The sequence below is a fragment of the Semicossyphus pulcher genome, unplaced genomic scaffold (genome assembly GCF_022749685.1).
Source record: "Semicossyphus pulcher isolate SPU_LCO1_2020_fin unplaced genomic scaffold, fSemPul1.0.p SCAF_1, whole genome shotgun sequence".
In the NCBI taxonomy this organism is placed as follows: domain Eukaryota; kingdom Metazoa; phylum Chordata; class Actinopteri; order Labriformes; family Labridae; genus Semicossyphus; species Semicossyphus pulcher.
This window is the reverse complement of record NW_027211603.1, coordinates 8,505,207-8,577,295: the sequence shown is the minus strand read 5'-3', so window position 1 is coordinate 8,577,295 and position 72,089 is coordinate 8,505,207. Positions and strand designations below refer to the sequence as shown.

Genomic DNA, 72,089 nt, shown 5'->3' with positions numbered 1-72,089 from the left:
ATGGGATGGATCTGCATAGGCATACTGCTGCTGCTGTACCTTCACTCACAGAGGTGCCCACAGGAGGTTTGGGTCCCTTGACAACAGCTCAACAACAGTTTCGACATAATAAATATCTGTGGTCCCCGGTATGTTCCAGCTCTCCTCACCAGCTCCAGGTTTCCTTAAACTTTTAAAGTTTCATCTGGCCAACAGCAGGTCTGACTCCAGACTGTATGAGACTATTACATAGCAAAGGATACTTATGAAAAGATAGACAGGGATTTGTTCACTTTTTCAAACTTAAGTAGGATGCAGCCAACTTAATATTCTCCATCATAAACAGTATGTGTTTACGGAAAAAAATCATGGTTTGGGTCATAGAGTGTATAAAAAAATGGACGCAATGACAGCTCCCCCCTGCTGACTGGCTGCAGTATAGCTCATAAAGCCCGCCTCCTCCATGTTAACAGGTGGGACATGAGTCAAACTATAAAATCAAAATACACGCAAATACATTTTTCTCAAACATGGTTTCTGTCATTATAGTTAGTTCTCATCATGCTGATTTACGTCCAAGTGTTTACTTGATGCTGTAAAAAGTATGATTGACAGCTCTGTTGACAAATACGGCTCCTGCAGCCGATCTGTTCCGGATTAGCAGAGTGGAGGAGGAACAATGAGAGAAAACGTAACTAACACAATCACTACAGTCATTGAAGTTTACATATTTGTGAACGTCTGCTTCAGACCAATACAAAGAAGCTGTTCTGCTGTTAAATACGCAGACATGCTGTTTTTTTCCCGATAAGTTAAGTGTGTGTTTTAGTTAGCGGAAGTGGCTACAGCGGCTCCATCCGCCGATCTCTACTGTGCAACTCTGGCTCCAAATGACGAAACCATCACAAGATGGCAGCGCCCGTCACAGGGCCTATTTTGGCATCAATTTTGTACAATGAGAGCAGATGGAGACGCATCGTTCATCTATATATACAGTCATTGGTTTGGGTTAAAGAAACTTGTTTAAGGTAAGGGAACGATAAACTGATATTCTCTGATGTTGTCAGTTTGATACCTTGTGTCTTTTCCTACACAACACAATGGTACCCTAAAACATGGACTTCTATCTCATCAAATAAAGCTGTGTATCAATGAACAAAAATGTAAATCTAAAACTCAGTCATCCATTAATGTATAAACACGACCTTTTCTAATACATCTCTGAATAAGCGCTCTTCATTTTTCCTTATTATGCATGACTAATTGTGTCATCTGTGTTTGACTCTGATTTCCTCATTTGAAAATAATAAAGAGCTAAAATTCGGAGGGATCACTGATATAAAATAATCCCCCCACACTGCTGATTCTGAGAGCCAGTACAGCTTGTCTTCAGCTCAATCCGCCTACTTCAGCTGGCTACTCACAGCTTGTTTCTTTAATCACATTAACTGCTATCTTTTTGAGTACATCTAAATGACTTTAAGGCAGATGACTAGGTTTAGTACAGATTTAATTGTTTTTACCCCCCTGACCCAGGCTTTTGTAACGGCTATCTTACAGCTCGAAACAGCTTGGCAGTACGGCCAAATCCTCCCTCTTTAACTGTCACCTCTTTATTCAATCTTAAACTGTGACCCTTGGTGTGTGTCACTATCTATAAACCCTATAAATGCGGTTTATGGATCCTTACGAGCGACTTTTAGCATCACTAGCGGCGTGGCACTTTTCAGTGTTTGAATAACACGGTGTCTTTCAGGGAGCTCTAGTCTTCTGGGTTGGAGATTTTAAGGTGTACTTCACATGAACTTACAAAATCATATATGTCATATATCATAACTCACAACTATGACTAACCAAATATTATTAGTTCTATTTGTTGTCTGTTATGACCAAACACCTTTAAAGCTGATGACTTTCACAGCAGTGTTCAGTGCTAACAAGCTAATGTTAGCATGCTACGCTACAGACACTAAAATAAGATGAACATGGTAAATATACCTGCAAACAATCTGCATGACACATTGTCACTGAGTGCATGCTGCCATGCTACCATTAGCATTTAGCTCAAACCAATGCTGTGCCTTAATACAGCCTCACAAATCAACTAGCATGCTATAGACTCGCAGACTAGTATTTTATTCTGTATTTATAAAGACAAAATATAGTTCTGCAGCACTGTGCCGCATGTCTGTTTGTAAGACATTAGCTGCCACAGACACTTAGAAACAGCCTGACCCTGGATGAGGTCGTGTTGTGTGTGTGTGTGTGTGTGTGTGTGTGTGTGGCTCTTTGAATGAGAGAACCGTCTGTTGTTGAAGAGGCACTTCAGTCAGTGTCTAAAACATATTTGTGAGAGATGCTACAAAGAGCATGAACTAAAGTACACACTCCTGTAGCTGCTAAAGCTCCGCATCGTGACCCCTGAGAGGCTGTTGATCACGTTTCGTAACAATCTCATCTTCTCAGCCCTGGAAGATTGAACGGCTCGAGGAGTTGCTCTGTCATTCACTAACAACCACTTGAACCTCGCTACCAAGGAGACCCAGGTACTCCCCAAATCCCAATTAATGAGAGAACGGCTTGAAGAGGGGGCTCTTGACTCTGGCTGTGACAGCTTAATTGTGATTTCGATGCAGCCCCCCTGGCAACAATCTTCTCTACTTGACAGCTCTGTGCTCCTGATTGAACTGAAAGCCTTCTTTTGAATATTCATTTAGTTACAAGTGAATACAGTGTTAGTGGTGGAGCATATGTCCACTGAGAGGATGTGTGCAGGATATATTGGTGTGTATTTGTTGGTACGGCGCCATTATCGTGTCTTCCTAACATGCTTAAATTAAATGAATATGCTGATGACAAACACATTTATACAGACGACAGAGACATTCATGTGATGCTGCGTTTTATTCAAATTTGACTAGTCCTCAGGAATATATCTTTATCAGACACCCAACAACAAGCCAGTGTGCATACATTGTGGGTGTCAGTTAATATGTTAATGAAAGCCAAGTAAGACATAATCCACATGGTATCCATGGATATGAGAGAGGACGGTTTTGTTGTGAAGCCTACTAGCCTGCCAATGCCAGACAAAATCAAAATGCATATTAGTCTTGAACTGTCAGTTCATTTTTGATTTCAAGGGATGTTATCAACGTGCGCAGACCGAAACTTCCCTGGAAGCAATTACATAGTCCTGCAACTAATCAGAGCAATGAAACAAGTGTAGTAGTTGTTGGCTGTTAGGTTAGGAAGCTAGCTCCAACATCAAAACCATATGGCTTCTAGCTCAAGATAGTACGCACACACTTGGCATGACATGACTCAACGGCCAGCCCCTACCATTTGTACATGATGTGAACTACCGTTCAGTTAATTTAATGCAGATTCGAAACGTTTCGCAGCAGCAGCAGCAGCCATCTTGGTTGTGTCTGAAATGGTCTCATCGGTGCTCCTCTGTATAGTCATTGAATGAAACTCACCCCACATTCAGTAAGCAGTTGTGATCGTTCTCTTCGGGAGGCAGATGTAGAAGTGTCAGCCATAACAAATAAAAAACAAGCTCACAGATTCTTCTAGTTGGTTATGTTGGTCTAGGTGTTTTTTTCTACTTGTATTAAATATTTGACTGGTTGAAAGTTATTTGTAAAGCAACTACATTATAACTCTGAGAGAAGAAATCAAACTGTGATGTCTGATACATGAGCCTATGTCGACCTTGTATATTGAATCAATACTTCCTTTTAGCTATCTTAATGTTATATACCTTACATATCAACAACTGCTGAGTGGTCGAGTTTGTTGGCTGTCAATCATGTGTTTATTGTGTCATCAACTGTCCTTTCTGACTAAATGTGGAAGTGTCCTTTTAGCAAGACACGCTTGTTTGAAATGTTTGTTTGATGTGACTGAAGGTAATCTGTAGAGTTCGCTGAATAAATGGGTAATAAATGAACTCTGTCTGTGACAGATCTGCTGATGGAGGCACAGACGTTGTTTCAGAGGGAGGTATTCTTGTTGCAGAAGGCTGTTTCTGCACCTGAACATGGTAAGTAAATGACTTGCAATACTTCCTGTTTGAAGAGCTGTACATGGGTTTATATTGTGTCCATAAATCGTTGGTTGGTGTAAGTTCATGTGACGCTTAGTGAGAGCAACTTCAATCAATTTATAGATTCACTGGGTGCCTTTATGTGAATGTACTCTCTACTTCACCCAGATATTCAACTGTAGTGTTGTAAACTGAGACGATCCTCAGTGGGTATGAGGATGCAGCATAAATGCAGTGCTGCTGGACTGAATGTGCATAAAGAGTTGTAGTGTGTACATAAATCTGTCAGAGTATGAGCAGCTTACTTTACTTATAGGCCGACTGGATTTCATCCTCATCTATAGGACATTTACAGAACAACAACGTAGTCAGACATATATTCCATCATTCGGGGCGGTCAGGTGTCTTTTTCGTAAACCTTTTTTTGGACGACCTGCAGAGCTTCTATTATACAAAACGTAAAAACACTGTGACCTGAAAGCTGTGAGCCCGTGCCAAATCAGAACCTCATTTTCCTTAGTTTGTATCTCAACAAGCTTCGGGTGCATTTCTAAGGTTTTACATAATGTCCATTTTTTGCATACCTTTCCTTTGTGTTATTTATTTGTGTCAGATGATGCCCAAACTCTTCACTGCTCAAGACTTTAACTCAGGAAACTGAAAGTACTTTGCTGTGAGGAGCTTTGGGTTCGCGTCACTTTTGGCGACCCCATACAGGTCATATACGTAGAATCATCAGCATACATTCAATCTGTTCCATAACGAGCTAAAATCTCCTCACAGGAGCGTGAAAGTATTTTTTCATATAATTTTCGAGCAGAGAGAAGCTACATGAAGAATGTTTGAAGCTATTGGGTCTTTACGGTCCTGTAAGTAAAAAAACACAACCACACATATCTGCTAATTTAGTTCATAAATTGTGCTTCAATATTGTTGAATTAACGTCATTATTGGCTGTTCCAGAAGCAGTATTTCTGTTGTTGCTTAGGAGAGAATAATGTGCATGCTCTGGTGCACCGTCCTTGACTTTAGATCAACCTCGACAGACCATTACCATCAAACCGCTGCATACAGGGGATACAAAGGCAGCAAGGTGCATTAACAGTAGTCTCTTTAATGTTTGTGGGCACATATTCTTCCTTTTCTGAAGTGCACTAGATCTCGCACGATTCCTTATCCTTATTAACATAATATTAGCTCCGAAAAGACTGGAGCTAAATGCATTTTCTGCATCAATAATGTAAGTCAGAGACATGTCTGCACGTTCCTTTTCCACGCACCGCGCAGCCCGTCCTCTCTGAAGTAGATGTCCCTAAAAGCCTTTCCTGGGAGAGTGCAGTGAGGTGGACAGCAAAGCAGAACAAAAGGTTATTTTGTTGAAAGAGGCAGAGTGGTGACAAATTATGAACAACTCATTACACTGAGGTGGCACTTTGTAGAGCGGCGAAACACAATCAAACATGGAGGATGGATCTCTGGGGGAGTGTTGGAAGGTGCTAATAGCTCTCTGTCAATGACAAAATGAATTACATTAGATTTCCCCAAAGACCAAAACCTCATTAATATTTTAGTGCATTTCATGTTTCAGGATTATATTTTACGGTTCTCCGCTCCGATAGATACGGCACTTCACAACTTTAGAGAAACTTTAAGAGAATTCAGGAAGTGGTGGAAGAAACAGAGGGGGAGTGTTTTTCACTCCAACCGTAGACTGTGTACAAGAAGCAGCGATGGACGAAGTACACAACTTCATTACTTCAGTCAAAGTACAGATACTCCTGGTCAAATATTGACAAGTGAAAGTTTCTCAGTTAAATTAGAGTTAAAGTACTGGAGTGCTTGCTTTTAAAAATACTTAAAGTACTTTTTTGTAGGCCGTGATGAAGTTTGTGTGCAGTAAACAGAGCAAACATTTAAAACGACACTTATCATTCTTCATTTCAAAAACCTCAAACATGGGCTGAAGATACGGCCAGGGGTGCTCGGTGGAGAATCGTCATCCTTCTTTGCCGTAGCCGTCATTACCACCACTAAATGAACCGCCTGATCATGTCTGCCGTTTGCTCTATGTTCAACCATGGAGACGCGCAAGGTACATGTACGGCAACACCACTAAGACAAACCACAAGCAGAACTACACAAACACAGTTTATTGTCTTTTGGATTTTAGAAGCCGACCTCAGAGCAAAAGTAACGAGTAACGAGAACATTCATAGAAATGTAGTGGAGTCAAAAGTACGATATTGTCTTTCAAATGTAGTGGAGTTAAAGTAAAAAGTTTCCCCAAAAATAATACTCAAGTAAAGTACAGATACTCAAATAATGTACTTAAGTACAGTACTCAAGTAAATTTACTTTGTTACTGTCCCCCCCCTGACAAGAAGTGATAGTATCCACTTTAACGTCACCCATTGAGGACAACTGTTTTAAAGCATCAAGTCAAAACCAACTGCAAAACCTCCATTCTGATTGACATGTCCCTGTGGTAGTGAAGTGTTAGTCCAAGGTAGCAATACGTCTAATGCATATCATACTCTATCTTCTATCCCTAAATGGGGCCAAAATAAACATCATGCTATATTGGAAAAGACTTAACTCTTTACAAAAATGTTAACAACAAATCAACAAATAACAAATCAACTTGTGACGGGGAAGATGACAAACAAATTAATAAATGTGGTTTTAAATGTTTCCTCACTTTGACACTGAGAAACCTGATTGGTTGGATATGATTAAGAATAATTAAGCAGCAGTTTCAACAACAACAACATAACATTTGTGGCTTTGGTTTGGCACTTTTGTCTAATGGGCTGTGGTGTTGTGGTGAAAGTCACAGAGTAAGGATGGAAACAAGCCAAAAAACAATACCATGGAAAAGTGGTGATACAAGTCCACTGTCTACCACTGTCTTGGAGTTTCACCATTATATTGTCAGTTTCCTGTTGCAGAGCTGTAGGCAGTGTGACCCTCCTCCTCTCTTGGACAGAGTTATCAGCTGTTTGGATGCTATGGTGTTAAAGAGATCCTCTGTGTGGGCCAGCACATGTTTCCCTGGTGGCATCATCATCAAATCCCGGCGGCTGGACTCCCCACTTTGCTTAATATGCCCTGTCAACAACTGCTTTGAGTTCAGCTCTCACTACTGGTATTCTAATCAGTCACTATTATGGGCTAAACAGCTACACTGGCCCTGAGGCCAGCTGCCGGGCATGTTTGGATGTGTTTGGATGAGAGCCTGCATTGCTAAGGCCTGCCAGCATGGGGGCAGCACAGTGTGGTAGACCTTTAATATGTGAACACGCATATATACACACACACACAGACATAAACACGGACGTGACTGGTGGTTAAAACAAATGCATACTTCCTGACAAGAGGCAGCTCAGAGTGAATTACAAATGTTTGGATTTTATGTTGGTGTTTAAGACGAGTGATGACACCTTGAAGTGGCTGTTTTATATTAAGCTCCCCCTCACACACACAACTTATGCCTGCATGCACCTGCAAATCGACTCAGGATAAGTCTGGGCAGTTGGTAGGGCTGGGCAATTAAATTATATAAACTTTGATTCACTCGTTTTATGTTACATTGCTTGAGAACCGATCACATTACAGGAATTAAGCTACTTTTAACCCAACATATAGTGGTTCTTTAGGAACAGACAACTCCTTTCCCATAGCGGGGTTGTTTGAGTTAGGCGGGGTACACACTATAAGATAATCAAGCCGGTTTTGGGCACGATTCCACTCTTCTGACAACAGTAAGCAAAGTCCTGGTTTTTGATGGTTCTTTGGATAATCTTACCAGATGTTCCTGTGGTGTGAGGTGAGTTAAGAGTGATTTTACTTCCCCTGATCTGCTCAGAAGAAAATTTTATACAATATCCAGTTGTGTGGGGGGGAACCCCGAGGACAGCCGAGCACGCATTCTGTGGATTATCACGTGGAATGAAACAATAGCCAGTTGGGAAGCAAGCTGACTGAAGAAGGAAGTACAACAACGGCAACCATGGCGGCAGAAGCAAACGCGAAGCACAAAGTAACATGTACAGCCCATGTTCACGCCGTCTCCACCACTTCTTCCATAGATTCTTCTTTTTTCTTTGTGAATTTTCAGTAAAAAAGAAAACTATCATCGCCAAATTCTTCCTGCCCGTCGTCCGCCATGTTTGTTTACTCTAAAGTCTCGTTTGACCGCAAGAGATTTTGAGAGATTTCCAGTGGTGAGAGTCGGACTCTGGTTGTTGGTGAATGAATCTGTTAGTGAGTGGTGTCCTGGTTTGGTCTTATTGTTGCTCTCCACACACTATGGGAACAACACTGTTAAATCTATCATAATTTGTCGTCATGTGCGGTAGCTCTCACATTTTCAACATCTGTTGAGATTTTAAACATCTCTTAGCGTGGGGCATCCTACTGCAACTCGCTGCTACCGTGACACACTGCACATTACTACTGGCCTTCACCCGGGAGCCACAGATGAAAGTTTTACTTTAATCTACCGTAGATTAATCATGCATTGTCCCTGCTCAGTACAAAAAATAGAATAAAATGCGTTTTAGTTTTAAAAGTGTCACAAAACCCCCAAACTTTTGAAGCTGTAAACTACACTTTGATCGTGTCGCTATACTTTGTACTAATAGCCCTGTTTGACTACTTGAGTGAAACTAACTTGAGGTCTGTTACTCAACAAGCCGCTGCTGCTGTATAATCTTAATTAAAAAATTGCGCCAACAGCTCCCTGGAGTAAGTTTTTAGGCTTTCTGAGAAACGCCCGCAACAAACTCTGCCTTTACTATGAGCTTTCCTAACAGACACATCACACACGCTGTTGCTTTTTTAACGCCATTAAATGTGGTGCCAATGGGTCAGACATGAAGGATTTAACTACCCCATCGCACAGCCTTACAATTTGGACACATTAGAGCAAAACATTAAAGTTAGCACCGTGTGAACGCTGGGGCTGTTTCCTCTGTCTGAGCGAGGCTGAGAGACAGAAAGTGATGGTTGTGGGCAGCGTGCCAGCCTCAGTGATAAGTGGAGCACTGCAGAGCTCTGAGTGTGGAGAAACCTGATAGCAGGACGGTAGCACTCAGCATGTTAGAGGTGAGGGACGGAGAGAGGGAGGGCACAACACTGACAACAGCGCTACTTTTAAGTGGACGGCTTGAAGATAATCACACGAGGTGCTGTTTGTTTGTGGTGTGTGTGTGTGTGTGTGTGTGTGTGTGTGTGTGTGCTGAGTTAATGGCACGTCAAACAGAAGAAGTGCTGAGAGGAAACCTAACTAGACCAGTGAGTGATGGTGATACTGTTTCATATACTTCCTTTTTTGCTTTGTGAGCCTATTTGTTTCAAGTATGTGAAAACACAAACCACATTTGCAAACTGATAGTTCGCATTTTCCGTGACAGGCGTATTTATTTCAGTGGTGACTTTCTGTTCTCAGCGGCTCCCATGCAACATCCTATGAACCGCACTTTGCTTTGATTGGTGAGGCTTTATAAAACATCCTGTGGTGCGTTTAGCTGCTAGCTCCCATTCTCACGTTAACAAACATTCACTGCAGCGTCAAAATCTCAGACGTCTTCCAGACCTCAACATTTCACACAAGTTATTCAAAGGCCTGGTATTCCCCTGAAAAAGGCTGCCCTTACTTTGTGAGCAACTTAGGTAAGGACAGTGGACTCGGTGCTGCTTTTTATCCTGTACACAGACAGCTGTAGATCCTCCCAGGAGGGCAGCTGTCTGGTGAAGTTCTCTGATGACACTGCCCTGCTGTCACTTCCTCAGGGCTCAGAATCGGGTCATCGTGGTTCCTTATCAGCCTTTGTGCACTGGTGTGATGACGACTATCTTGACCTTAATGTGACAAAAACTAAAGAATGAATAATTGATTTAAGAAAAAACTGTTTGAAACCCAATGCCAGCATACTTCATGGAGAAGATCCAAATAGTAGATACATACAAGAATTGAGGAACAGTGTTTGACTCTCAACTGAAGTTTGGTGAAAACAAAGAGTCAATTGTAAAACGTGGACAACAAAGACTTTGTCTGATGCAGAAGCTGAACTTTTTATCATTCTTTGATTGAAAGTCTTTTATCTGCTGGTTTAGTGGGCGGTCTGTGAAGGACAAGAACAGTCCGAATGATATTGTTAAAGTCTGCTCCAAGAGTCCAGCTAAACGAAACGTGTGGTCCAGAAAGCCAAAAGCATCATAAGTCAGTCGGACCACGTTCTGTCATCTGAATTCTCTTTCATGCCCTCAGGGCGGCGCCATCTTGCCCCTCCTAGGAGAACAAACCGATGCTGAAACTCTTTCATTACTGCTGCTATCAGGCTGCTAAATGCTGACAGCAGTAACTGACGTTTGGTATATTCCTGTAAGCTTGTGTTCTAATGATCTGTGCGACCTGTGTGTCTGCACACATGGTTCACAGACCTGTTGTTGTTTATGTTGTTTATTTGTGAATGTTGCTGAGATTGTGCCTGTTTTGTTTTTGTTTTTATGTGACTCATTAGGCTGTAAAACTGAATTGCCCTCTGGGATAAATAAAGTCTCAAACTCAAACTGAAGTGAAGAGAACTGTGATCATCAAGAGGTTGTGTCTTTGGTGCTGTTACTCTTCAGGATTAAGAAAAAACCACTGGCCAGTTTAAAATGATTCTTTGTGAAAGGGTGAGTCATGGACCAAGGAAGAACCCGTTAGGACTGGGACAACTTGTCGACATTGTCAATTACGTAAATATGTCGATTTGTACGCATCGACACATGAGTTAAGGGCTGGAGCACAATAATGTTACGTACGTGCAGAAATGTATCTTGTCACGCATCGCAGGCTGTCAAAATAGGTGGTAAGAACCAGGTGAAGGCATAGGTGATATAGGGAGTCTCTTAGGAGCCACGTTGTGGGGAGCGCTGGCTTGATCCTCCAACGTTTTGAATGAAGCCCCGGTACGATGTTAAATGTAAGCCTAACTTTCTCTCTGCTTCGCTCGTATTTACCGTCACTCTGCTGCCCTCTCTCTCTCTTACTTGCTCAACCACTCACTCACTGCGCACTTCACGCCACAAGTTACAACTAGAGGAGAGGAGAGATGTGTTCAGGTCCAGCTGGGAAAAACTGAGAGTATGCATATCATAGAAGACTCGACTATTGGCCTTGGTGTGCCGTTCTCCTTTTGCTTTGTGGTCTACCTCATCTAAAACGACCCTTATCAAGACACTTGGTTATGTGTTGTGACTCATCTAATCAGAAAGGTTTATTTCGTGTTAAAACAAATAAGATGGCTAACATGAGGGGAATGTCAGTCTGAATGATGGTGAGAGATAAAGATGGCCAGTCAGTCTGAATATAAGGCTCAAAATATCCACAGATTCAGTGAACAACACTGTAACTTTGGTGCGATTACATCAGCTAAACTGTACTTCCTCATTCCAGTTCCTTTGAAGGCAATATGATCTGTTCAGAATTTATTGCAGTGGGTGGAGCAGGGTAATTAGACCTATTGATCTGGCTAAATGATAGCCTTCACCTAGTGCTGAAGGGCATGTGCTGAGCAAGCCCCAGTATTATCTGATGACCCGTGAAATCGATGGCCTGGCTGCAATCTCCCCGCTGATTTAACTCGTTCCATTTATCTCACCAGGCTGAGCGGGTCCACATGCATGAAATCTGCACACAAGGCCATGTACCGTATTGCATACTCCCCATAAGCAAGCATAAACGCTACACAGTCCCTCTGAAGTGAACATGTGTGCAAACACCTCATCTTCCTACAGTCCTGAGGCTCTGCGTGTAGGGGCTTGTTCCCTTGGAAACCACATTTTGCTCTGGTCCATAATGAACTCAGTTGGCTGGTAGCCTGCAGAGTGACTGATGAAAAAAAGATCATTACATGGAGAAGATGTTTGAAATGTCACCGAGATGTCAGGCAGCTCTCACATACTTGTACATGCTCTTTTCCTTCTTTTTAATAGAAATTTTACATCAGAACAAGAGAGCATGAGTCAAGTGCAAACCTCTGCAGGTTGTGAACAATGTCCAGATTACAGAGCTCTCTGCAACTGTGTTATGTTTACAGCTCTTTTAATTTACTTACGTTTAATTTACGCTGAGAACATTATCACTCAATCAGACACTTTATAAGTGATAAGAGACGGCCAATCTTAAAACCAGGCTATGCTCTGGTTTCAAAATGTCTTCAGTGACTTGAATCACGAGACACCAAGTGATCTATTAAACTGAAACCACGATCGTTTCCAAACCCTGACCAAAGTACATTTGTTTCCTAAAGTTAACAGACAGGACTCTGGATGTTTACGAGGCCTCTAGAGTCACAGTCCTGAACTGAGTACCGTCTATTGTACATTTATCAATCTTTTATTTTCAAAAGTTACCTGTTGACTTAATCCAGTCAGCAGTTATGTTTGCAGGCGAAACATAGTTGGGAAAACAATCTATCAAAAGTCCCATATTTTACACTATTTTTAAAGTTTGTATAATTAAGAGGATATGCGGGTTTCACGCTTCTCTTTGAAGCTCTAGAACAGGGTGTTCTGATGGTATCAGCAGCTTCTCTGAGAAACCTGCTTTGTGTCGTGCCTGATTAAGAGGCAGGCAGCACTGAAATCAGCTGAATAGTCAAATTTGGATGTGCAATGATATATTGACCTCATGACGACCAATCATTTTGCAAAGTTTGCTCAACAAGTTTCAGTCTCGCAGCGTGCTAGCTCAGCGATGGAATGAGCACTGGGTATAGCATTATGAAACAACACAAAGGTGTGACAGTGGGTTTGGGCGGGCTGTGTGCCATGTAAGGGGCTCTGCAAATTAGGAGACTTAATATTTGTGACATCGTCACCCTGCAGAGTCCTGATATCTGGTTTTAAGGCACATTTCCAGAATACAGTACATTACAATATAGTGTGCATTTCTCTGTAGAGGCATATAAACCTGCTTTATAATAAAAAAACACGGAGATCTAACTTTGTACAGTATGGGATCTTTATTTATATAACAGCAATTTTTATCACACAGGGTTTCCTGGACCAGGCCCTCTCCTGTTTTTCACTGGTGGCAGTAGCATCAACACAAGGGGTACTTGGCACCTCCCCGTGTGTGTTATCATTCACTTGTTAAAGGCAGAGTGGGCCTCACCATCATCACTGGGTTCCCTTTCACTCTCCAGCTGAAGGACAGGATCAGGTCGCTCTGTTGACCTGCTTCTTACAGCAGCCACTTGGACGGTAATCACAAAAAATAACACCAACCCACTAAAGAGCCTTACACTGGGTCGGCCTGCAGACCTGGTCACAACGAGTGGCGGCTAAATGAGCTTATTAATCGCAGACAGCGCCGGAGGCAGAGCCATTCTGAATTCATTAATGCTCCGCAGAACGCTCGGAAAAAAGGCTCAATCATGTTTTTGATATCAACTGTGAACTCTTTTCAAATTAACACCGCGCGTACAACAAATACTCAGATTGCATGAGTGCTTCATATTGCGATCCAGGGTTATAGGTGAGTAAAATACAACACTTCAACTATCATGCATTTACAACTAAGTTGGTTTAATAAATGTACAAAACTAATGATTGAAATTCAAACAACAATTTATGCTATTATCATATTTTAACCACTTATAAACTGTTAGTGCTGTTTTTATCAATACCAGTTGAAGGTGGTTTTAAAATGTGTCTGATAATAAATCAGAACATCTTGCACTTAAAATGTACAAGCTAGAATAAGGCAGTGTTTTAGTTGCGAGTGGTAATATCTCCGAGGTTGTTAGAAGACGAGAACAAAAGGAGAATTTGTCGAGGCACTTTGAGGGGCCCTCCTGTCTTTTCTCACTTCTTCTCTTTTGTTTATCTTTAGTACCTTAACAATCTGTCCTGATAGACAGCTGTGTTTTTAAAGAGCTTACTTGTCACAGGTTTTCTTTGCAGAGGAAGGGGCCCTCTTTCAAGGAGGGATTACAGCAAATCACCAGGAAGGATTTTCAAAACAAGAAATTCCTCAACATCCTCTCCTTGTTTGTAATTCAGGTCTGTGCGACTCGCATCTCCAGTCAATGAATAAAATACAAATTAAAGGAGATTTTTACTCCAGTTTTCTGCTGCTTATCTACCTACAAGGTAGCCCACTCGCTAAAACAATGCTGCTTTCTGTAGGCATGATGAAACGGATGATAACATCAGAGAAAAGAGTCCATGTGTTCACCACTATAAGCCTATATATGCACCCACACAGACGTTATACACACCGGCCACTCAGACAAACAAATGAGTGGACTTTAGCCAAAAAAAGGCCTTCACTGTTGTTGTCCAGACACTTCTCATGTCTGTGTTTGTCTCTTTTGATAAGGCCCTTTCATCTTGTTTGCATTGATTACAGTCTGACGAGTCACAGTGTTACACTCGGGGGCCCTTTTCATGTCTGCAGCCCCCGCGACACACACTGGGTCCATTGTGGTGAGGAATGTCTCCTTTCATGGCCTGAACTCGCCTGTGAAAGCATGTCAATAATCCCTCGTCGGTGGGTGCTTCACAATACTGCTGCGACCATCCCACCACCCAGACCACGAGGCTCCCATGATGCACTTCTCCAAGGAAAAAATGACAGGAATGGAGGCTGAATGGATGAAGTAATTAATCTGATGGATGCTGATAATCAAACAACTCCACAAAAGATGGGACTATTTACACGAGAATAAAAGCACTAATCAACGTTTGAAGCGGCACACAATCCCTCTTCATATATAACCTTCTCACATACCAAACCAAACATCTCGAGAGCGGCTTTATTGCTTTGCACGGCCCCTCCTTGTTTTCACACTGAAGGAGTCTGAGCGTGGTTTCTCCTCTCAGGAAGTATCAGGATCTGTGTGTACAGCAGAAGCAGGAACCAGCACCGGTTTGCTAAAGAAGCTGCGGTTTGAGGATTTGTTTGAGCAGAGAACATGATACCATACGCAGAAGAAATGGGATTTGAGTCTTCAGTGGCCACTAAAGCCATTGAAAATATACATCCGTTATATTTATTTTGGGGCTGGTTTGCGTTGGGGAGGGGGGCAAATGAGGCTGAAGGAATCCATTGGCCGGGCTCTCGCAGGGATGGGAGTGAAAAGAGCCAATCATTGCTCTGTCAAGAATTAAAACCACCTCTGCAAATAGCCTCAATATTTGTGTAGCGCCTCAGAGCGGGAGTTTCACAGCGTCTGGGTTTCCAGTGCAAATAAACAGTGCAGAGGTCTACAAGGGTGGACCGCCCCCCCTTATCCCAGAGGTGAAGCCCACTCCTTTGTTGCTGCCTAATCTAGGCCACTGTCTATTGAGTGAGATGAAAAGTAGATCGGTGTGCGTGTTTGTGTGTGCGACATGTCTTCAGTGTTTGAGATGAAGCTGTATGATAATGTCTGTTTGTATGTGGTTCTTGAATCAGAGTCTCGGGGTCTGTGGAGACCGCCGCTGTGTTTGCCAGTTCCCAGATAACCCACAAACTCACACTGCTGGACCCGCACATACCGATCCCAGGATCCTCAGTGAGAGCACACGGACAAATATCAACGCAATGACCAACAACTCTGCATAAACACACAGGTCTGATCAGTAGATGATGATATGCTAGCAGCTCCTTCTAGCAATTGTGATTGTGAGGTATCTAAAACACGGCACTCTTGAAACTTAACAACTCTCTCTGTCACTACAAAGTAAAGGTCCGTACACTGCAGGCCCCCTTAGTTCCTCCTCACAGAGACCGGATCTAGGACCTCTGTAATTGGGTGAGAAATCGTCCCATGTAATAGTGCAGGTCTTGGGTTTGTGTTTTAATAAGTTGAGTAATGAAGCGAACCAGAGGAAACTATCTGCTCACATAGTCTGTTATAATTAACACAAGTGAAAATGTATTTTTGGTGGAAGACGGTAACATTTTGAAAAGAGTGACATGTTTTGTCAACATTTCATCGTACTGCTGCCTGGGTCAGTATTCCTTCTCTGTTCTGGTGGTTCGGGTATCAGTATGGTCTGTTTGAAATATCCGGTCTTCCTCTTTTTCATTTATTCATGCACGCCAGGTTCGGGAACACAAATCATTTCAGACGTGGTCCAATAAGTTGGAAACATTAAGACCTCTAAGAGAAGGCATTATGTGGATAATTGGGATGTTTTACTCGGCTGATAAATGAGTACAGGCCGAGAAATTTGTATAAGTTTGTAAGAAAAGTGTAGTAACAAGGGCTGAGTGTGAGAGAAATACCTCCGTTAACCCGTAGAAACAGTAAGTGTATAAAAGTTGGTCTCTACACGTGAAACAAAACACACTAAAACATTAGAACTATGAGGCCGCAACAATAGGCTATTAAGATGCTCTTCTGCAATCATTTCTAAAAGCATCTTGAGTTACAAAGCTTTTGGAAATCACCTCTGAGGCGTACGGATGGATTTTACTGGCATTGTATCCTTGAGATGTTTTTCAAAGAACAAAGGCAGGAGGTATTACCTGAAACCTGAACGTACAAATGTGTTCTTGTCTTGGTACATTTTTCTTCACATGCAGCCAGGACTCATGCAGTGTGTGAGTATGTGTCTCAAGGTCAAAGGTCAAACAACGAAAGATAAAGAGGAAATTATTTCAGTGGAGTTTTTCTTTGACAGAAAGACGACGTGATGATTGGATTTTTCCTCATAATGAACTTGTAATACTTTTCTATTAAATGTATAGAGCATATTAAAGATTTTAATACATACCCGTATAAGCTATTGCTTCTATTATTTAATTAACTTTTGTGCCGCCTTTCTGATATTATTCCACATTTTTAGCTTGGTCATGATATACAGAAGCCTCATTTGTAACGTCTGTACATCTTTGTCATTCTGCACATGCTAAAACGTCACCTGTTTTATCATGTTACACCACAACTCTTAGAAACTCAGGTGCATCACTGGTAAGGAAAAAGTTATCATTGAACTAACGATGAAATCTTGCCCAAATAGAGTCATACAATAATTACAACCAATGCCACAACATAACATGACCTCAAATTACATGTATCGAGAATCATTTTGTCTGCATCAAAAACACAGTGTAGTTGGTCATTACTAGAGAGAACTACTACGGTACCCAGGGGAAGCTTTCATTTTGAGAAGAATGAGTTGCTCAGAGTTTACAGCCTGTTTTTACTCAAACAACTAGGATTAAAAGTCAAACTACAAAGATAATTTATCATTAAGAAAGTTTTGTGTGGGAAAGAAAACCCTTTAAAGTCTCCCAGTGAGTGTGAAGCTTACTGACATGCCCTGAGTGTGTGAGTTATTATCCCGGCTCATGTCAGAGCATCTGCAGGGGGGAGACATTTGTTGCTAAGAAACAGCTGAAGCTAGCAGCATGCTAAGCTACAGTTATAGTTCAAAATTTGGTCAGACTATACTTTTTAAACCTTTTGGCCCTCTGTTATGCTACAAATAATATATTTGGGTCTGAGGTTCACAGAAAGTGCATGAGTTGCTCACTCTGCATTTGGGAGATACTTTGCTTAAAAACATGAATAAATACAAGAATTAAATAAAATCGCAAAACATTTTTCAGGTAGCGATTTTTTATAATGACAGTTTAGGCACTACAAAGTAAGATTCTTAAATAATTACCATTTTTATATCTGATTTAGTTGCTCTAGATTGTGTCACAGACAATTATTTATCCAACATGTATCATTCACAGATGTCGGTTTCCCTTAAAATGTCAAATCTTTTAAAATGTCAAATATAGGTAGTGATACATTCATTATAAACTTTAAGTATGAGTAAACGATTGGTCTATGAAGTCATGAAACTACAGCCACCTACATTTGTCAACATTGTAATTAATCAATACAAAGATAATTGTCATACTGGCTGGCCAAATCTACTTGTTTCAGGAAAATACAGAACCCCTGTCCTGAATATTAAATGTGAAGGGACTTCAAAGGACACCCAGATGAATAAATAAATATAATTTTAGACAAAAACAGATGAGTATAACGAGCCAATGTTTGAGCGAGGTAAAAGCTTTGTTTTGCAGCAAATGTTTTCATGGAGGAGGGGTTGAAGAGGGGGGAATCAAACTGATATTTAGCCCCTACTGGTTTTTTTTTCTCCTGCTTTTGTTTTATGCAAGGCTCTTTTTACCACATGGTAGTGACAGATTGTTTGAGCTGAAAGGAAAAGCCATTCGAAGCTAATTAAGCAGCCATTCCAGGCACTATTCGCAGGCAGGAGGGAGAGTAGCACAGGCATTTGTCAGCGCCGTACCCAACGTGGGTTTAATTGACATCCCCGGCTCATGACTGACAGCTTTACCAGCGCTCAGCCAATCACAAGCCGCGCAGAGAGACAGCCGCGACGCCATTGGATGAAACGCTCTGAAGAAGGGGGAGCGGGAACCCACGTGGGGGTAGGCATTGTGAGCCACACTTGATAGGCTGATATCCTCACGCGCAGACGTGTTGTAGCCCACCTAGTGCTGCTGATAGGAAAGCTTGTAGATGCTTGAGGTCTCGTTAGAAATAGGTCGATCAATTCAAGTCACTCAAAGGACACTCTGCTGTAGATTAAGCGGTATTCACATCTTCTGCGCACTTCGGGTCTTGAATGAATTTCTACGACCTCCTATTTTTCTTGGCATAGTAACAGGACTGATTTCCTTTTCTTGGCATCTCTACCTCTCCTTGAATTGAGAGCAGAAAGTGTGATCTTCCTGTTCCAAACTGAAAACTTTTGTTCATGGTTGGCCTAGCTTCACTTCTAATTGTTCACACATTAAGCACATGCCACATTTGCAGTCTAATTCTGTTTTTTACATCATAAATTCTGTCTTTGGTTAGTGGGATTGTTCTTCTGTTTACACTGGCATGGTGTGCTTGAATCTTTATAGTTTTTTAAAGATCATATTCGCAGGTTTATCCTCATAATCTGAGACACGGAACCACCGTCAGCGATTCAAGAACATATAAATTATTACCTTTGTTTTGAACAAGCTGTTGAACGCACTGAATGTCACTTCAAATCCAAAATGGCGAACATGTGAGGTCACTTTTCGCCACCCAATCAGAGCGCCGGTTTCCTCGGTACCCCCACGTGGGGATGCTGCGCTGTGATTGGTCATCCTTGCTAAACCCATTCGGAGGACCTGATTGGTTCGTGCAGGGCCTTCTCTCGGCAGTCGGGTCCTCGTGTCAGTGCACAGTCTGTGTGTGGTACAGCGCGCGGCGGAGGAACTGGGTATACCCAACAGCAAGCTAGTGGTGTATTTCACAACGGCCGACATTTTCAAGAAAAATTAACCCGGTTGTTCGGCAAAAAATAATCTTTGGACTAGCTGGAGGATTCGCGTACCACTACTGGATCTAATAAAGGCTTTCTTTGAAGTTGTGTACGACCAACAACTCGCCCCTATTGAGGGGTTTCCAACGTCCGACCGGACGGAGAGACGCTCTCTGCCTCGGGATCACCGGGGTTTTAAAGGACTCTCAAGGGGCAAAGAAGAAGTGTGTGAAAAATAGAAACGACGACGGACGTTTTCCACCTTTATCAAGCTGTGGAGACGGATACAAGTCACGGATATTGATCGCTGTGTCTGGATATAATTTTTTTTACCTGTGCAGAAGAGAGGAGGAATCAGTCCAGACAAAGGTAAAAAGGGCGACATGAAGAGAGCCGCTAACAAGACGGGTGGTGTTGGTGGTGGTGCTGTGGCTTTATGGCAGCCGACTTTGAAAAGCAGCAGCTCCTTGTTTTCTGATCTTCCCGGACCACCAAAACAAGCCGCTCTGTGTGTTCTTGTTCCCTTTGTGGAAGACAACTCGTTAGATTTACGAGAAAAAACAAAGCCTCATGTCGTCGAGGGCGTGCGATTCAAAGTATCAACTTTGGGATTTTTTTGATCCATCGGATCAAACACATTTTTGTTGGCACTCTTGTTTTTACCTTTGTAATGCAAATCGAGGCGACTGATTTAGATTTCTGACAAAAAATTAGATGTTTAAAGAAAAAATTACACATTAAGGATGAAAATTACTTTATTTTTATTTTGTCAAGTAGCAGATAGACCCGTTTAAGTTCATGAAGATTTTTAATTCATGTTGATTGACAACCAAGGTGCCACTGTCCGTTTCTACGAAAGTGATTCAGCTCTTCAGCTCTGGCTCGTTTTCTGTTTGTTTAGGTTCAAAGGAAAGGCCGAAGAGGCGATACATCCAGCGGTCGGGGTCTGAGTGTGCTCCTCGCAGCCGAGATCAGGGCTTTGTCCGCCGCCATCCTGCGCTTACAGGGGAGGGGGCGGCGGTGATCTACCGCACCTTCACTGGGATTACGGAAATAGAGAAAACAAACCGAATTCCCTTGTGTTAAGGACGCGACATGTATCCACAAGGCCGGCATCCGGTAAGTAGCTGTCTATGTCACTATTTGTAAATTGATGCAAATACACCGCCCTTCAAAGTAGCCCAATTAGCTCTTCAGAGCGGAGCTGCTGATCCACACCTCACTATTTATGGTCTGCATCGCTGCCGCTGGAGAGAAACTAGATCGTGTTTATTGGCAAAAAGATCAGAGCTTTTGTTTGAACTCGGGATAACAGGTCATCATTTCCTTCTTTAAACTGACTCAATTTTGTGGTGCAGTTTGTTAAAGCTACGTTCAAAATGTTAAATGTGCTTAAACCCGACAACTGCTGTGCATGCTTTTTAAAAAATCACTTCCTCATCATCCTCTGCCTATGTTGTTGCATTACTCTGAGGTTAAATCAAGTGATTTTCCTCTTGTTGTTGCACATGTTGTTGAGAGAAAGCAGCTATTTCTTCCACCACTCAGCGCTCAGGGGAAATGCAAGGACAACAAATCAAAAGGAAAAACAGCACACACACAGTTTACCTAGAAAGAGGAGGAGGAGGCGGGGAGAGATATGAGACTATTATCCGCACTGTGATGGTGTTACTTACACCTGTGGTATCCCCAACCTTGCCCTCTTCAGGCACCTCACCAGCCAGGGCAGCCCGGCTTCAAGTTCACCGTGGCAGAGTCCTGCGACAGGATCAAAGACGAGTTTCAGTTCCTGCAGGCGCAGTACCACAGGTAATGATCAGCCTTTTGTAAACAGCACGGGCTTCCTGGAAAGAATAGGAAGAGGAAGCTGCTTCTGTTTGGTCGTTTTTTATGTCCTCACACACCAGATCTACTCTGATGTTACACATATAGATGTATCTGTTCTGAAAGTTTTACTAGGACGTAGAATGTACTTTATTTTCTTTATGTTAGATGTATAAATTAATCAAAAAAGTAATTTTGTTTCTTTATTCTCTTCCTAAAGTCTCAAAGTGGAGTACGACAAACTGGCCAATGAAAAGACAGAGATGCAGCGCCACTACGTCATGGTAAGCGCAATCATTGTGAAGCCCTGAATCTGATTTAATGCCGTATCCTCCCTTTAGCCTCAGGTGAACAGTCACAGGTGGTGTTTTGCAAAGGCCATGTTAGCATATCTCCCTGCGTGGTATTGTTGAGTCACGCCTGTGTTTTCATTGGATAAGAAGGTGCAGCGTAGGGGTGTGTAGACGGGGGGTTGAAACTCCAGCAGGGGTCAAATGTCCAACTATTGATTGTGGGGTGTGACGACCCCCTTCTATGGCTCTGGGGTCTTCTTTATGACCCCCCATCACCCCTCCCTAAGACACCCAACACGACCCACTGGGGGTTAATGACTGGTCTGCCGGCCTGTGCATGAATCAGAGGGTTTCCTGCATGTTTTTAACTTCTTAACTCCCCCAGGGTGAGTCGTGGGGTCAGTCAGACACACTGACACACCCAGGAACTTCTCAGATATGGGGGAACTTTGAGTGTTTTTGTCCAACCATAAAGATAATAGACTACTTGTTGGGACATGTGTTGACTTGCAATCAATATTACAGTATTGGTGAGAATTTATGCTCTGTGCAACATGTGTCCCGCTGTTTTTCATTGCATCGGACAAGAACGTACACGTTCGACACACAATATCTTTAAATCATTCCGTTGAATTCTTGTGATACTACAAGACAATATGATGTCATGTTGTCTAGTTTAATTGATTCGTCAACCTCAAAACATTAATAAGCAACTATTTTATTGCTTTGAAGTCTGTTTAGGTCCATTTTAAATCCACTATGCTGCTTCCTGCGTGTGAAATATGGGACTGTGCTGCTCTTTTTTGTCTTTTATGACAGCAAAGTGAAAATCTTTGGGTTTTGGTCGGACAAAACAAAACATCTGAAGGCTCTAGTGAGCCTTCTGATGGGCTTATGGACACAATAGTGTACTTGGTTAAGTTAGAAAAAAGATGAGCGTCTGAGTCAACAATTGAAGTAATATTTGCAGCCCTATTTACATTACATGCTCAATTAGAAGTCTGTAACCAGCACTATTAAACCTCTGTGCAGCCCTACTCCATATGTAAAATCCACTGGAGTGTGAGGACTTTATGTGCCACCGATTCTACCTTCTTCTGGGAACCTTACCTGAAGTCTCAGGCACTGAGAGCTGTGAGGGGGTTACATGTAAACCGTTCCCATACTGTGATTAAAACATGCTACATTCAGCTCAGAGCTTCCTGATGATCAAACAGAGACAAAGAAATCTGTGCCTCTGCAAAGAAAACCCAACACAAAGGTTTTTTCTCATACAGGAAAAGCTGCATTGTGTGCATGAAAAAAAAAAGAACAATCTTTATCTAAGATGTGATGTAACTCAGACCCCACTGTAAGTTTGTGTATGTGCGTGCTTATCTTGTTTGTACATGAAAGAAATGACTTTAACCAAGCGCAGCAGTACGTTTGTTAAATATTATTTTCCCTGCGAGGGACCAGAAGGTGGTGGGAGTAGTTATAATAAATGGAAGCTGTTAGCTGTGTGTTTGATAAACAAGAGAGACAAACTACACGGCTTTAGTTTGTATCTGTTGGTGGGCTCACAAGCTTTTGGCAATCAGTAGCAGATAATGTTGCTTTCAATAATAGTATTGGCGTTCTGCAGGCTTTTTAGAGCCATTGATAGTGTTTCTAGCACAAAGCCTGGCAGAGCCTGGTAGAAGTAAATGAGGACAGCAGCCAGCCGTGTGTCTGCTGTGGTTGCAGGAAGAACATGAAGGTGTCAACCTCTTTGGTTCATGTCAGTTTTTACCGTCTGACCTCTGTGCCACAAGTATTCAGTCTCATTTATAGTTTAGGTGCTTTAGAGGACTGATAAACATGTCATGCCATGTTTTACTGCCTAGTTGCAAAACAAATTCTCTGTTTGTCAGTGTAGAAAACTGAGACTGAGACTCACTTAAGAAAGCGTATATAGTAAATAATAAAGGACACATATCTGGGCTCGTGTCCTGCCTCTAGATACTTATTTAATTTAAAAATAAAAGGGAATAACTAAAAGTGTTTGTGGAATGTTTTATTTTCTTCTGTAATAATGTTTTGTCCCTCTCTCTTCCACAGTACTACGAGATGTCCTATGGGCTCAACATTGAGATGCACAAACAGGTATGTAGCCATATCAGAGATGGTTTGTGTACAGCCAAAACACTGTTGTTTTTTTCTCCCCTAGTGATTGAGGAATATAAACACACCTACACACACACACATACCTGACCTTAGTGTCTACCCTCATCCTTAAATGGCTCTAGGAGGCGAACACATACCGGCTTCCTGTAGTGAAAACGCTGACAGGCTCAACAACACGAAGGGCGCGCTTGCCTGATGGGGATGGTTTGATAAGATTAAAGTAAAGTATTTGGCAGACAGTCTGAGAGGATGTGTTTTTGTGTGGTTTGTCCTTCTGTGTGTGTGTGTGTGTGAGTGTGTGTGTGTGTGTGTGTGTGTGTGTGTGTGTGCACATATGCCTGCACTATTCTGTGTTTGCCTCCCCAGTGCCAGCCGGGCTAAAAGCTCATTAGTTCAGCTGCCACCCGGCGTTGGGCATCATGCTGCAGTGGAGAGACCTCCACAGCTGAATGGGGCAAAAATATCTGCAGTTTCCTCTACACCACCCAAGGAGCCAATCCAGTAGACTGGAGGCATTAAGGGGAGGGGGGTGATGGGGGTAGCAAGGGGCAGATATGTTCAAATAATGTTAGCATTAGAAATGGTGGCAGCGTTTCACATCCTGCTTCTTTGTTGGTTTTCTGTCCCGCTGATCTTTGGTCTGTGATTCAGAGTTTTGGAGGCAGGTTAAAGCCCCTACACCACCCAGAATGCACCCTGCTGAAGTGTCCCTGAGCGTGCAGTGCGTTCATGTTAGCTGTGCTCAGATAGTCTTCTTCACTCACTTTGTTTTTGTCTGTCTTGGTAGGATGTATTTTGTTTTTTGAACTAGTGGTTGCTCATAACAAGCTTTGTTAGCACGTCTTTTAGAATTTTTACCGACTTCACAATCAAGTGAAAATTGAGATGAATCAGAATATGATAAAAAAAGTTGTGAATTACAGGCAAAGGTTTGCAAAAAAGAATTTAACAGTTAATGAAATTGTCATGAATAGGTTTTTATACATTCCTGTGAAAGCTGGGGAGTGGGCATTTAGACTGTTGAGACGTGCCACAGGACAAAGAGTGGGCATGATGAGTGGTTGGCTGTTAAAGTTATAATCTCAAAGATCTCAGTTTCGTTCTCTTTGGCGGCACCTATGGCGGTAAATGGTAATTTTGTTGCGTGTGTGACGTCCTCGGTTGGCTCCGGTTGTAACTCTTGATTTTCCTCGCTGACGGTCGCTTTCCTTTTTAGACTGTTTGCTTCATCTGAGCGTCGAGTTTGTTTCTCTTTCTTTGGATTTTCACTTATTGTTGAAGTTGTATCTGTAGTCATCCATCTTTTCTGTGTTTGTTCAGCCATAGTAGATTACTGTTTACTCGCAAAGACGCCACAGACACCCAGTCTGTAATACTGCAAATGCAAAGGCTTTCATCAGTGGGCCATCGGCTCAATCACCATTGTATTACCTCTTTCGGCGATAGATAGAGACTTAACAGACATTTATTTACATGAAAATCTTCAAGATTATCACTTTAACTTGGTGTAGTTCTGATTAGACATCATAGTCTTTAATAGAACACATCAGGAAGTAGCGCTGCAGAACCGCTCTGTTTCGCTAAAGATCTGACCCGAGGCCATTTAGTCAGCTGTGTGACACCCACATTTTCTTTTGTAACAACAGAAATCAGCATAATCTTTTATTCACTTCCTTTAATAAGAGGAAAAGAGATTAATGTGATCTCCAGACGCCCCTCTTTTATCTTTCTACACTTACATTTCCATTCTCTCTGATTCTGTCGCGCTTCCGTCTCACCTTTTGCCTCCTCAATTCTCCTTTCCCAACCTCCTCGTGCCCTCGTGTCTTTTCATTGCTTTCCCCTCCTCTGTCTGCCCCGCCGCCCCTGCGATGTGATGTGAATGATGGCCCTTGTGTCATTAGCTGTGTGATATGATGTATGAGGGTGGGGGTCCGTCAGACAGAGAGAGAAAAAAAGAGGGAGGCTGGGAGGAGGCTGCATGGCCCTCAGATCCAGAAGGTTAATGGCATCAGTGGGAGGGAGGCCCAGTTGGAACAGCAGCACACTGCACAATTCATCAGCTTTAGACGATTCCTGGAGGCACGTGGTGTGTGTGTGTGTGTGTGTGTGTGTGTGTGCGTGTGTGTTTGTGTGTGTGCTAACTAGGTGTTTTCTGTTTATCAAGGAGCTCACTGCCTCACCCCTCCTCCTCGTTCTTGAGCGTTCTCTGTCAGGCACTTATCACCGACAAGGAGGTTGAAGCGATGCAGGGGTTCGGGGGCGGAGCTGGTTGTTGTGGGTGTAAGCTGGTGGCAGTGGACAAAGCAAAGGGAGGAGGGGGAGGGTTGAGGAGGAGGAGACAGGAAAGGAGCGAGAGGCTTCAGGGTAAATGGGTTAATCGACTGGTCCTCTCCTGTGCATCTCCTTTGTTTATCAATAAGCCTGGTGGAGTCGACGGAGCACTCTGAATAATGCATGATTCCTGCCACCTCCCTGCTCCCCCCCCCTTTCTCCCATCCCTGGTGAACGAGTGTTTGCGATGACATCAGCGAGAGGTAAACAGACAGCCCTTAGCGGTCCCTGTTATTGGTAGGATGGGAGGGAGGGAGGATGAGGGAGGGGGGGCTGGATTATTGGATGCAGGCAGGCATATTACTTTGCGCGTGCTGAAGATTTATCGCAGTGTGAGAAAAAGATGTGATAAACCCACTTTGTGTTGTTATCGCTCCAAAGCTGGATTGAAAACCAGGCGAACACACACACACACACACACACACACACACACACACACACACACACACACACACACACACACACACACACACACACACATAAATAAATACTTAAATGGTAATTCCAGTTGTGTCTTCACACACACACAAACTCACAACTACCTCTCCTACGTTTCTGCTGCTGATGTGAATGGCTGCTCGTGGAGGGATGTGTGCGGTTGCGGGGGGTAATTTGTTTTGACAGTGTCTCTTATGATGGCAAAGAGTGCAGGGTGGAGGTAATCACCCTCGCTCGCTGTCAATAAGTGATTTTAATTAGCGCAGCTCATTAGGCTGCCTCAGCAACATGCCCTGCTGACTCTGTGGTGTGGGCTGCTTTGTTTTTCACTAGCTCTGCTCTCTGTTGTGCTCCCTGTTTATCTCTTTAACGCCTGCCTGCATTTTGATCTCAGTTCTGTCTCTGGTTAATTTGAAAGCAACATAAATATAAATATCCCACAAATTAACCTTCAACAGGTCCTAATTAATAACTGACTGCTTACTTTTGTAGGTAGCTATTTTGCGCCTCTTGGCCAGCAGCTCTTCACTGTTTGGTAACCTTACAGCGCTTTATCAAGGGGAGTCATGTCCGTTTCCTGGATGGAGGAAGAGGTTGAGCTGAGGAGCAGAGGGAAGCAGAAAGAGAGAGCTTGTGCAAATGAATAATTTATTGAGGATTCCTGGAATTGTTTGCCAAGGTGATGATGGCCGACCTGTCTCTAAGCCAAAACAAACGGACTACGAGAACACACACACACACGCGCGCTCTCGAGGGAGGTGGACGAGGTTAGTGGAGGCTGTGAGACATGCTGGATTCTGATAGCCAGGCTACAAGTGCTGGTAGAAGCAGCGTAACACAATTAGTGTCCTGGCGTTTGTGTGTACTCAACCAGACAGCTGATGAGCGTTTAGCGTGTCAGCGTCGATGTGGTTAAAGGGAAGTAAATACTTTGTGTGTACATATAAACTCTATAGTTCAAAGTGAAACTACGAGAAACATTGTTTACATGATGGTTTGAATCCGATGTAATCTGTTGGAAAACAGCCCATCTCCATACGCTCGGCTGCAGGAGAGGATGTCGCCTCGGTTTTGTGTGTATGAGCTCAAAATAGAAAGACGTGCACATGCAAAATATTCTTCATGCATTTGTAATGAACAAGATACCTCTAAGTGCCTCTTTCTTCCTCTGCGCTGGCTGAGAAGATAATTCCCAAACAGCCCATCTCTGCTCCCCCCTCCCCCCCCGTCATATGCCACTTGTTTTCCTCGCCAATTGAATCCTCGTCAGAGACTCTGCTCTCTACTCGGGGGCTAATGCCTGCAGCGACAAACAGCCAAATGGCTTTCAACGCACCATTGACAGAGGGATGCAGTGGAGAGAGAGCCTCTCCAAGCTGTGGTGCTACTAGACAACCCTGAGTACCTGTAATTGTGGAGCTGCAGTGAAAAGCTTCTGCCGGCTCAAAGGCTTCTGTTTTCAGTGGCTTTAAGTGACAATAAACTCTTTCCAGTGCCTGTCTCTGCCGCTAAAAGCACTGTGGAAAATAGAGCCTCCGTAATAAAGTGGGAGTCATTTAAGAGCGCTGCTAGTCATTGGATGTGATGTGCTGTGAGTATTTTTTCCCCTCAAAATGTCAGTGAAAAAGTCGTGTAAATAAGCCGTGTGCCCATTTGAACTCCCTGAACAAGTCTGAACAGAGCAGAGTGAGTGCGTGATGATGATGATGATGATGATGATGATGGCGGCAATAACGTTTAGGGGTTTTACAGTATGTTTCACATGTTGATGTGTGACTCTCACGTTCCCTTAATTGTAGTTGAGATATAATAGTAAATGTATGAATTAGGCCACAAGAAAAACAAATGATGGCTGCAGAGGAAGTCTGCTCCATTTTCTGATTTCCTGGTTTAAAAAAAATGTTTACTCAAATTTCAGAGGAAACCGAGGTTTTAGAAACATTTAACCTTTAAAGAAACTCTGAACTAAACTCGTCATGACCTCGTCTCTGAAGGCACCTGGTGCTGAAGCTCACCTGTCAGAGTGAACCGCCGAGACACCTGTGTGTTTTTAGCATAGCGTTCTAAACGATCCAGCACAAAAGGCAGAGTGAATTCCATGAATGTTTTTGCTTGAGATGGAGGCTCCGGAGTGGTGATTTGTGTTGAACAAATGGATGCCTTCTTTGTGAATCGGTTTGTGGTGAGGGTTTGTGATGTTGCTGCTCTAATAGCAGAGTGTATCAGCACACCGCTGTTTCCTACAAGCCCCATGTTGCTCCCCTCGCAGCCATTTCCAGAGAAGTGGTGTGATACTGAAACACTCTAATCCTACTGTGTGTCATTGTATCCAGCCCCCGCTAATGATGATGCTTTATGAGTCTCCACAGAGCTCCCTCCTCTTTCTCTCAGCCCCCCCACCAGCGCAGCCCCCTCCCCACCTCCCCACTCCCAGTTATCCCTCATTAATTTCCCGTGCCGATCAGATCGACAGGCCGAAAATTCAATTTAATGACCTGCCTCTTTGCTGCGCCTAATATGATTTTACAGGCTGTTCTGGTCAGGGCCCCAGCCCAATTTACATAACGATCAGCCGTGCCAGATAGTGTTGCCCCAGCAACAGAAGGAGGGGGAAGATGAGAGAGGAGGAGGAAGGAGGGAGGGCACAGAGGAGAGGAGTCGAGATTAGCAGGGAGGGGTGTGAAGAAGCGTAAGGAGGAGGAGGGAGAGGAGGAGGCTGGATGGAGAGAGAGAAAGCACAGTGCGTCTCAGGTCAGACGGGGGGTAGTGAGATAATTCCTGACAGGCCAGCGAAGGTCCCCCCTCCTCCTCTTCTTCTGTCCCTCTTCCTGTCTCCCCTCCGCTAAAAAAAAGAGAGTGACACAGAGGGCTGTGCAAAAGGCTACCGGCACCTCCTGTCCCCTTTTCCACTTTCTTACTCCTCCCTCCTCCTTTCACAGTCAAACAAGGTTAAAGGAGAAAATGAGAGGAATGCAGCAGCGTATAAATGGCGGGAAGGACCTCAACCCCCCCCCCCCCCTCGCTCACACCTGCTGGGCCTCCACCCCTAATCTCTCAGAATCAATTAGTTCACCTCCCCCGGTTCAGTCAAACTACATTACCTTAGTGTCAAATCAGAGCGTTTCACTTCACCATTCTTCATCCCCCCCCCCCCCCCCCCCCCCCCCCCGCACGCTCCGCCCTTCTCCTTTATTCTGCTCTCTACTTTTGTGCTCCTCTCTCTGGAAAGAACAGATTTTAAAAAAGGAAATGGGTTTGGGCCAAATGTCTTGGGACATTCGAGTGCGGCAGGCAGTCAGCGCAGCAGATCCATTTGTCTGAACGCAGCGCTGTAAAGTGCTCTATGTTCGCGGAGCCCTGCAGTATCATTTTACTGTCCCAGCTAATATTCCAGGTCGATACAGAGATGCTTCTGATAGATAGGGGCCAGAGAGTTAACCTGTCTGCCTCGGCGTGCCCCACCCCCCTCTCTACAGGCTGTAATTATGAAGTATGGACCTCATTATGGCCTCTACAGCCAGATGGCATTAGCATATTTCAACCTGCTAATGAAATAAGGCCCGAGTCTAATGGAGGCAGGAGAGAGAGGGAGGTACATTTGTTTTAAGGCGCTCCCAATTTACTTAAGCAATACATGATGTATCCTGAAGGACGCTGCAAACATTAGCTTGTGTGTTGTGTTGTGTGCGAGTACAAATGCATACCCCCGTGTTTTATAGGAAGTTTAACTGCGTAATTATAATGTTGCCCGTGGCATGAAGTTTACTGCAACACGATGGTTGTAACATTTCCTCTCTCTCCTCTTACAGACTGAGATTGCCAAACGTCTCAATGCAATTCTGGCTCAGATCATGCCGTTCTTGTCACAAGAGGTGAGTGTCACAGCAGCTTACAGCTTTTTAAGAATGAAGATAATTTAATTCACTGTGTTCTGTAACTGTACGGGACAGTGTGAGGGCTGCTACGGGGCAGAGACCCTGTCACTGAGATGTATAGTAATATGAAGGCATGTTAATTTTGTACAAGAAATGCATTTATTGCGTTATAGAAATTCAAACTTAAAGCAACACATAAAAGTTATCCTGTTCCTCCTCCAGCTCCTTATTCTACTAATGGCATAATTGAAATACTGTACAGTTGTGCAGAAGCTACTAGCTTTACTTAAACACAAAGCAGATGAGATTAAACAGTCAAGGAACGTACAAAGAAGCCTGCAAACGTCTTTTATCAAGTAGGAAACGTACTGACTTGAAGTAGGATTAAGTTGAAGTGCCTGTTTTGTAGACTTGTATCAGTAAACCTTCAGCTCAGGCCGGGAAATGAACCTGTTTTATAATGAACTCTTCCCCATCAGGAATCTGATCTTTGCCTTTGTGTTTCCTGCAGCATCAACAGCAGGTGGCTCAGGCTGTTGAACGGGCCAAGCAGGTGACAATGACTGAGCTAAATGCTATCATCGGGGTACGTGGACTTCCCAATCTGCCTCTCACTGTGTGTATACCCCCTTTTCTTCCTTCATTTGACCCGCAGACAGGGGCAAAGCTGCACACATAGAGGAGGACCGGCCTGCCAATACAGACATATAGCACGCTTGTGGGTTTATTCCACCTTTATGCACTTCAAGCATGTCAAGGATAACCTGGGAAGGGGCGATACATTCAGGTGGAAAATAGGGGTTAAAGGGGACAAGAGTAGTTTACTGCATAAATCTGCAACTATTTTCTCCCTCCTACATGAGGTATTTATGTTCAGACTGTATACAGACTAGCAAAGCCAGGCCCTCCTCACATGTGCAGGCTCGCCCCCGTCTCCAGTGGTTTATTGTGATTTTATTTGAGTTTACAATGTTTGCAATGTCCTGTCAATATGGCGTCCACTGCTGTAATTTCACTGATTGTTGGTTAACCGTGACCTGTCACGGGGTGCAGCTCCGAGCAGCAGCTCCGACTTTCTCCTCTCAGACGGAGTCAAAGAACATCTGATAGAAAGTAACACAGCCCAGGCTGAGATCAGATCGTGGTGTTTCTCAGATTTCACTTTGGCTGCGCCTTAATTAGATAAAAGGTTCCAGCCAACAGGCTTACCCTTACCTCTGACCCAGTAGCAGGAGGATTTAAGAGCGCTGAGGTTAGGACAGGCGGTGTGACTGCAGCAGAGATTACAGCAGTTTATGTAGCAGCTCCTGAACATTTGTGCATTCAAGCGATGTTAGCAGAACAGGAAGAACCCCAAAAACTGCTAATATTCTGACTAATCTGCCCGTTACTTGCTCTGTTAATCAATACACCATCATCTATAAATGCCTAAAGTCGGGGGCGCTGTGTTCATATTTCTTTCTCTGTCTGAATGATGATCCGAGAGTTCAGTTTTCTGCCACATTAGACAAATACATGCTGAAGCTGAAATCAGACATTTATCAGGATTATTGCTTAAAAGTTGTTATCAATGATTAATCGATAATTGAACAACTCCTGATGTTTGAATTGATTGATTCCAGAAGTGTTGATATTTGATTTGATTGGCATGTAACCTGCAGTCGCTGTTTCCCACTTGATCTGCTTGTAATCTAAACAATGTACATGTGTTATACATGACGCGCATATTGTCTGCTGCAGGATTGCCTCATTCCTTTGTACGTTTTTATAGTCTAGCACAAATTCTGGCTTTAATTTGCTGTTATTTTTACTCTGATTATATTAAACAAATAATATTTCTTGTGTTTGATTCTATTGGGAGCATCTGCAGCGATATAAACTGTAATAGAGGAAAAGAGTGCACTCTTAAATCAGTAATTGACCTTTTAATTGCAGCCGCAGCCCAGTCACTCCGGCCTAACGTATTAGTGTGTTTCCTTTCATCTGGTTTTATTTAACCACTGTGAGCCTTGTGTTCTTAAATAGCCAGCTTTGACCCAGATGGATAACTGACCCTTTTGATTAGCCCCCTGTAGCAGAGGTTAGTCTTCTGTGAGCTCGTCTCAGTGGTGAGGGGGTCAAGCCTAATGAGAGGCAGATATAGAAATTCGATTAAGGTAAATGAGCCGGGAGCACAACCTCCAGTTTTCGAGGTAATTACTTCCTATTTCCTTCTTTTTATTCCCCCAACCAGCTCGGTGAGACTGTCCACAGTGACCCTGCCCTCATTAAGGGGGGGGCAGGGCCAGACGGAACACACACACACACATTTACTCACACACAGGAAAACAGACTTTAATTATTTGGGTGAGACCTGGCAGGTGATCAATCTTCATGTCCCCGCAGTGCGAGCGAGGCGGCGCGGCCGTGGTGTCATTAAAGTCTCAGAGATGTTCAGAGAGCATCAGGCTCTGGCAGCTTCATACAGCAGCCAGATCAGAAGACAGATTTGAGTCTAGACACACGCACAGTCGTGTGATGGTGCTGAAATGTGATGCAGTCTATTCAGTATATTAAATTCCCTGGCTGTCTAACCAGCTGCTCCCAGCAGGAGACTGAAGCCAGATACAAGAGATTCTTTTTCAGCTTTGAGGTCAGGAGGAACGTTTAGGACAAAATGTTTTATATGAAATAAATAGTCATAAAAAATAACAGATATCTGCCTATGAAGGTGGAAACTGTAGGTGAGATTATTGGTGATAATCACGTTTTAGTTGTATACAGTAGGTATCCCAGAACCCATCGGCTATTGTATTACAACATTTAGCTTTTATATAATCTCTATCAACAGATATAAAATGCAGATTTAAAATAGGTGGAAGATGTTTCTCAAATTCTCTGAAAGAGGAAGTGCTTGCCTGTCTTAATTGGCTATCAGGATATCTGCTGGCTACACCTCAAGCCCCAAATATTGTCCAACGCCCCCGGAGGCCAGAAGAAGTCTAGTTCTGAAAGTGACGGAAAAGTAATCGCCAACTATTCTGATAATCAATATAATCTTGTTAATCATTTATTCCAGATTAAGCTGCTCAGAAGGAAGAATAAAATGCAGATCTCTTTAGATTTTAGCTAATTTAAGTGGGCAACATAAAAACATCACCTTGGACCGGGGGTGGGCTTTCTGACGTTGGTGTGATATTTGATAAGTAATCAATTAACTTAAAATAATAGGTCTGAGCTTAAACATAACATCTATAGGAATTCTTTTGGAGTGCCAACCAAATAAACAAGAAAGGTCAAATGGAAGCCTGTAAAGAGGGTCAAAGGTCAGAAACTGTTGACAAACTTGTAAATATTAACTCAATGTTTCCATAACATTAAAATTACCTACAAACAAGCCGAACTGTGTCGAGGTGCCTGGTAAGCACGCGAGCCTCGTCTGTCCTACACCGTGTTTTGCACAAGTTGTGGCTCGAGGCGACGTATGATTGAGTTTGATTGAGTGTCAGAGGTGCCGTCTCATTTCCATCCTCCCGTCCTCATTTCCATGATTTCAACACAGGCCGAGATCGTACTGAGATAACGTTTAACGAGTCAGTTACAGGCGCTGTGCAGCTCATCGCCAACCCTTATGTAAATGTTAATGTCGGCACACGGCGTCAACACTACTGTGTTTGTTTTTGATGTCACTGTAGTTCATTTGACAACAGGAAAAAGAAAATGTGTGTTTTATTTATGTTTGCATAGTTACTTTATTACAGACGGTCATATTTCCACTCTGGGTTTGAGTGTAGAGGCTTTTCTTTATTAAGTAAGCGAGTCCACAGTTAATGGTTTAGGATGAAGGACCATTAACATATCATGGTTTTTATCTTGGGTATCTGATATATCCATTTCATAACAAAATAAGATCTTAGCATGAGATCAGAGGCTTTATTATTAGAGGCACTTGGTTAATGGACTGCAAGGAGCTCTAACCTGGTTGTAGAACAGAAGCCTCCATATGAACTACAAAAGCAAACGAGACCTTTACCAAGAAGTTTGACTTCCTTCAAAGTCATTTTTAATGCCTTTCACCGCTGCCACCGGGTTGGGTTCTGACGAGTGCTGCCAAATCTCTGCTTCTGGCCTCTTAAATGAGAATATTCAAAGGTTTTCTTTCCTTTATTTGACAGTTAACTGTCTTTTTTGAGGTTTGGAGTGTTGAATAGACAAAACCAGGAATTTTAAGTTGTAACCTTGGACTCAGGATTAATCAGGGCGCAGCAGATGAATTAATAATATAAATCATAATAAGGTTGCAGCCGTATTTTTCTCTGTCCTCTTCATGCTTGTTTGGTTTCTGGCTGAATCTCTGCTCTTCCTCTCTCCTTTGACTCAGCAGCAGCAGCCGCCTCATAGTGTCTACCCAGCCTTCATGGTCAGTGTGCAGGGGCTCTGTTTTTGTCCCAAAGTGTTTTGAACTACTTGCTGGCAGTCTAACATGTTTCTTTGTGAGGGGAGGTGATGCTTTTTGGAGTGACTTGGGTGTGTTTGTATAATTTCTGCATCGTGTTCGTTGTTTTTCTCACTCATTTGACACAGATTTTATTTCTAACCTCAGGAACTATTCCAGTGTCTCAGTCCTAATCCAATACTGAAATCAATCGGCTCTATTTTTAGTGTCAGCTGTAGTTTAATCTTTGTCGCGACGACTGAAGGAGATATGACGAAGCCGCAGAAGCTGTTGTAAAGCACAGGATAAGTAGGTAATGTGGCGATCACTGCCAGACTTATTAAGCCAGCCTGCCAGCTGGTTTGTGGCGGTGCTGTTGATGCGTGTTCCACCTGACAGTACCGTTCTGCAGGGAGCCAGCTTCGCCTAGTTAACTTTAATTGCCTGTTTCCTGTGGAAGTTGCCTGAGCTGCGGCGGCATTTACACATAATGAAAAAAGATAAGTGTGAAAGGAAGCCAGCTCTTTATCCATGAATATTGAATTGGAAGCAATTTATTTTCAGAATTTTCTCCCTCTCTCCTCCCTCGCAGCTCCCTCCCCTCGTCTCTCCTCGCTCCTCTTCTCAGCCATAGCTCGTTAATGAGGCTTCTTGATAATGATCCCTGCACGCTTTTCCTCATTAGGCACACTCAATAGGGACGTCCCTGCCTCACTCCCTCTCTCTGTCGTTCTCTTGTTATTTCCTGATTCTGCCTCTCCCTCCTTCTTCTTCCTCTGGCTGCCCCTTCCTCTCTTTCTGCTCGATTTTCCTTTTTCACAACAAATAGGCTGCTCGGCGCACCAGCACGGTATCGATTAACAATGCCGCCCCTCGGTCGCTTATACCCATTGTGCGATTTCTGGTCCAGCTCCACATAATGAGCTGACTGAATAATGGCCAGCTGCTAAATAAACCTCTAAATGTGGTAAGCCACTAGATATACCCTCGTCTAGCTCACGTAATGAATGTATGGATGAGGTTATTGAAGTTCTATCCAGCACACAGAATAGCAATCATGTTTTTTTCTGTTTCTGAGAGGCGGTTGATGGATGTGCTAAGTGTTATTTAACCTTGTTTTAAAGCACTTGCTTCCCTCTTGGCTGAGTGGCTATTTAACTCCTGTCTATCTACTCACTCCTCTCTGGCTGCCTCTCACACACACACGTCCATGGCCTCTTGGGAGGTGTGTGTGTGTGTGTGTCTTTGTGTTCTCACTGTGTCTGTGCTTAACTGCATTTTGCTGGAGGAGTGGGCGTGCTTGCTTGGTTTTCCAGAGTGTTGAAAGGTTTCGAGGTTTCTGAGTGTAGACCTATTGATTTTTAACTGTCCCGACTATGATGGAAGCTCAGAGGTTCGGGAGCGAGCAAAAACATTCAGTATCATTTCAGACGATCAGAGGAGACGTGTTGTCAGGTCCAACATAGTTGTCACATAAATGAGAAACAAAAAGCAGTTAAAGCAGAGCTGTAAAAGAAATAGGGATGCACCGATACCACTTTTTTTCAGACCAAGTACAAGTACTAACTTTTGGGTACTTGCCGATACCGAGTACCGATATGAGTACTAGGGCTGTCCCAAATACATTTATATTAATGCACAAGGGGCCTCATTTACCTTCATGAGACTAAATCATCGAATAAAAAACTGTGATGCAGACTCACAGCGCTGAGAGGGGGAGAGCACAGAAGAAGGATCATGAAGCCTGATGCTCCTCTACAGCTCCGTGTTTATCTGTTTAATATAGATGAACGACACAGCAGACTGGAGTCTGTTAACAGTGACGGACAGAAAGATCTGCGCGATTAACAGAGATCCGCGTTATTAAACGTCTGCGTCCTCCTCGTGCTGCGTTATTATTATAAACTATGATGAGCTGATCGCAGGTTACAGCTCCTGCATGTGTCATTCACATGTGGAGACGTGTATTTATAGTAACGGTGCGCGGAAATGTGGACAGATCGCGACCTTATTGAGCCAGGTACAGAGCATGAGAAACACAGATCGGTGTCATATCTGCTCGTCTGTGGTTAAAAAGGATTTTATTAAATTACTTGTGTTAAAGGAGCTATTTTTCACCCCTCCGCATCACTTTCACAGTGCATAGTCTGCAGTCCGTCCTCTTTTTATCATCATCGTTTATTTTGAAATATCTCCAAACTGCTGACATGCTCCTACTCCGCCTACCTGCTTGACTATCGGGAGGCTAATGTCAAGCCTTAGCCCACCGGCGTAGTTTTACGAGTACGAGTACTTAAGCTCAGTATCCGCTCAATACTCGATACTGGTGTCGGTGCATCCCTAGTAAAAATCAAGAGCCAGGTCTGTAGTGTAAACCTGAAGTATTTTAAGAGGCACAACATTGCAGCTCATCCATGTAAAAACCTTCATCATCATTGCTGTCGATCGACTGCACACAGTTGAACAGTGTTTTATATCGTTTATCCGTTAACATCAAAAATTGTGCTTCCAGCTTCTCAATGGTTTTGATTTCCTGCTTTATTTTTTCTCCATCGTCATTGAAAGTTAAATATATTTATGTTTTATATTGTTGGCCAGCACTTTGGGAACATCAGTTTGGGTTTTTACAAAGTACTAGTGAGCAATTTTCACCACTTTCAGAATTTTACAGACTACATCGTTATTCAATTATTAATACAAATACTCCATTGATGAAAATAACAGTTTCAGCTCTACTCTGCATGACCGCCTTAGCAGTTTAATATCTAAAGAAATGATTCATGAGTGTGTAGTTAATGTGATACGTGAGCTACAATGTTTGGAGTTATATAAATGTAAAGAGTTGGTTTCTCATTCATTTCAGTTTGTGTTGGGATAATAAAGCACAGCCAGATGCTAAAGACTGTGAACTGTGAGATAAAGTGATAACATTATGAAGTTTGTGTTACTGTCTAACACTGACATCCAGCTGACACTCACAGCGTACATGTAGAGCTATGTACAGAATCTGTTTTCCCCCTCAGCCGGTGAATGAGCTGGATCAGCATGTTGGCCGTCACCGTCAGTCTATTCTGCATAAACGGTTTGGCCTTGAACTAAATGTGGTCAAAGCCAGCTCTGATGCATGAGTGGAGTGTGGTCATCCATGGATTCTCTTCCCAGCCGACCCACTTGTCCTCTGTCTTGTCTCTCTGTGTTTGTTTACAGCAGCAGCAGCTTCAGGCTCAGCACCTCTCTCACGCGGCTCACGGCCCCCCGGTCCAGCTGCCCCCTCACCCCTCAGGCCTGCAGCCGCCCGGTATCCCCCCTGTGACGGGCGCCGGCTCCGGCCTGCTGGCTCTTGGTGCTCTTGGCAGCCAGGCCCACCTGCCTGTAAAGGACGAGAAGAACCACCACGACCTGGAGCACAGAGGTGAGGAGCACAGCCTGACAAACACACACACACACACACACACACACACACACACACACACACACACACACACACACACACACTCTCTGCCTGCAGCGTTTCACTGCTGATGGGGGATTGTTCCTGCCAAGAACTGGTTCTACCAGCCAGATGCATTTATCATATAAACAAGTCGCTGTATGTTCTTACATGATCGCGTTAATGTACAGAATTAGTGTCAGGAAATATTTATATAAGCTTTACCATTAATTTCTTTTGGAAAGAAAGAGTTTGCAAAGGTTAGAAAATTCCCGCTTGTGTAGATGACAACCTGTTTTAAGAGCAACACTAGTTTATATTATTATTATTTAGTCCTGTAGTTGGTTAGATTTACAAGGTACCACTTCTTGGTTTTATTAAGCATTAATAGCTGAATAATAAAGTTATTACTGTTATCTGATTGGCGCTCTGACTCCTGGTGACACCCATACTAATTTGTGTTTCTTTCTCTCTCTCTCTCCTGGCCCCTCATCCTTTCACTCGCCCCTGGCCCTTCCTCTGAAAGAACGCGAGTCGAGCACGGTACGTTGACTCTCCTCCGTCTCCTGTGTGTGTGTCTTGACTTTGCCGGTCTCTGGCTCACTGTGTTTGGTGATTAGGTGTACTTTACATAGACTTAAGCTCCCTGTTCAATAGAAATTCATGCTCCCTCCGTAAGAACACACACCTTTTTGTGCTCGGGAGGTTTGCTGAAATCAAATAATGAAGTCTGGCCAAATAAGCCGGTGCCATCTAATCCAGGTGGAAAATGACTCCAATCACTGGGTGAGGATTAGTAGTCAGCCAGCTCCTTTAATTTCAGCACAATTAAAAGTGACTTTGACTCTCCTTCTCTCGTCACTTTAGAGGATTCACGGCTGCATGTGTCCGATACCTCACTCCTTTTCATCTTCTTTTATCTGCTCTTATCCTCTTATTTAGCATACACCTTTATTTAGCCCTCTCTTCTTCTTCTTCTTATCTCACTCATTTACTCGCCTCCAGCATCTCCCCCTCCGTCTCTATCTCTCTCCTCCTTCTCATGTTAAAGTCCTTGTTTATTGGACTGGCTTAAAGCTCTCAGTTAGCTGGAGCGTGACGCCCTGTTGGACAGATTGAGTTCCCATTGACTGGCCATCCTGAATGGGCCCACTCATGTCTGAAGGGAACCCAAACTCTTCCCCCATCTCGTATGGTGACGAGCGGCTGCCAGTACTACCTTACCTGATCTGCTTTCCAATGCACGCACGCACGCACACACACGCTTGCATGTCCTGTTCTGTTGTCTCAGGTCATCTGATACCTGAGCTGGAGGCAAGTGCAGGGTTATTGAGTCTAAGCAATCCTTTAAAGGTCACAGGCTCAGACACACAGACGGGCTGTAAGAGATTTCTGTCAGGCATCATCTTCACACCAAGCCAGACTCTCTTTGTGGCTTTTTTCCACAACAGTAGCTCTACAAATTTCCGTATTTTGACCTGAGAAGCAGGGATGTGAAGTGTTGTTTTTTTATCGTCCCTTTCCACTTTCCTCGACTCAGGATGTTTTGTTTTTTTAATCTTTTCACTTAGTTTCCAACTCTCACTTTCCTCTACCGCTCTTCTTTCTCTTCCCGTCATTTGCAGCCAAGGAGTCAGACATCTTCTCCCTCTTTCACCAGATCTCTCTCTTTCTGAAGGCAGGGATTTGTTAAGCTGCCTGACAGTGTGGCCTGGCCTCAGGGTCTGCTTGCCTTCACCCCTCCTCCTCCTCCTCCTCCTCCTCCCTTCCTCCTTCTCTGCCTGTCGGCCTGTTTGGCAGTGCTACCCCTCCACACCAGTGCCCAGACTACAAAAACCCCGTTTGCAGCTTCTGAGAGAGTGCCAGCCTGTCCGGGCATTCCCACTAGCGGGGAGAACTCATTGCCACACTGCTACGCTCTCATGGCTTGCCAAGTTCCTTTCCTGTTTTGCTCTCTTGTCTTTCTTCCTCTTTTTTTTCTCATTTTCTCACTCTGCCTCTTTCATGGCTCTTTTCTCTGCTGGCAACACCCTCTTTGTGTCTTCACATTGCACTCTTGTCCAGGTTTCCTCAATGGCCTCTTTCTTTCCTTCCTCTTTTTTATTCTGGTTGATTTTCATGAACTCTGCTGTCATTCTCTGCTGTTTTGTCACTGACCTGCCTCGGCCCGCACACACACACACACACACACACACACACACACACACACACACACACACACGGATTTGCCCGCTGTCCTTAAAGTCGGTTGTACAGTCCCCAGAGCGAGATCCTGGTCACGTTTTTTTATTAGCATGTTACAGAAAGGAAAAGTGCAGCAGGAATGCAAGCTGTGTTTGGTTTGAATAGTAAGAGTAGCTTCAAGCGTGTCTCTGACCAGGTCACAGCGAGGATTAGATGTCAGGTTGTGTGTATGTGTGTATATGTACACACCAAATATCCCATGATGCACTCTACTCCTACCTCACAGTCGCTCTCCACCTTTACTAAATCTTCCAAAAGCATCTCCTACCTCGCGAGTGAATGCTTTTGTCTTGCAAAGGTGTTTTGTGTGTTTTCGTGGGTTTGCTCAGCTGCCTCATCTGCTTCCTTCCTGCTCCATTGCCCTGGCAGCAGCAGCAGCAGCAGTAACAGCAGGGCTAAGCTGTCCCAGAATCCGTTTCTGCACCTTCTTTTCCAAATCAGTCCAGGAGCATTGTGCGTTTAGCTTTACAGTCAATATTGTCACTGCTCCGACAAAGACAAGGCCCCAGAGCTGTGCCTGGACTTAAACGCACCATTTGGTAGTTTCTGGTGTCACTTGCTGCCAAAGCTGGCAGAACAGTGCCCAGCCTTTTTATTTTTAACATACTTTCATCCCAACATAACTCCAAAATTTGGTTAATCTCAAAAGAGTTTTTTTTTCTCACCATCATGTCAAGATGGGTTAAGCTGCAGCAACATGACATTTACAAGGCTGGCCAAGGTCACTTCCCCACATAATACTTCCTGAAGCTTCAGTTGTACACAATGCAAAGTGTGCATAAGAGTTAAAGCATGTCTATATGGTTTAGTACATATGTTTTTGGCAGTATTTTGAGGATGTCAACTGTACAGCACACTGAGAGGGAAGTGAAGACTGACGTGGTCTGGCTGCATGTCGTTGTTGTCGTTGGCAGAATAACTCGGTGTCGCCGTCAGACAGCCTGCGGGCGGCGAGCGAGAAGCACCGCGGCTCTTCAGATTACGGCCTCGACTCCAAAAAACGCAAAGTGGACGACAAGGACAGCATGAGCAGATATGTGAGTGTCTCATTTCATTCCTATTTTTAAATTCACATTATCATGTCACACTGAAGCTGCGGGTTTGTGAAAACTGTTACTCTTAAGGACAAGTCAAAGATTAGAAGCAAACCGAAGTGTTGCAGGAAAACAACACGCAGTTTATTGCATGTTTTTTATTTTATGAACACCACAGCTTTGGAAATGCTTCATTTTATAGGTCTGTAAATTCCTGATAATTCCCAAGAAAGTGTCCTGGAAAGTTGTGAATAATTTGGCTCTAATTAAAGGTACCAATGAAGCGTCCAATTGGTACAAATCCAAGTAATTTATTCCAAACAAATGCTAAGCTAGTGAGTCTTTCAGCCTTTAGGTAAAATTCTTCTGGATATCAAGAGCCAATGTTCCCTATAATTACAACCACAGTTCTTTCTAGAAAACCTAAGAAATGAAGCTTTATCCAGTTTAATTTCCTGTAAATATACAGCATGGTAGGAAAATATATCTGGTGTCGTCTTTAATTCTGATCTAGTATTCAAATAATCAGACAGCAGCGGTGATGCCCTCAGTAGATTTAACCACTGTTTGTTGTGAGTAAGCTGAATCTGTCGCTCCTTCCTTTCAGGACAGTGACGGAGACAAAAGTGACGACTTGGTGGTGGACGTTTCCAATGAGGTAAGACTGCGTTTGAACCGAGCTGCTCCGCCACATTCCTCAGTGTGAGCGGCGCACAGAAACTAAACACAGCTCCCTTTTGTCATTTGTCTGTCGAAGGCTCAACACCTTTCACAGCGCTGCCAAAAAGTCTGTCATAATATTGGTTGTGTGTGTGTGTGTGTGTGCCATGAGTGTGTGCATACTTGCTATATTTCTTTTGCCATTCATGCAGAATGCAAGACAAAGAACACAAAGAGAAAAGGGAGTGACAGGTGAATGAAAAGTGTGTGTATGTGTGTGAGGAAGGGTACGAGCACGCATGAGTATATTTATCTGTGTTTGCACATGAGGCCCCAGTTTGTTTGACCTACATGTACATGCCAGTGGCTTTCCTCCGCTCTGTTTGCTCAGCCTCGCTCTCTGTCTGTCTCGTTTAACTCTGCAGGATCCGGCCACCCCTCGAGTCAGCCCGGCTCACTCTCCTCCGGAGAACGGCCTGGATAAGTCACGAGTCGGGAAGAAGGATGCTGCCCCCAACAGTCCCGCCTCCGTCGCCTCGTCGGGCAGCACGCCGTCCTCCAAAGCAAAGGACCACGCCCATGTGAGTGTCAGGGACTAGAGAGGGGATGAAATAAGGAAGTTACAGTGGAGGGGTGAAGGGTGAGCTGACATACTAAAGGGCATTTGTCAAGTGAAGTGGGTGTCAGTGTGAAGGACTAATACACAGGAGGCTTAGCGGGCGGCTGCTATGAGGGGCTTGAAGGGGGCAGAGGGTGGATGCACTCTCAGGAAATCAAACCCTGTGGCTCACTCCTCTCAATCTCCTTTATGGCTTACCCAGTAAACGGTCATTTCTTCCTCCACCCGAGGCTGTAAATAACCCAGAGACACGGCAGAGAGGGGAACTGCTGCCTCCATCTTTTCTTGCATCGCCCCATTTTCTCTAAGGCTGAAGCTCTCACTAACCAGGCTAAAACAATCCTCATGCATCGGTTTTACAACAACCATTTCGCTGAGGATTAGGGCAGATTTATAGTCCACATAACTCCCCTCCACCTCCCTCGACACCCGGCTTTTCTCTGCCCTCATTAGTGCGTGTCACCACGATAAACCCCCAACCCCTCGATCTGCAGAGAAGAAAGATGGATTAATTATGAGAGAAGTTTTCAGTCCGCCATGTTGCTCGTCTAGCCACTCTTAACAAGCTTGACTTCTAAGCGAAGGTTTATGTCCCGACCCCCACTGCACACACGCACACAGACACACACCACGGCTGTAATGAAGTGTCAGTGTTAGATTGGATTACCTTGAGCCGTCCACTCAGATTGTCACTCTGGATTTCCCTGCCAGTGGGGGTATTTTTGACTCTGTGGGGGATTTTTTTTTTTCTACTGTAGCATGGAAGCTGTTTCATTTGAGTGTGTGGCTGAAAGTGAGAGTGAACTTACAACTTTATGTAAGAGGATACAAAACAAGGTTGCACCCAGAGGTTAAAGAGTATTTCTGTTTTTAGAACGACAAGTCGTCCACACCGAGCCTGAAGTCCAACACGCCGACACCAAGAAACGAAGCCCCGACACCAGGAACCAGCACCACCCCGGGACTGAGGCCTCTCACCATGGGCAAACCACCCGGCATGGAGGCATTAGGTAGGAAAACACCTTCACTCTCGTTAACAGCCTACATGGTTCATTGATTTACCAAAAACACTCTATTTTAGTATTTGGTGTCCTAAAAATAACCTAGAATGACTCAGATCAGATATATTCTAGGTTTTCGATGCTTTATACCGTGACAGTTCAGAGACCAGATGTTTCATCTACACAGTAATCTGTATATTCATTAAAGGTAAAATTACCTTGAGATAAAAACATTATCGTTGATCTTGGAAACAACAGTTGACAAAACAATCTGACCGTCCAGAAGCTTCTGTGAAGGAGCTTTTGATCCCATCACATGGTGTTCCTCAGCAGACAGATGCCCTGTTGTTTTTAAATTGGTTTTTCAGTTGAATGAAATTGAAATGATTAGCTGAAGCCCCGTAGTTATTGTCATGAATCACACTGTAGTGTTTCCAAATCTTAATCACGATCTCTGTTCTGCTAAGTTATTCTTAACCTTTTCAAACGATCCTCTCTCCTCTCCAGCCGCCCCTGCCCTGCGTACGCCTCTGTCCATCGCGGGCTCCTACGCCACCCCTTTTGCTATGATGGGTCATCACGAGATGAACGGATCCCTGACCAGCCCGGGCGTCTATCCCGGCCTCATTTCACCACAGATGAGCGTTGCAGCTGCTGCCGCCTATGGCCGCTCACCAATTGTAAGTCTACCAGCCTCTATATAAGAATCAAATGTTCTTATTGCTCACAGCTCAATATATAGCTCCACACATATTCATTCATATATTCCACCTCCATCAGTTTGACACTAGAAGCCCTCACCAGCATCTGTATGAATTATCCTGGTTGGCGTTAGGTTGTAAAGTCTGGCTGCAAAATGACTTTGAGAAACTTGAGCATTCAGCCCGTATTTCCATAACTCGTTGCGAGTATTTCTGCTCGGCTGGCTGCAGCTTGTTGTGTGTACATAATGAGAGAGTACAAAGACAGCCGAGCTCCTTTACTTTGATCTTAGTTAGTTAGCATTCTAAAGGCTTTAAAAAAGGCTCCCCCCCCGAAATGCATCTCCATGTTTGAAAGTCTCCCAGGCTTTCATTAGCATTAGCAAGCGGGTTGTTGTAGCCTTGTGTAAAGCTTCTCTGTATGCAATGAAGCTGAATCTGCTCCTTTCAAGGGATTTGCCTGCAAACGATTCCTACAAGAGTTCCTCAGGGTGTTAGCAGATAAAGCAAAGCATAGTTTTCAATTTGAATATTAGCTTAGTCTAATGTTTCTTTGCAGGTTATTAGTTGTTTTTTTTAACTCTTTGCTCTTCTTGCTGACGCAGGCGGGGTTTGATCCTCATCCTCACATGAGAGCTCCAGGCCTGCCAGCCAGCCTCACGTCCATTTCTGGAGGGAAACCGTGAGTGTCTAAAGTGTGGATTTTGCTACTTTTAAATGAAAAGCATTTACGTATCTCAGACTGACCGTCCTTCCCTCCCTCTGTCCTCTACAGAGCGTATTCTTTTCACGTGAGTGCGGATGGTCAGATGCAGCCCGTGCCCTTCCCTCCAGATGCACTGATTGGCCCGGGCATCCCGCGACACGCTCGCCAGATTAACACTCTGAGCCACGGTGAAGTAGTGTGCGCTGTCACCATCAGCAACCCCACACGTCACGTCTACACCGGCGGCAAGGGCTGCGTCAAGATCTGGGACATCAGCCAACCAGGCAGCAAGAGCCCTGTCTCCCAACTGGACTGCCTGGTAACCAGCTTTTTTCTTTTTAAGTCACGGCTGAAGAAAATGTGAAATGTTTGTGCAAGAGTTTTGTATTACTACTGTGGATGTTCCAAAGTGCTAACAAGGTGTCCAACCAGAACAGAGACATAATGTTCTTGTCTCTGCAAACGTCCTCCTTCATTAAGATTACCTTGAACATCAAATGTAGCCTGACTCCACATCCCATCGTAGCTTTCCCCCAGATCCCAACTGACAGAGATGTGAATAATTCAGCAAAGTGTCTCTGTGCTGTGCTGAAATAATCCTCAGTGAGAAAAAAAGAGCCTGCTGAGTAATGATGTTCTGATTGGCCGACCCTGTCTGCCATTACCCAGCTCATTACTTCCTCCCAACTGCCTCCCATTTCTCATTTTGATACTGCGGCTTCATGCCGTTCAGCTCATACAGCCTCCGACACCCTTAAGGTGCGTCCAGAGTGCAGTTGGGTCTTATAAAGCCATCAGGGTGCTGTTTTAATTTGACCGAGAGCTTCCACAGTCCTATTGATCTCTGTCTTCCTGCTCTCCTGGAGCCCAGCCAACAGCTGCAGCCTCACGCTCTCACTGCATCTCTTGTTAAAGCTGACACCCACATCTTCACTAAAGCACAGAGGAGAGTCAGCAGCGGTGTAAAACTTCACTTGTCAAAGAAAACTCCTCTTGAGTTTAAGCAGAGATGGTCTTGACTTGCTCAACAGAATTGTAATGGAGTTTGTTCTTAACCTCAGATTGTCCTCCTAACATTTTACAGATTTACAGATGAATGATGTCCAGTGTTCAAAATCGTGACGATGCTTGTTTCTATTTCAGAACCGGGACAATTACATCCGCTCTTGCAAGCTGTTGCCTGATGGCCGCACCCTAATAGTGGGCGGCGAGGCCAGCACGCTGACCATCTGGGACCTGGCCTCTCAGACTCCCCGCATCAAGGCTGAGCTCACTTCTTCTGCTCCCGCCTGCTACGCACTGGCCATTAGCCCCGACGCCAAGGTCTGCTTCTCCTGCTGCTCAGACGGAAACATCGCCGTGTGGGACCTCCATAACCAGACCCTCGTTAGGTCAGTGTACAGCACTCTCTGCGATGTGTTATTACCCACATAGCAAACTTGGACACCCTTATTGTAAGTGTTGTGTATCCTCTGACTTCATGTTTTGTGTCTCGTGTTGTTGCAGGCAGTTCCAGGGCCACACAGATGGAGCCAGCTGCATCGACATCTCCCACGACGGCACCAAACTGTGGACCGGAGGGCTCGACAACACGGTCCGCTCCTGGGATCTGAGGGAGGGCCGCCAGCTTCAGCAACATGACTTTACCTCACAGGTACGGAGAGGCCTGCATAAAACAACAGATGAATGCATTCAGCGTGTCTTTTTGGTGATTATGGTTAGTAAAACATTCTTAGAGTGTTGAAATACTTATCCATGTTGCAGATCTTCTCGCTGGGCTACTGTCCCACTGGAGAATGGCTGGCTGTGGGCATGGAGAGCAGCAATGTGGAGGTTCTTCACCACACAAAGCCCGACAAGTACCAGTTGCACCTGCACGAAAGCTGCGTCCTCTCGCTCAAGTTCGCCTACTGTGGTAAGTAACCAGAATGGAGGCTCCTTTAATGTTGGTTCAGACCAACACAGGCCTATTGGTGAATATAAACATGTTCAGTAATTTAAAATCAGGAAGATGGAGATTTTAAAGGCTTTATTTAAAGTAAAAGTGGGTTTTTGATTGAGATCTCCAACACCGGGATACTCTGGGTTTGAAATTTGGAGTTGTCTTGTAGAACAAATTAGTTCAGCACTTGTCCTCCAAACTTGCTCATTACAAGAGGAGTCTTAAGCAGAGCCTGAGCTACCACTGAGGACATGGAATTCATGTAGAATATATTTTATGTTGAGAACTTTACAGGGAAGTTTTAGAGTTAATAGCAGAATTTTCAACATCACAGTTACGAGCATGTTGCATATGTTGGCGTACTGAAGGCTCGTGATAATTTTTTTAAATGTAATTTAAATAGTAAAGTAGAAGAGAAGGCTTTGAAAGAACATGGTGTAACGCAAACATGTACTACTATAAATACAATATGCCGTATTTTGGGTTGATAGGAGGCTAGTTTTCTTAGGTGGGTTCTGCTAAGAGAATTTGGACTCCTGACTTAAAGCAACTGTCCTGCTGTTGTCTGCAAAGGTTCTCAGTCATCCAGGTCATGGTAATTCTAAGCTGAATCCAAAAGGCAATTGAACTCGGTTGAAGTTCTTGAAGAAGTTTCCCCTCTAATCCTAAAGTATAGCTCCATCCACCAGTCAGTCCAGTTGCCTTTTGGAGTAAGCTTAGAATGTCCTGCTGTTTGATTTTGGATTGCTTTTTTGTCTTTAAAATATGTCCACACGACGAGAGTGAATCCCTTAAGTATCGTTTTGAAAACACTGATAGAAATCAGATCCATGAGCCCTGTCTGATGGACACATGAGCCCTAGCTTGTAGCCTCAGTATTCAGATGGACATAAATCTACTCCAGTTGGTGCCTGAGAGTTTAGCTGGAAACAATTTCTCTCACCAGCAATGAGATGTTGAAATATTTCAACCACAAAGTGCCTGTTCTTTAGTCACTTTCGGTGGTAGAGTAATTACAAAATGCTGTTTATTTGTCAGAATTTGTTTGGAGTGCTGCATTGTGTTAAAATGTCAGATCACGGCTCGTCTCTGACACTTTGCAGTTGAAACTGTGCACACCAAAGGCTTGTGACTGTATTAACAAGGCAGCAGTTATTTGCTCATTAGAGACATTTGTGATTGCTTCTTCAGTTTAAATCATTGTGCCTGTCGGGCAGACCAGCTGGTTTCAAGTTTAAGGCTCTGACAAATTAGGTTTTACTATCGCCTCACTTTTTTTTTGTACCAGAACTGTCAGTATTCATTTCCCCTCACAAGACCCCCCAGAGCACTGCCTCATATCACTGCCACCACAGAACGGGTTCATTCAAACGATGCTCGCTGCTTCAGAGCTCTTGCTGTCACTAATTAAATCATTAGCCAAGTAGTCAGTGGGGTAATTAATCAGAGGCTGATTTAAATAATTATCAGGGTGGAAATGGTGTGAGTCTCCTTCATTATGTGCATTTTATGACAGTTAATGTAGCGCTATTTCCTCAATGAGGTTTTATGACCACTGATAAGGCTAATACAAAGTCGCATGTTAGCTGTAAATGCTAACACAGTCATGACTGTGTGTGTGTGTGTGTTATTTTCTCAACACGTCTGTTCTGTGTTTGCAGGTAAATGGTTTGTGAGCACAGGGAAAGACAACCTGCTGAACGCATGGAGGACTCCTTATGGTGCCAGCATATTCCAGGTAACTACGATAGTAACAGACGCACAATTATTCTAAAAGCATTAAGGAGGTTTACAGTTTGCATCAACATCATTCACATAAAGTAGCTGTCCAATTAGACACTTCTGTTGTAAAGTCATTCATAATGGAAGCAAAATTCCAAGAAATATATCACCTTTACGTCCATCTTGCAGCTTTTTCTGCATCTCAGATGCAAAAGCTGATTTAGCTTTAGGAGCTAATCTGACTAGCATGGTCTAATTTACACACACAACAACAACTGAGTGGACGTCTGCATGTGCTCACACATAGACCCCGATAATCCAGTATTCAAGCTGATTCAACAGTTATTGAACTACAATATAGAAAGCTGCAAACCAAATGTACCTACCTCTCCACCACTATCCATGTTTGTTTTCTAAGGCTAATGATAGCATCAAACTGCGACGTAATAAACACAGATTTAATGGAGACTTTTGTTTTTGCTTCCACAGTCGAAGGAGTCGTCCTCCGTCCTGAGCTGTGACATCTCAGCCGATGACAAATACATCGTGACCGGATCTGGTGACAAGAAGGCGACCGTCTACGAGGTCATCTACTAGAGAGGAGGCGCCCGCTCAGCTTCAGCACTTCTACTGAGATGACTTTACTTTCCTCCGATCACCATCTGTGGACTACAACACGCTGAGACGAACTACAGATTTGGCAAAGTTAAGTGGCAGAAATGGCGGGAGCTGCTGGCCTGAGGATACTCGTGCTGGAAAGAACATTTTTTTGTTTTGGAGGGTTTTATTTTTGGGTTACACATTTTTTTTTTACTTCAGAATTTCTGATTTTTCTTGAGAATTTTTGGGTGTAACCGGATGAAGCAGCGCTTCATTTCTGAGAACCTCGATCCCCAGACGTCTTGTGAAAAGTGTACATATCGGATTAAATAAAAGACATTTTATATATATTATAAAAATATATATATTTTCATGTCCTGGGTGTACTTGTGATTTTCTTCCCTGCCCACTCAGTCTTATCCCATGATCTTTGGGTGGGGGAGCAGAACAGAGACTGGGACTTTTAAACAAGTTTTGATTTTCTGAAAGCACATTCTCCAGGCTGACCTTTTCACAAATCAAACAGAGGAGCATGAACCCTGTATGTAGGACGTTTGGCGGAGATTTTAAAATGGCCTTTTGTCACAGTGCTCTTACCGGACGATGAAAACGTGGAGTCCTTTCACTCTGCCGGATCCTCGGCTGAATTGGACCACTTTGGAAGCGAGCAGGACTCTACGATTCAGGAAAAGAGATGGATGTAAATTTAATTCATATATATAAAAAGACCTTTTTAACGTGTACATCTGTCTGTGCTATCTTCTCTGTTTGTTTTACCTTGTTAGATTACAGGAGATGGGGGACATTTAATGTTTAGCCTAACCCTTGGACCTCACTTGGCAGCAGAAGCGCTGCTGCAGGCACAAACTGGATGAAAATGTGCTTTTTGCTAACTTGACGTAATACGGATGTTGAATTGCACCATCGATTTCTTGGCTGCAGACTAAACTCAAACAGTCCAATCTGCGCTGTTGGACTCCTTCTGCTCTTGTATCTTATCAATATTCCTGGAACATGTTTGGTGGGCCGTGATGGAGGCAGAGGGACGTGTAAATGCTCGTGAGGAAGCTAACAGACTTTCTGAAGTGTCTCCCATGTTGACATTGAGACAGCAGTGAATAATTCTGGTTTGTACACTGTGCTCCTGATCCTGTCAGCATTTCACACAAGATAATTTAAAGGGGCAAAGTTCGGCTGTTCCTCTGAATCACACCAAAGTATGTAGCAAATGCTGTCAGCACTGAAAAGAAATGTACAGTTGTTAATAAATCAATAAAACCGTTTTTGTAGAATGGCCCATTTCCTTGTGATTGATGTTTCATCAGGTGTTAAAGTTCACCTCCCGTGTTCTTCCTGCCTACGTATGGTATGAAGCATCAGCTTTTTTTATACAGTAAGATGCAACTTTGGAGGAATTTCAATTCAATGTTTACAGGAGAGCTTTGACATTTTGGTAAATTTTCTAATTTGCCTTGTCACAGAAAGCTAAATATGAGTCGACCGCCAAACGACGTAAACTTGGCATAAAAAAAGCTACCCTGACTGTCCACTTGACTAAAAAATTGCCGTTACTCCTGCACTTGAAACACCTGTCTTCCTTTGATAAATATAGATTTTTTTTTTTCAGTTTGAACTGTGAAGATACTTATCTTTCCCTTATCTGGGAACATAAGGCTAACCTTATATGCTAGCATAACAGCTACTTCATAAACACTGAAGAGAAAAACATGCATCAAAGCATAATTAACTCAACAACAACAGTTAAATTATAAAACTAATGGTTGATTTTTGATATTTACGAGCCTCAGCTGACTTGGCATGTCATGTGACTCTCAGCTTGCAGGTGATAGTGCCCCTCAGAGACTCCCTAATTATCAACCACTGTGAAAACATGAACAATTGCTGGTCTTAACACCAACCTGGCTCTGTTTTAGTGCATGAACAGACTTGTTTTTTGTATGTAACAGGAAAATTCTCAAACACACCCAGAAACAAAACAAAGCAGAGACCAAATGCCACTTCCAACAGACAAATCAAGTAGTTAGCGCAGGTGTAATTCTTGGTAATGTGAACAGTTAAAAGTGCCGGTTGTGACACACGGATATGAAAGCAGTGAAGTGTGAGAGAGAGACGAGATCTGAAAGGTGTGAGAGGAGACAGAGACTCTTGTTGTGAGTTAATGGCTTTGTTTCCAGACGGGATGGTTTGTGGTTTCGGGCCTGCTGACAGGAGTAATGGTGGGAGGGATGAGACACACAGCTCAGGATCTGTGCGGCCTGCCAAACCACACACACACACACACACACACACACACACACACACACACACACACACACACACACACACACACACACACACACACACACACACACACACACACACACACACACACACAAAGACTTACTGAGTGACTTCTCTGTTGCCTCACTTGAATCACAGCGCCAACAGAGACACATTCAGTCACACTCATATTTCACACGCCCACACACACCTGAGAAACAGACTTTGGGAATTTGTTGCTTTGTGCTCAATCAGCGATGAGTGAAGATAGAACGTCTCAGGACCAGCATGTGGTTATAACACTGCAACTTTTGGCTTTTCCTGGTACATATTTTGTCATGCACAGGCTTCCATAGGATTACTCATGATGTATACTATTAATGTCAGCGTCTTTGAATCCTGTTTCCCTGACTCATCGGCCTGCACAGTTGCCACGTCTCTTCCTTCTCTCCTCTCTTTCTTCCTCTCCCACGTCCTTTCCCACTCTCTTGTTCTGCTCCCACCACAGGTGGCGAGTGCATTCATTTTCACTTGTGTGGGGGTGCTGGCTGTAAGGCTGTGATTTCTGACTGAGTATGTGTGAGAGAGAGAGAGGGAGAAGGAGGGGGGAGATTTGGTGCTTAGGGAGGCAATATGGGGCGATTTCTTTGCCACACATTTCAGCTAACTGTGTGGGCTGAAGCTTCTGTACATATGGCTGAGCTGTTCATGCATACATGCACATATTCTCCTCAAATAACATCAATCTAGAGGAGCTGCAGTCTGTGTAATCCTGTCTGCTAGAAATGGTCTTTATATATTACCTAATGGTTTGCCAGGTACATTTTAAAGGAAACATAATAATTGTGGATTATGTGCACCAGTGATTTTTTTAAGTCCATGACGTGAAACATTCTCATTCACCAGCGTTTGTGCATCACGTCTGGTTTGATTTAGAAAGCTTAAACACAAAGTGGTTTGGGTTAAATATTGAGAAATACTGAGACATGGAAAAGTAAACACGTCCCGTCTTGTGCCACATTTGACTTTTTAATATTTAACTAAGACAGAAGATCATTTCCCAACCTGAACCAAGAGCTTTGACCTCACCTAACTATGAATGAATGAATTTTTTGCTTCAAAAAGCAGATCACACTCGTAAACATTTAGCAGATACATTTTCTTATAAAAAAATATTTCCTTATTTTGTAGATAGAAAATGTAATCAGAGCTGAATTTGGTTTCTCTAAAAATGCTGTTTTAACTAAGAAGATTTGCTTCAGTATAAGTTATGGGGGCTAATAGGGCGACTGTTTAGCTCAGCGGTTAAATCACATCCCATATACAGAGTCTACAGTCCTCCATGCAGCGGACCCTGGTTAGACTCCCACCCTCACCCCCTTGCCACATGTCATCCCCACTTTCTCATCCCCCGTTTCCAATACTATTCACCGACCTCTTTCTGTCAATAAACGCATAACAGACCAAAAGAATGGGGACAACATTCACAGTCATACTGTGTTAAGAATAAGATTTAAATCTACTTCCACAGCTAGTGGTCAGAAGTTGAGTTAAATCAAGTGGCTATTTAAAGTGTTTTTAGTGCAAAATGTTTGCTCTGTTTCTCCAAATGTAGTTTTCTCTGTGAGCTGCAGGAAACCACGGTAAAACAATGGTGTACATTTTGTACTTATCTTTGGAGGATACCAACCTAATTTGATGCAACTTCTCGGGCCTTAAATAACCTTTGTAGAAAAACATCGGGACACATTTTGCCACAGATGAAGGACTTTTCTCTGCCATTGATTACACTGAAATAGCACCAATAGCAGGAACAGGAGGATGTTCACTGTACATATGGGCAGGTAAATATAGTTTAAGACATATTTAAAAACAAATATGAACCTATCCTCAAAAACAGGTGAGAAGGTGACAGCCTAAAGATAAAAATCTCAACTGGCTGTTTGCTCTTGTCTTGTTGACTTAAGAGAAAAACAGTCAAACTGTGGTTTTACGAGCAAAGTGAACAAGGTGACTGAAGGTCAGGATATACTACATCTCTGTTTTTCAATGTGTTTTTACTATTATTTGCATTTATTTGAACATACCTCACCATCTCAGCCCACTGATAAAAACCCTCCCTCAGTTTGTGCTGAAAGCTGCCCATGCTCCTCGGCCTGTAACAACCTGATGCAGCTGGTTTTGTTCTGTTGACAGTTTGGAGCTTTTTCTGTGAGGAGAAAGTGATGCCGCTCTTTCCTATACTTTTTTCCTCCTCGGTCCATTTTAGCTGGAGGCAAAGGTTTCTCTCTCCTCTACCTGACAGCCTTCTGATGTCATCTCTCTTTTACAGCACAGTGAGACCAAATGGAGAGAAAAATGACGAGCTTTTTCTCTCTGTCTCCATCTTTCTTTTCTCTACGACACAGCCTTTTATATTTATATATCCCCCTTTTCAACATCTACACTTCTCCCTCCCATCTTCTCCCCTCCACATCTTTCTCTTTCTGTGTATCCTGTCTTCGAAACAGCTCACAAAAGCACATCGACTGGGCTGAAGCGAGTAGCCTGGAGAGAAACACAGAGGAGTGTTTTTTTGAAGAGAGGAGCAGATAAAAAGCGAGAAGCTCTTTCCTTTCTCCATCACTCACTGGATAACCAAGTGCTTGTGGAGATTAAAGGGAGCTTGTGTAGAGGCAGAGCGCCGGTGCTTCAGCTCCCAGAGGTCATTTAGGTTCCTTTGATAGCATTCAGGCCGCGCTCCATCTTCTGACCCGTCCTTAAGATGAGAAGCTTTCATCAGTCTCTGCCGGACACGAGAGCCCACTCAGGATCAGGGGCTCAAATTAGGGGAGGGCTTTCTGTGTGTGTGTGAGTTTTCATATTGTTATGTATAATTCAATGCTTTTACTGCTATAAAAGCCTTTCCTTTGGTCTTTGATCACACAGCCTGGTGAGAACGACGCTTAAACTGGATTTGATCAATTATTTGTCAGGGTGGAGGCTTCCTGTGGAAAGCTAACAGCTCCCTGACTGTACGCTGAATATCAAGTGTGTCAGTGTTGACTGTATGTACACAGGAACATCTCAGTACAATGTAATCCTATGGATCTGTGATAAATACAACCTACATTAATCTTGTCGAGGGACGTGCTCATGTGAACAACTAAACAATCAACAACAATCAACAACAATCAACAACAATCAAACAATCAATCAACCAGTCAGTCAGTTCTGGTCCTACTGTAAACTGCAACAGTAGCTATTTGTGTCTCTCCTCAGAAACTCCTCGGCCTTTTAGAACAACTAAATATTTCTCTGATATCTTCTAAAAAACAATGATGGTAAAAGTTCCACCTAAGCAGCTTTCAAGCTCAAATATTAACAGATATAAACTTTGTAGCAACTTGTGTTTTTAATTCAATTCAATTTCTATTCAATTGTTTTTGTACAAAACAACACATTTTATACAAATTTAAACTCAGTGCACCTTACAAAAGATAAAACCAAACAAGCTAAAAACAATAAACCAATGAGTTCAGAAACACATTTATAAAATGATGAGGTTCCATATATTAACCATATATCCATATATTAATGAGTATGTTCTCCAACATGTTGGTCAGTTATTGCAAAAGTACAGGAGGAAGTAGAAACATTGAGACTAACATGTCTGTGGCACTTCACTTCACACTAAAAATTATACAACCAAACTGCCTAAAACACAACACACACACACAAACACACACACACACACACAAATGTTTTGCTGTTTGTGTGTCCAGAAGAAACAATATATCTTCATCTAAATAAATGTCTGTTAAGTCACTATCTAGCGCCGAATGAGGTAACACAATGGTGACTGAGCCTATGGCCCACTGATGAAAGCCTTTGCATTTGCAGTGTTATAGACTGGGTGTCTGTGGCGACTTTTGCAGAAAAAATCACAATGACGCGTTTTCCATCAGCCAGCAGTGGTTGGTTTGCCAGAGAGAGTAGGCGGAGCTAAGCGGCTGCTTTTCCGGTCTCTGCAAGTGTTGCGAGTAAACAGTAATCTACTATGGCTGAACAAACAAAGAAAAGATGGATGACTACAGATACAACTTCAAAAAGAAGTGAAAATCCAAAGAAAAAGAAACAAATTCGACGCTCCCGCAATTACCGTTTATCACCATAGGTGCCGCCAAAGAGAACGAAACTGATATCTTTGAGATTACCACCTTAAGAATGAGAAGATTGATGTCACTTTCATGTCTGTACGGTTCGTATGTAGCTGGAGCCAGAAACTGTTAAGCTTAGCTTAACAGAAAGACACGACTCAGAGGGAAACAGCTGGCCTTGCTCTCTCAAGAGGTAACCAAGTTAATCTACCTACTTTTAAAACTTATTTATAAATATCCATCCATCCATTATCTATACCGCTTATCCAGTTTGGGGTCTCAGAGAGGGGGTTGGAGCCTATCCCAGCAGTTATTGGGCAAGAGGCGGGGTACACCCTGGACTGATCGCCAGTCAATCACAGGGCACACATTCACATGGGCAACGGGCAATGTCTTTGGACTGTGGGAGGAAGCCGGAGTACCTGGAGGGAACCCACAATGAGAACATGCAAACACACAGAAAGACCACCTACGTCTGAACCGGGATTCAAACCAGGAACCTTCTAGCTGTGAGGCTACAGCGCTAACCACTGCACCAACTTGCATTGCTATTTTACAATTACTTTTGAATCCCTACAAATTCCTTTTGGTTATAGTTGTTATTCTTTCCAAAATGTCAAACCTGCCTTTAGTATCAAGGAGGACAGGAGTTCAAGAGTATGATGCATAAGGCAAATAAACAAACAAACAAACCCTGACTTTAGACTGCAGGATCAATCGACTCCTCCATCATTCTGACTGAGGAGGAGGAAACAACAAAGAGGAGGAATATACTTTATTCTTTGTTTGTCTTTCGTAACAGAGAGATGCACATGGTGCTGCTGGTTTTATATTGTTATGAATCTTGTGTCATTAGGGAGATTTTGTAACTTCATATAAAGGAATATGACTTTTTGATGAGGGAAATAAGGGAGTTACAGGTTATAGCTGGAAATATATTTTGAGGCGTGATAGACAGCAGAACAGTGGCTCACAATGCAACGGCAGAGAAATCGGTTTCATTTCACGGATCCTGAAAAAGGGAAACAGTGAATCGCTTCTCTCAGCACTCGCTCTAACTGCCAAGGTGAACACGGGGTTAACAAGCTCAGCAAAGCAAATAATTGGTACAAATAAGTAATTAGCCCGGTGGAAGGCTGGGATAAAATGTGAAGGAGCACTAATTGAACATGATTATAAACTTCCTTCCTTCCTCCTCCATCAGTGTGAGCTGGAACAAGGACGTCCTCGCAGATAATCAGGATCACAGGGCAGAAGTGACACTTAGAGGAGACTGTTCAGTGAAACAGCATGACTGAGAGATTATTGTTAGCATCAACGTCAAACTCATCTCCTGGTTCTCGTTCTCATATTAAAACTTCATCAAATTGCTGTGTGTGTTGTGAAAAGGAAACTAATCCTGAAAAAAACCGATTGCTAATTAAACAGCAGATCTGCAGCTGTGTGTCGTCTGTGTTACTGTTCTGTTGGTTGGCTGCTGTTTTTACACTAATCCGGGGAATTACCGGAAATTGACAAGCCGCCATTACTGCGGTGGCGTCTCCCTTCAACATCTGTGCGCTTAAATACAAGCTGTCCTAAGAAGTGAATAATGTTCTACTTCTGCCATTACCTTCTAAGTAACTTAGGACATCAGGAAGAACCTGTGGAGTTAATCAGCTGCTGACAGTCGTGACAAACCGGACACTCTACATAGATTTACTGGTTGCGCAGAGGACTGAGATATTCTTAAGAGGTGGATCAAGAATATTATAATTATTACATAATTATTATGAATCAAATATCATTACAGTATTTTCGTCCCTCTCTGAGCGACCTGTAGATGCATTTCGTTGTTCATCGCCAGGTGATTCATGAAATGATGTCGTATATAGCGTTCCTCTAGCTAGTTAGCATGATCAAGTAAAAGCTGCATGTAACATTACAGACCAGCTGCATTAGCAAATAAATAGAAAACACAATGAATATCTATAAAAAATTTATTTGCCAATGTAGCTGGTCTGTGAAGATTAAGTGCAGCTGTTAATGGTTAAGCTAACTAGGTAGTAGAAAGACTTTATATCACACAGCACTTCATCACAAATATGTGGCGGATGGTCAAGTCTCTATTTCTCCATTATGTAATCAGGCTGTTGTTGTATCCGATGTATAATATGTATAAACAATGTTAAGAGGGCCTCATTAAGGTGGCTTTATGAGTAACTTTTTGTCATACTTGCTCAAACTGTCACTTTAAACATGCAGTAGTACATGAGAGAGATAATCTGTGAAAAAAATCATGTTCCTCTGGCTCCTCCCACTGCTCCTAATGGCATTTGCAAGAATCCACTGCTCCCGAAACACAACAACCAATCAGAGCCGAGCAGTCTCTCAGGCTGCTGTCAATCACACGCTGCGCAGCACCACTCCTCCGCGCATGCTCACACGGTCAGGCTCAATTTCTTCAGTGTGCGCAACGTCAGCCGGTTTGTGTCCACAAAGGCTTAAAAACAACCACAAGGAATGAACAAAATGCCCGTCCCTCCACTGCCAACTACGGCTTACACTACAGGATCATTAAACCGAAGAAGATAAATGAGGAAAAGCAGGCTAAAAAGAAAGAGTTGGACCGAGACAGAAACCTACGCTACTAGAGAGCTACGGGACCTGAAAGGATTTAAAAGATAGACAGTTCTAAATGTTCACAACATCAGTGTGTCACTGCTTAGTTAGCGCTGAATTTTTCCACAGTCCCTTTTAGCAAATTAAGTGCTGGTGGTTTTGCTCAATAGAATGAGCTGTAGATACTGTTCACAGCAAAAACACTGATTTCCGCTGGTTTGATGTGTATATGCTTCGATAGTGTTGGTGGTGTAATCCAACGGCTGCGGTTTTCATTTCAGGTTTTTAAGAGCTTTAAATAACCAGTCAGTAAATTTTCCCATTTTCAGTACTATAAAGTATAAAGGGAAACATATTCACAATAAAATATATTTCCTCAGACGTTGGGCTACATTAAAACTAAAACTAAAAATAGTTTTATTTATAAATTAATCTGTAATTTATTTATTAATTGTTTATCAACAAAATGTCAGAAAATAGTAAAACGTCTGTCATTATTTTCCAGAGCCTACGCTGACGTCTTCAGCTGCTTGTTTTGTCCAACCAAGAGCCAAAACCACAGACGATAAGTGCAAAACACTTCACTTTAATTATTAACATTTGAAAGGGGGGATACAAATCAAGTATTAAAATAGTTTGTGATTAATTTTTTGGTCAATAAAATAATCGTTTAATCTCTACTTAACATTACAACAGTTGTGCTGTTTATTGTCAGCATATAACATGTGTTGCACATCCCTCACAGCTATGTAAAGATGTACCATTGTCCACTCTACAACTTACTATTAAATCCTGCCTGTTCATGTCTGTGTTTTAGTTCTAACAGGACACTAAATACCTGACTTCTCTGTTTGGCATTGAGCATGTTTGAGAAGCACTGAGAAGAAATGAGCTGTGTTCAGGAGAGAACAGAAGTGTGATCTCAGCTCAGCTATCTGTGATCCATTATATTATCTAACTGCACCTGAGGATATATATGTGCAGTATATGTGTGCATATCCTTGTCAGTGTTTACATTAAATGAGTGGAGGAGGTGAAGACAGGTGTTAGCAGCGTGCTAAACCGGCCTACAGATGTTAAACTGCTGGAACGAGATCAGTCGTGTGTAGAAGAAAGTGTTTGTCAAACTTGTGGGGACGATGAGACATTTTAAATGATGTTTCTTGAGGCTGTTACTGTTTTGCATTAACTACTGGGCCTGCATGACATGAAAACTCTGCACTGTTCAATATCGCCATAACGATAAGAAGTGCGATGCATAAACAGATATTAAAGAAAGCATATTAGCTATACCTAACAGTTTGTATGTCTATCTGCCATTCTGTATGTTTTACACAATGCAACTTGTCCCTCCTGAATCCAAAATAAATCCAATAAGTCCGTTTTTTCACACCAAATTGACACCAGTTAATCTGAGGGTAGCTCACAGCAGCTCAGGCTTCATCTGATCGCATCATATTGGTGTGAAAGCAGCGGCATTATAGCCAGGCCTCCATCCAACAAAATCTTTGAATGCTCAGTGAGGAGGCTCGGCTTGTTTATACAAAATAGTTTCTCTAATTCATTGTGATAAATTCAGACTTTTGTGATGTGTTTATTTCAAAAGCTCACATTGCAATAACGATGAAATTGTGTTTATTTTGCAGCCCTAAATGGTACTTCAACCTATTGTTGTGTATTAAACATGTGCAATGTGTCGTTCGTGGTCGTCAGTGGTACGTGCTTCTCTGTGTACATGTTGGTTGTTGTTTTGTTGTTATATACTGTGGAGGCAGATAAATGTGTGCAGCTATCAAGTCAAATAGAAAATATCTCCACCGGGAAAATAAAATGAATCATATCGCATCGTCTTGATGACATCAGAGACTGTAGATGATCTGCGAGATGTGAAGCTGCTGAACGGCCTCCATGTTTACACCCTAACGCTTCATAGTCTCTCTGATTGATCACGACAGCAGTGTGTGTGTGTGTGTGTGTGTGTGTGTGTGTGTGTGTGTGTGTGTGTGCATGGGAGAGAGAGTGTTTTTCTGTGTTTAGTGTTAAAGCAGCCTCTGTGACCTTAACAAACACCACTCAAACACTCAGTGTTTCTACTTCTGTTAACATGTGTGTAACATCTCAGTCAGTCACACATCAAACCCATGAAGCCCTGCGTTAGCTGTACCACATGGAAGCTGGTAAATATGTTTGTCCTTGTAGTCGTTATGTATCCTGAAGTTCAACTGTAACCTGACGCAGCAACTGACACAGAACAAACACAACTGAAGGCAAGATTACAGACTCGCCTCTGCCTGAAGGTGTTTTTCAGGAGACTAATATGGATGTGATCTTTTTATGCATCTTTTTACTATCAAAAGGATATAATTTACAGACTAGTTTTTTGAGTTAGAGCAGCACAAATCAGTTGAAAATCCTTGTAAGAATGTCCAATTTTTGCAGATGTAGAAAATATTTGTAGATTTATTGCAGATGGTCCCTGTGAAGCACTTTGTTTTAAATATGCTTCACAAAAGTAGATTCAATTATTCTGACTGTTCTTGATATGAAAGACATTTGTTTACTTTTTTAAATAAAGCCACATTCCTTCATTCAATAAGACATTGCAAAAGAGAGTGAGTTATTTTGGCCTGTTTTTGAAGCAAATTCTTTTTTATATTCAATAAAACTTGTAAAAAAAAAACACGAGTAAGACTAGAGTTAAGTCATGATGTAAAGTGACAATCTTCTGAGGAAAAACAAACACAAAAGAGGAGGAAGGGGAGGTCAGAGGGGGTCACTGTAGAGAGGCAGGAGTGAAATGAAGCCGGAAGCCTGTCAGAGAGGCAGCGGGCTTTGTGCAGTATGAACAGGTCATTTGTTCGGGGGGGTCACAGTGGTTAAAGAGCGGGAGCAAAGCGAGGTGCCAAGTTAATGTGACAGGCAAATGAGTGCGAGCCTGTTCCTGGGATTTCTATGGGCTTTATGCAAAGCGAGAGGCGAAAGGGGAAACTGTCCATTCAGTGTGGCAGCAGAGCGGAGGAGGGAGAGTCCAACCAACAGGAACTCAAAGCAGCGGTCTAAACATCAGACTGAGAATAATGTTGCTTTGAAAGCTGGACATAGTCAGAGGCGCCAATCAAGTCATCTGCCAACTCTGTCACCGATGATTTACACTGGTAATGGAGAGATGGTTTGGCATGTTTATCTGTATATTTTCTTTAAGTTGAAATCTGTTCTCCAAATCAGTAATGAAACAACCAGCTAATCGAATATTAAATAAACATGATTGACAGCGATACTGAGGTTTACAATGCTGCATATTAAATCAAGCATTACCTAAACTAACTGATCGAGAGGATTCGGCTTCGCTCAACTCGGTCTGCTATGAAAGCCAGGTTTCACACAGTTTTTTGGACACGTTGCACTTTGTGACGTGTGCAACCTCAGCAGGCTTCGGAGAGCTGGCCAATCAGAAAAAAGCAGGCTTGTAGGGGCGGGGTTTCTTAAAGGGACAGAGCTGACTGAGTCGTTTCAGGCAGAGGCTGTATGAGGGCCTGCGCAGAGCACCAGGATGAGAAAAATAAGGGTTTTTTTAACTGTAAATTATGCAAAGCCACTCCACAGGTATCACAGAGTGAAATATGAAGCTTGAAATTTGCATAACCTGTGTCTGCACCACAAAGCAACACAACTAACAACCACCTGAAAAACATCAAAGTGCAGCATGATGACTGTGTCAAGGCCAAGAGGAATAACGTCGCTACTCCCCGTCCTTGTCAAGCGTCAAGTCAGACATCCACAACAGCAATGTTGTACAGCGTGACATCCTATGCACCCAACTCCAAAAGACACACTGGGATTACCAATGATGCACCAAATTCAGGTTCATTTTAAGAGGCTCATTTTAAATCTCAGTTTGATGCAAAATTTGTTTGAATGCAGCACAAAACTGAAAGCGTATTTAAAAGTGAAAGTACAATAAAAAAAAAGTTTAATAAATAATCGTGATCTCAATACTGATCAAAATAATGGTGATTATTATTTTGGCCATAATTGTGCTACTTAGGAATACATGGTATGTATAATAACAAATGTCTTCACAGTACAGCTGCCTGCTTTTAAAGATGAAAATACAAACTGATGTGCATGAGAGTGAGCACTAAATCACACAAACATTTTAGTTAATAGGAGTGTAGACAAACAGTTGTGGATCCAGGCTCTTCAGTGCAGCAAATAAAGTTATATAATAAGCAGATCTTCATGTCTGTCCTTTTAATTCTGCGCTTCACGTTTGTATTCTCTGGAGCTCTCTCTTGACTGAAAGCTGAGTCAGTGCACTCAGACACACAAACACATGTAAGCTCAGACTGACATGCTGGATGTGCCCTGAATACCTCTACAGGTAGACGACCAGAAGGCATCCTGATCACATACCTGAACAGTCCCTCTCAAACAACGTGCAGCAGTTCTCCTCGTGCTTTTACTGACTACCGGTCTGTACATATCACCCTCCATCGTGGACCCACTCAAAAACTTGGAGTCTTTTTACCAAAAGTATGAGCACACGATTTTATATCATAAAATTGAAAATGATTTTGCCCCCCCATCCCCACCCCCTCATCTATTGTACACATCCAAGTATCAAAAAACAATTCAACGAGACAGCATAGCTTACCGTTAGCCTTCAGCTACAGAGATGAGTAATTCTACAAAGACGCTAGAAAGAAAGCTAGTTAGTAACTTCAGCTAGCAAGCAGTAGTGAAAGTGATTTTTTTCTTATAGATATGAGAGACATCTTGTGAGGGGCAATAAGCCTGACATGCAAAACTATAGTTCTCACAAAAAGGGCATCAGTACATTTTCCAACAGTATCGTAAACACTTAAACGCTCTAGCTAGCTCTTCTAGTGAGAAAACTGGCAAAGAACAAACCGTCAAACCGGCAATTTATAGAACTGCAGAAGCAAAAGCTCTTCCTCTCTCTTTATAACCTGTTTCTCAGTCTGAGTTTCTCTCTCTGTCACACACACACACACACAGAGACACAGCATATTCCCTCTCCCTCTCTCGACCTGTCTCACACACCATTACCCCTGTGAGGCGAGGAGACAACCCTAGCCAGGGGAGAGGGGGAGGAGGGGCGGCATCATGGGTAATGTCAGTAGACACATGTCAAAAGTACAGCCTGTGTACTGAAAAAGCTGTGTGTGGTGTGACAGCGGTCCGCCTGCCGCTAACCCTGCAAACCCCCCTGTCTCTGAGCCCCCCCTTCTCCGACTCCGTCCAGCCGACAGAAAAGCTTCCTGTTCGCCCCGAGGGAGACAGAGAGCAAGAGACAGCCAGCAGGGAGGGTCATCAGCACTACTCGGCTCGGATAAATGCTTTTCCTCTTGCAGTCTCACCTCGCTGCACAGCTATTGTCCTCAGGAAGAAGGGCTTTGTGTGTCTGTGTGTGTCAGAGAAAAGCTAAGTTGCATGTGTGTGTCAGCGGACAGAAAGACAGCGATGATGTTTGTGTGTACAGGTTGGGGGTTGGGATAGTTTACCTCTCAAATACTCAACACACACAAATCACTTGACAAACCTCTCAGGTCTCCAACCTCTCTCTATCACTTCCACAGCCATGGATCAAATAATTGACTTTTTAATGAGACAGACGTTTGCTGTGTGAGGCTTCCAGGCTGTGAAGGCCGGATAATTCAGACATCACTACAACATATGGCCAAAAGTATGTGGACAGGACAACAGGGAGCATCAATCTGCTGCTACTGAATCAAAGCTTCCACCCTTCTGGCTGCAGGCGTTTCCTCCCACTCAGCCAGGAGAGCATCACTGAGTTTGGGTACTGAAATGGGCGATAGGACTATAGGGATCCAGTTCTTCCCAAATATGTGATGGGTTTGAGGCCAGGGCTCTGTGCAGGTGAGTCATGTGCTTCCACAGGAGATTTATTGTATGTTTCAACATGGGGATTCATTCTTGACCTTGCAGAAACATATGTGTGGTAAATAGTCTGGTAATAAAAGTTTTGTTTACTCAATCCTGAGGTTTATAAGTTTGCTCCACAAACTTTTTTAAGAAGGGATCTGACTCAGGTATCACCACATGATCTAAAAAGAGAACTTTAGTCAGATTTTAATAGGACAAGGGGTTCAAAAGTTATCAAACAGGAGTCATCAGGGACCATTCACTTTTAACACCAGAGATCAATCTCACACAGGAGAGACAGGAGTTATGATCTCTTTCTTTATTTCTGAAAAGTAAGTGGACCTAGCATTTGAAATAATACATAAATAATCATTGTGCAAATAATGATTTGCAGACCTGGTGTTGTGCACTGACATGTTAAACTGTTACTGCCAAGCTGAGAGCACATTGTCTTAAATATATGTTGCAGCGTTATGATTACCTCATGTATCCAAACCATGACAGTTTTAACTTATGTAATAGGCATATGGTCCTTTTAGCAGTATGTATTTTATCCTCCACAAATATTTATTGTATTTATTTCTCTCTTTTGTCGATTGCGGTTGTATCTCCCAGTGTGGTGGACCTCTCGTATCATTGTACTCGGGTATGTGTTGTTATGTATTGTTGTTTTTGTTTTGCTGCAAAACAAATTGCCCCTTGGGGACAAATAAATAAAGTTGAAAGTTGAAAGTTGAAAGTTGACAGGGTACACAAAGACAGGCACTCACATACTTTTGACCATGCACTGTACCAGATACATTAGATTCGCAGTTTATGCCTTATTTGAAAATGACTATTCAACAAATCAAGTGTAATTTGTTATCTTAACAGGCAGCTACAATGATACTGTGTGTGTTTGAGCAGAAAACAAACAGCAGCCTCGATCTGAGCTTGTATATAGACACATCATTTAGCTTACACACACAGTAAAAAAATAGGGACAAATAGTGCTGATGGCTGTGCTGCAGAGGAAAGGTCTGGAATCAGAGGAGAAACGTGAAAACAAGCTTAATTTAGTATGCTGGGATTTCAGAGAAGTGCTTCGTTTAGTTGGGATGAGAGAATAGATCTGCTTACACTACACTTGCTACACTGTACATGCATGGGTTCCCTCTGGGTTCTCCTGCACAGTCCACAGACACGCTCGTCAGGTTCATTGGTGACTCTAAATCGCCTGTAGGTGTGAATGTGGGATGTCTGTCTCTGTGTCAGCCCTGTGATTGACTGCCGATCAGTCCAGGATGTAGCCCGCCTCTCGCCCAATGACAGCTGGGATCGGCTCCAGCCCCCATGTGTTCCTGAACAGGATAAGCGGTATAGATAATGGATGGATGGATTTCCATAAAGAGCCACAAAAACCATGTAAGATAACATCAATAACACAGTCTCAAACCCGTCTCTTCTGACTGATGTATGACGGCATGAAGCTAGTTAAAGAATAAATACATCTCTATGGCAATGAAATACAAGGGAATCTAACAATACTGCTGTAATAGAGGTGGTTAAGGCCAAGTTGAGGCCATAATATATATCTATATATAATGAAAAGGAAACATACAGGAAGGAGGACAGTGAAGAATAAGTGCTTTTGTTTATACTAAATTGGGTGTTGGTTGATTGGTTGCTCAGCCTGCACGGACAGATAAAAAATGTACATGCCTTCACATCCAGAAGCTGAAAGTATAATCAGAGTTTGAATTTGTGGCGGATCACAAACATCCTCTTTGTTTCCACACACAGACATTAATACAAGACTTCATGATTTCCTTTTACACATAATCATTGAAGTTGTTTCCAGCTTTAATGGAACCTTACTGACTCATGTTCTCCTTCCATTTCACGCAAACAACTGATGTGTAGCCCCGTATGTGTTTCCGTACGTATGCGTGGGTGCATGCATGTGTGCCCGTAATGTATGCACGTGTATAGTAACATCACAATCTGACTTGAATTACATTTGACAGTAAACTGTGTGCGGTGTTTAAAGGGAGTCTGCTGACTGTCGTCTCATGTCAACATGTATTTATCTCGGAGCTGCGTTTCCTTCACTCAGAATGCAAATTAATTCAAATCTGCCACTCAGCTCTGATTAAGAGGCAGAGTCAGGAATAGCAACAAACCGAGATGTTTTAATTTGTGCTTCTGGTATTAAAATAATGATTCACAATCTGGAAGCATGATGATCACACATTCACACAGACACACACACAATCACTGACACGCCAATGGAGAAACAAGAGTGAGAACTCATCAGATTTCTGTGCAGTGAAAAATTATTCTTAATTAGCAGCAATTATTTTGTTACTTGGATCCAGACTTCACAAAAACAAAGTGAAACTTAGTAACTTCTACTGGACTTCTGTTATCATCTTTAAAAAAGAGTGTGAGAAGTTTTATGACAAAAAATCTCATCCTGCTGTGTCAAACATATCAGTCATTGTGAATCTCTACAGTGGAAAATGTAAATGCTGTTTTGGCATAATGCTGTTCATCGCCTTGTCTGACAGCAACTTGGTGACGGGCGTTTAAAAGTTCTGTATAGAAATAATCAATCTTCTCGCTGATGGTCTTGTTTGCTTTTGTAGGTCATAAAGAGGCATCAGTGTCACCTTCAGTCTGTATTCTAATTAGCTAAAAACTACTGATAGGATCAATCCTCATTGGACAGAGACAAGGTCATAACTCCTGTTGATGCAAGAGGTCTGGCATGTGTAAGGCATTCAAGATTTTAAGGACTGTAGAATCTGATCTGGTTGACCTGTAAACTATTTATTTATTTATTTAGTTGATTCGTTTTATTGTTGTTTTTTCAGATTATTTATTTGATTACTGTTTCACAGTTTTTTTTCTTGTTTAAGTTGTCCCCCTTTTTATGGTTTGTTTTTTCTTGACTTGTTTTGTTGAACTACATGTAAAGTTTTATATTTGTGCTGGACAATTCACAAGTGCAATTATTATATGATTTTTGTTTATGTTAAAAAATTAATTTAAAAAAGTATTTAAAAGAAAATCCCCACAGGAGCTTTAAGCAATAACAATATTTTTGACTTTGCATCAGCAAAGCAGTTCCAACCATTTAAATAACCCTTACCTACTGAGTGAGTGATGAATCTCCAAACGACTGAAATACTACAGGGCGCCCCAAGTTCAGAGTTCAAAAGTCTTGTGATTTTATTCTGAGAGTTGAAACATCTCTGCAACACTGAAATCACTTAAAAGTTGTTTGGTGGGGTGCTGGCTGAGCTCATTTGATGGAGCGGGCACGCCTAGTACAGAGGCAAAGTCCTCCATGCATCGGCCACGAGCTTGACTCTGAACTTGCGGCTGATACATGCTTCCCCATGTTTCAGCTGTCCTATCAATAGAGACCAAAAAATAATGAATTGTTTGGTTTAATGCTGCCATAAGTAACAACTACAGTAATGTTGATGTTTCAGAAGATATCAAATGCACCTCTGTGGAAAATACATTGAGTCATCGACACACTGAAGAAGAGCTTCCACACAGAGCCTCAGACAGTATTTACAGTGGTGACAGCATCCATCTTCAAACCCTCAGGTGAGGAACACCTTCATCTGGTGACCTCTATCATTCTTCTCTGACCACACAGAAACTCTGCTCTTCAAATCTTGATGGAGTGTAGATGTACTCGTGTTAGCACTCATATTTTCCTTTCAGCCTCTCCACAGCCAGATTACAGACAGCAGCGAGCATTGTAAGGGGCTCAGGTAATTGCCCTCATTTCTGCCACAGACAAAAGCCAATGTTCTGGCTGCTCTTAAGTAAACTGCTGAGTGCCAGTCAAGGACTCTTCAAGGCTGCTGAAAATTGTAAGGGTCTTTTTTTTCCACGACATCCACCAATCTGAGGATATTATGAGGAAAAAAATCTTGTACTGACATATTGCTTTGAGTTTAAAGAAATCTATGAGGAAGCTTATTCTACTCTTTGTTTTTATCTTCAGTATCATTACCTGTGCTTGATGAGTTGGGATGAGTTTACAACATTTCTACTCCAGACGTTTGTACTGCTGTGAATCTTTGTGCAAAGGATGATAACTTACGTGGGAAGAATTATTTTACAAAAACATATGTGGCCATTACTTTACAGTCTGTGTGTAAGTTAAGGTCAGTTAGGTTAAGTAGTAAATGTACAGTGTTTATGTTTGCAGTCTACGCTTTGACCTCTCCGCATGAAGCACCAAGCTTAGCACAGCAGGGAGCATGGACAGATCATAATATGTGGATGCTGGGGTGGATGTGAGACAGCAGCAGCAGCAGCAGCAGCAGCAGTCTAAGCATAGTTTTCAGGTGGCAGAAGACATGGCTGCAAAAAAGTGAGCAGAGCACTGACAGCTTAAGTACAGTGGCTTAATCCAAAGGGGGCGTTGATATATGTTACAGTGAAAAATGTATGCTATGTGAACGTTATGATGGACTCGAGTTGACTGCCTGAATGGGTTTGCAGACTTTCCTTCCTTAAAGTAATAATCTTGAAGATTTTCATGTAAATAAATGTGTTAAGTCACTATTGCTGAATGAGGTAACGAAATGGTGATTGAGCCTATGGCCCACTCATGAAAGCCTTTGCATTTGCAGTATTACAGACTGGGTGTCTGTGACGACTTTAGCGGAAAAAAATCCCAAGCGGCGCCCAGTTAGTGACGCGTTTTCCATCGCCTAGCAGTGGTTGGTCTGCCAGAGAGGGTAGGCGGAGCTAAGCAGCTGCTTTTCTCAAGTGTTGTGAGTAAACAGTAATCTACTATGGCTGAACAAACAAAGAAAAGATATATGACTACAGATACAACCTCAAAAATAAGTGAAAATCCAAAGAAAAAGAAACAAATTGGACGCTCAGATGAAGCAAAACGTCTAAAAAGGAAAGCGACCGTCAGCCAGGAAAATCAAGAGTTACAACCGGAGCCAACCGTGGACATCACACATGCAGCACTGTCTGGATATCTTGGAAGTGTGCTCCCATAATTACAGTTATCGCTATAAGGTGCCACCAAAGAGAACAAACTGAGACCTTTGAGATAACAACTTTTAGTGAACGCTCTTCAAACTGGAAGGTCTCCTGTGTTGACTTTGCTTTCTCTCCAGATTGAAACTATCTACTGGATGAATATCATGTTTATGTTTTTATGCTGTCCTTGGCACTGCTCTAACCCTCCATTTCTGCTCCTGTACATTGGGCTTAAATGTGCTCTAGCATTAACATATATTTGAAATTGCAAGAGTTGTTTTGTAGTATAGATTCAGTTTGTCAAACAATTACATAAAAAAGGGATTTGACTGGGAGAGGACTTTCTATCCACCTTGGTTAACAGGTGGAGACCAAAGATGACGAACAACAACAAAGATATTGGGTTGTAGTAGAAGGTGAGACTCCACCTTTTTAAGCCTTATTACTGTGGGCAAAATGCTTTTTGGAAACAACCAAGATATTCTGGCTTAACCTGTTGACCTCTATGAATTAAAATGCTGTCTTCAGATCAGTTCACCTCAGCGTGGAAATGACCTCATAAGAAGGTGTTACAGTAGGAGAAGCCTTTTGTGACTGCACCTTTGACAGAGCTTTATCTAAGCTTGTGTTCAGTGTGAATGTTGGCTGGCTTTAACAACACCAGAGCAAAGTCACCACAGATTGTGTGTTTGTGCTTTGAAGACCCAACCCATTTAGGGAATTCAGAGGGTATTAGTTGGTGATTTAGGTCCTAATGAATGGGTTGCCAAGCCACACACAAACACACATAGATATGTCCTCATTAAACACACACTGTCCCTAACACACACACACACACACACACACACACACACACAGGCACTAATCCTTCAGTGAATTGTAACTAAGCATTACTCTCACCCCAAACCCTTCTTCCTGCCATGCTAAACACCAGTTCATGGGATGCCATCTGGTCTCCTCCCTTCAGAAAAACACAGATCTTGTCAAAGCAGCAGGGATAAACACACAAAGCTGAAAACCTAAAGGGCAACCAAAGACTCCAAAAGCCAACAGAAGATGAGAAACTCAAATATTGCCCCATTACTCATCCTCTGACCCCAAATGTGATGTCCATTATAGCATACCAACCAGTCGAGCAAAACCAATCCTAACCCAGTTCCTATTTGCATATGAAAGGCTGCAGCCTCAGAATATAGCATCCAGAGAGGTGGCTCTGGCTCTGATTTCAAGGGATATTTAGCCCCCTATTCAGCCGTCAACAAAGGCCGGGCATTCAGACAGGCGAGGAGGGAGGCAGTGCTTGCTGAGCCGTCACAGAGCTCATTTGTTCTCTTCTGTTTACTTAAGCCTCCCCCTCTTTTTTTTTCTCTTCCCTCCAGAGGCTTCAAGCATGGACGGCCGGGTGATTGGGAACTCCTCCTTCGCTCCATCCCAGTGGGAGAGATAAACAGCAATTTAAATGGCAGTCAGAGAAAGGTTTTGATTTGCATGCGTTTATCGGTCAATCAGCGCCGCCGACAATCATCATCAAACTGCCGGTGAGCTGTTGAACAGAATTATTTATTTATTTTAACTCCTTCTTCTCCATCCTTTGTTCAGTTCTTAGTATTGTGAGTGTCTATGTGCATCTATCAGAGAGAAACAATGTGCTTCAGTGTTTGTGTGGCCGCGCACTATTTAAGTGTCTTTTGTCTCCGACAGGGAAACACTTGATGAAGCCGAGAGGCGTCCTAATCTGATTTCTACCTCCACCCACCTCCGGCCTCCTGAGTATTTGCAGGGAGACTTCTTAGGCCTCTGGTGGAGGAGGCATTTGTAATTATATCACAGGATTAGGGGGTAGACTGGAGGCCACATGGACTGGCTTTGTCATGTCTGAGGAGTAGGGGAGGTGGAGTCGTATTGAACGTCCCTCAGGTATTAAACAAGGTGCCGCTAGACGGAGGACAGCGGAGGATGAGGAATCAGCTGCAGATTAGTCAGGTGTGGTGAAGCGTGCTGGGAGATGAAGAAGTGAAGAGAGGGAGGCAGGTATGAAACACTGCCAAGACAAGAGGCCCATTCTGACATTTGTACAGGTGATTGTTGCGAAAGGTAAAACTAGAAAGAAGGGATGGAGTAAAGCATAGTTCAACAAAAAGGAAAGTAGAGCTTCACTAATAACTGATTTATGAGGCATTTATATTAATACAGGTATTTGTTATGTCAGAAATGTTTGACATTCATTGTCAGAAAGACTTTTTTATCCTGGTATAACCATGTAAAGAACCTTGTTAAACTGCTTCGAAAATAAAAGTTTATGATCGGTTATTATTATATAAAGATATGATGCTACCATTAAACTATTATCACCTGTTAGTGTGTGTCAAGAGAGCTTTTAGTATAGGCTACAGCTTTATAATAATAATACTGCATTTTATACATTTGGGTCATTATATACTGTATAATGTGTGCAAACTACTTCCATACTATATATACATATGGGAAATCTTTACAATAAGTCAAACAGCAGTAGCTACATTCTGCTTTATACTGAAAATACATTATTGTGTCATGTGATGTAGTAACATGTTAATAACAGACAAACTACGCACCAACTTCCTCCCTTCATACCCTAACCTCTCTGATACAACTTACATCTATAACCTTATTTGTTATTTCTTTTTATCTTATTTCATCAAACTGCTCTTAAATGAATCAGAATCACATTGAGACACGAGGTTCAACCACAGGGTACTTTTCTATCTCTCTACAGCATACAGTAAATAACAGGTTTCAGCTTCAGTTAGGAACAAATGCTTAACAACCAGGAAGCAATGTCCTCCACTGAGAGT

The 72,089-nt window shown here is 42.9% G+C and overlaps 1 protein-coding gene across 2 annotated transcripts; it reads left to right on the top strand.

Moving 5' to 3' along the window:
• Nucleotides 1-19,275: 19,275 nt before the first annotated feature.
• LOC138595970 (transducin-like enhancer protein 3-B) lies at nucleotides 19,276-50,615 on the top strand. 2 transcript variants are annotated; one of them, XM_069667638.1, is made up of 22 exons: nucleotides 19,276-19,708; nucleotides 20,241-20,458; nucleotides 21,048-21,148; nucleotides 21,384-21,447; nucleotides 23,536-23,580; nucleotides 30,183-30,245; nucleotides 30,760-30,864; nucleotides 34,609-34,647; nucleotides 37,870-38,073; nucleotides 38,576-38,635; nucleotides 41,251-41,373; nucleotides 41,978-42,028; nucleotides 42,456-42,611; nucleotides 43,524-43,659; nucleotides 44,158-44,330; nucleotides 44,957-45,033; nucleotides 45,127-45,376; nucleotides 46,201-46,448; nucleotides 46,564-46,711; nucleotides 46,822-46,972; nucleotides 48,661-48,737; nucleotides 49,211-50,615. In XM_069667638.1, exons 2-22 carry the CDS (start codon nucleotides 20,435-20,437, stop codon nucleotides 49,316-49,318), a joined length of 2,403 nt encoding a protein of 800 aa, XP_069523739.1. In that variant the 5' UTR covers nucleotides 19,276-19,708; nucleotides 20,241-20,434; the 3' UTR covers nucleotides 49,319-50,615. The 2 variants fall into 2 exon arrangements, with proteins under 2 accessions (XP_069523739.1, XP_069523658.1); XM_069667557.1 differs by lacking the exon at nucleotides 34,609-34,647 and having other exon boundaries at nucleotides 37,870-38,074; nucleotides 38,619-38,635.
• Nucleotides 50,616-72,089: the final 21,474 nt, after the last annotated feature.

Bases quoted from the DNA above. Each gene is read 5' to 3' on its own strand.
- LOC138595970 (XM_069667638.1), top strand. From the start codon at position 20,435: ATGTATCCACAAGGCCGGCATCCG. The intron at 30,865-34,608 runs GTGTGTATACCC...CCTTTGACTCAG, and splicing joins TTCCCAATCTGCCTCTCACT to CAGCAGCAGCCGCCTCATAG. The intron at 48,738-49,210 runs GTAACTACGATA...TTGCTTCCACAG, and splicing joins ATGGTGCCAGCATATTCCAG to TCGAAGGAGTCGTCCTCCGT.